Below are 72089 nucleotides of genomic sequence, written 5' to 3'. Positions count from 1 at the left end.
CCCATTTTCGGTTTCCTTATGCCAATCAGCGTCTACATGACCGAAGGGGGGATGGTACAATTTGTTTCAAATTTTTTTAAGGGGGTAGGCATTTAAGGGGTAGGCTAGGCGTTAAAATGAATTGGGAGTTATTAACCAAATTTTTAGATGTAATAGGAAAAAATACATGCACTAAAAAAATATAATATTATAATAAATACTATGATATTCCTAAACATCAATCTATATATTGCATACAATCATAGTCATTATTTTCCAAATAAAACTTATTTCTGGATAGTTTTTGCTATCGTTATAAATGCCATCCTAAAAGGTTGGAGATTCTATTAGCAAACTCATATTTATATTATATCATACAATATACTATAATAATGCATTCATTGTATGAGGTTTTTTTATTTATTTAATCCATAATATAAATAATAACCATTTTTCATTCATAATTTTTTGGTAGCTTGTATTAGAGCATCGATAATTTAAATTATTCTATATGTATTATATGAAGGTAGTACATTATAATTAAAAGTGTGTATAATGTTAGCGTAGGCCTAGCCAGGGAGGTTGGCAAGAGGAACCCTCTTTCAGTAATATATCATATCACTTTTTGTGAATATCATATTAAGCTAATAATAAATATCCGCCTTAGTCCTCTCTCTACCCCCTGTCCCCCAAAAATGTATGCATAAATCTTAAAAAAGAATTTGAAAAAAAGAATGTAAAAATTAATAATTTTTTAAACAAAAACTTTTTTGGGAAAAAAACATTTATATATAAAAAAAGTGAAACCAAATTTTAAGAAATGAAATATAAGCCAAAGATAAGTTTTAAGACAAAAGTGAAATTTATTATAATTAATATTAATAGATACATAAAATTACTAAATAATATAATATATCAAATATAATTTTATATAAAGTGAATAACTTTAAAATACTTTTCTTAATAAAAGTAAAATTTAATCATAAAATTATTGATAAAATTAAATTATAAATTAAGTAAAAAAATTAAAACACAATGCAAACAATAGAATATTTCGTAGATTTACAGTATCTCATTTTATTATCCTATGACAGTCAAATAATTTATATCAATAGTGAATTATATATTTTATAGAAGATCATAGAATATTGATATGGACATCATATAACATCTTTTAAAGAAATATTTAAAAATAATTCTATAATATTATAATTTACACTACATCATCGTGACGTAGTGAGGACATCGCTACGTAATGCTATCATTACGTATTTATTTATTTATTTTTATTATTATTTATTCAAATCATTCTATTCTAAATTATTGTGCAAGTAAATTATATTATATTGAAACAAATTATATATATGTATTTTAAATTTCTAAATTAGTGTGCAAGTAAATTATATTATGAATCCTAAATTAGTGAGCAAGTAAATAATATTATATTGAAACAAATTATATATATTTTAGATTTCTAAATTAGTGTGCAAGTAAATTAAATTATGAAACAAATTATATATATGTATTTAGATATCAAAAAATAAAAATAAATATCAAATCATTCTATTCTAAATTATTGTGCAAGTATTATATCATATTGAAACAAAATATGTATATGTATTTTAGGTATCAAAAAATAAAAAAATATATATATAATATATTTTATGAAAATATTTTCCATTCTTTTCTTTCTTCAGTAAAAATAGGAATATTTTATGGATAATATATAAATCGATTTTAAATAAGCATTTATTTATGTTATTATTATATCTATTTTATTGATAATATATTAAAATTTTTAAGCATAATATTTATTTAAACATAATATCCATTTAGACCTCGATCTCACATGATAGTTATATCAGACAATAGGTTTTTAAATTTCCAAACAGTGGATATTAATCCACTACACTGAATTTGCTCTTTAAAGGGTATTAATATTAGCTGACTCCTCTACAGGTTTTATTTCAATAAAAATAATAATAAGGTCTATTTATTATTTCCTTTTTTCTTTTCCCTTTCACTGTTAGTTTTCCCCCTTTTATCTTTACCTTTCAATTTTTATAGGGTTATTAAGATGCTGATTTGGGTCGATTTACAATAACGACCCCTATTAATATTTTAGACAAAATTTTATATAAGCCTCGAGATTTGGCAATATATAGGTCCAAACATGTTTTCCATCTTCGAGCAAAAGCTTCAATTTTACATATTATTTTGGGGTGGGTCTATTTATCGCTCGGCTAACCGCATAATAAATCATTTATTACTAAATATCGCTCGGCTAATCGCATAATAAATCATTTATACTAATTATCGCTCGGTTGAGAAATGTCGCTCGGCTAACAACACAATAAATCATTTATTACTAAATATCGCTCGGCTGGAAAATGTTGCTCGGCTAACCACATAATAAATCAAATTCTAGACTAGTGACATAATAAATAATTTATTACTAAATATCGCTCGGCTGAGAAATATAGCTCGGCTATAAATAATCCTGTATTTATATATTATATTTACTATCATATTCTAAGTGAGCTTTCATTTTCTTAATATTAATTGAGTATTATTAATTTTTATATATAAAATAAGTGTTAGGTATAAAAAAATTTCTATTAGATATTTAAGCATCAATACTTTTATAAAATTAAATTTAACCATAATCCTTATTTTTTATAAAAGTAATAAAAATAATATTCTATCCGCTAGATGGCGTCAATATTATTAATTTTTTTTAAATAAAAATAATAAATGGATTTAATATATTTTTTTTAAATATCTAAATACTACCAAGTTAGCCTCCTAAATCAACACACCCACTTAGTAACTTGACCCAATCCACGTCATGTACGCAACCTTCTTCCACTGTACTAAGTTTGAGAATGTTCCTACCTATCAAAAGTGAAATAGTAAGTATAATCACATTCTGTTTCAGATATTATAGCTTCAATACATTTATAAAATAAAATTTACTCATTTTTTTACATTCATGATAGTAAAAAAAAAATATTTTTCTATCCTCTAGACGAAATTTTTTTTATCATTTAAATTAAGAAAACAAAAATTTTGGACTGGTCTATTTTAACTTATTCTACCAAGATGCACTAAAATGTCTAACGGTGTTTTTTATTGTATTCTTTTCTATATTTTAGTAAATTAATTAGTAGTCTTTTTTAAATTTTACCATTTCCATTGATCAGAGTAATTCGAGTAATTCTTTTTATTGATGCATCATTATAAATCATAATTTTACGATATATATATATATAATAATAATGCTGTTATAATATAAGTGATTATTTATATAAAATATAATTTATTCGGCATCGGCGAAGAGAGGATTAAAATATATATTTAAGATAATATAATTATATATATTGACGAAATAAATAATATTAGTTATTCTATAAATTTAAGAAAGGGGCCCTTCGAAGGTCGGGACAAGTTAACTTCACTATATTATAAACCTAATTATGTATATTGATGAAATATATCTGTTACTTTAATGGGTGAAGGGCATGCGAAAATCAGGAAAAAATAGGGAATTAAAATTTATAAAAAATATTTTCATAATTGCGAAATTTAAAAAATATTAAGTAGTGAGTTCATAAATGCATTCTAAATATATTAATGAAGTGAAATAATAAAATAAATTAACGATAAGAAATAAAGCATTAAAAATATAAATGTAGGACCTCTAAGCGAGTAAACCCGATTCATATTATTAATTTTTACCAATTATATAAAAATATTTGGAAAACGCTAAATGTGCCAATCCTATGCGATATTTAATATCGGCACAGCCCTATTAATGATTTATGTTTTCCCCATAATTTCCTTAAATGAGCTCTGATTTTATATCTGGGTTTGAGTATTATTAAAATAAGTATCTTTTATTAATGAATATTGTATTTTTTTTAAATTAAACAAAAATTAAACAAAAATTATTTTAAAAAAAAGTTTGGACCCTGAACCTAAATTTTAAAATAGGTTTTTTCCACGAAATATCGAGTTGTTTTTAAATAAAAAAAATAATAAAATTAATTTCAGGAAATAACTTTAATTCTCTGAATGAGAAAAATTATTTTCAGAAAAACTTGATAAAATATATTGAAATAACAGTGACAGATGCGTCAAATAAGTTATTTCAAAATAAAATCATTTATGACATATCACCAATTTTTTTCGAATTCAGATTCAATGGAGGATGCTTTATTAAGGTTAATATTCATTTACTCTTCATATTTTCTTTCAATATGTGATTTATAAATTTTATTATGGGTTCTATTTTTCATTCAAATAATATAGTTTGTTAAAGGGTTTTGAATCCTGCAAAAAATCTCTCAAGGTTTGAATTAGATTAGGTGCCCAGAAAAAAAGACTTGTAAAATTTAGTTAAAATAACAGATACATAATTTTACTTTAAATTAATCTTATTATATTTATTTTAGAATTCACCTTAAAAATATTTATCATTCGGAGTTTTGGTGATCATCATTTAAAAAAATAGAACTATATATTATATTCTAGGGCGATAATTTAATAAAATTAGACATTATTTACTCTATATCTTATAAATATAAACCTTTATCTACTATTTATGTATAAATAAGAAATAGTTTTAGAATTTTAAAAAATCTGAGCTTTTTTTAAATTTTAAGAGCGGGGATTAAATGGCGTAAATAAATTTAATTGTTTAAAATTTATTAACATTCCAATAGGAATCTTTGAGAATAAATTCAAAAAATTCAAAAATGGCGTAAATAACTTAAAAATTATTAACATTTAATTAATTGGAAATTTGAAAATATTATAAAATCCCTTAAATTATTATTATTTATAATTATACAAATATCTTAATATATGATTTTAAACAATACATAGAACCCGATTGAACCCGGGTTTATATAAAATTTCCGGATTCTGTTCGGGGTTTTTAAAATTTTTTAAACGGGCCTCAGGTTCAGTTCATTAGATTTTATTCTAAAAACCCGGGTTTTCTTATCTGGGTTCGGGTTCAATTTGAATCCCTGGATTTAGAGTTATCATCATTTTTATTTACTCAAGATTCTAGAAAATAAATTACTTTTTTTCTTTTTTTTGCAGATTAAAAAGGGATCCAGCTATGGCCTTAAGAGAAAAAAATAAATTAAGAGAGCCCCAATCAATGACGCTAAAGAAGATATCAAAAGATTTTATAAGTGAAAAAATATTACAAATGACACAATCATCTATCTTAAAGAATTATATTCCACATGAAATTGAATCTGACGGTAATTGCTTTTACCGGGCAATTTCAATGTCATTATATAAAACACAAATTCATCATATTTTTTTACGATTAATAACTGCTATCGAAATAATTTTAAACCCACAATATTATGATAAAAATAATTCTGATTTTTTCAATATCTATAAAATTAATCCAAATATATGGGTTAGTGATTATCATGAATTACTCGATTCGGCACTGAGTATAAATGTTTGGACTGAGCAAATGCTTATACGTGCATTAAGTGCAGCTCTTGCCGAACCAATTCATGTATTTTGCCCATCAAAATCATTAAAAGCTTTTAACGATATCCTTTATGGCAGGGGAGTAAGCCAGAGAAAGCCTCATATTTTAATCATGTGGACATCTACCATATGTCCAAATGATATATTTAATTTGAGAATCAATCACTTTGTATCTCTTATACCAAATAATTATAGTAATACATTAACTATAAAACCCCAATCCAACATTACTGTAAAAGATTTATCATTTTCGATAGAAAATATTTAAAAAAAACCATGTAGCAAAGATATCCGAATAAAATCTTTACCATTTTTTTCAAACAATATTATAGCCGAAGGAGGTCATCCACCAAACTACGGTTTTTTTTAAACATTGTAAATTGCATAAATATTTTGCTTTCTCCTAATAATATTTTGTACGAAATACCTTTAGGTATTAAATATAATGTGTATTTTTTAATTTCTAATAAGAATTTTACAAATTATAAGAATAAAAAATTATATATAGATGATTGTGGACCATGGACGGGTTAAAAATCAAGCTCAAAAAAATTATATTATAATATATATAACGAAAGGTCCATATATTTTTAAAGATGGCCTATTTAGGCAGGACACTCGCCTAGGTGGTTCTAGAATTTTTAAAAAAATAGAACCTCAACCTTTAACCAAAAATATTATTGTTCTTTATAAATACTATAGTATTTTAAAGAGAAGTAAAGAGTATAAACGCCGCATTTTAAAAATTAATTTTATTGAAAACCCTAATCATGATGTTAAAGACATATATTTAGTGGAATATGTAGGACAATGGCGCGGTCCCGCTTGCCATGGGAATTCCAAAAAGATTGTAAATGTACGGACATCAAATCAGTTATTATCGAATATTAAAAATCAAATAAAGGACAATCAAACATGTCGCAATATTTATAATAATTATATATTTCAAAAAGACCCTATTAAACCAAAAAATTTAAAACAAATTTATAACTTAAATTATAAGCTTAAAAAAGATACAAAAGTACCTCTAAATTTCGCGGATAATATTTTACACATTACTAATGATTTACATATTTCGCTATTTATCCAATCAATCATTCATATCAAAGACAAAACACCATCGTGCTATACTCATTTTATTATTAAAACTATAAAGTTTTTGTCAAACCAAACTAACTTCTGTATAATAGGCGTTGATAAAACATTTAATTTGGGTGATCTATATCTTACTGCTATAGTATTTAAACATATAGCAGTTAAGAGATATAAAATAGACGAATCCCGAATATTTTTAGGACCAATATATTTGCATAGGGATTCTGATATGACCACATATCATACTTTTTTTTCTCATTTACATTCTGATTTTTAAAAAATAAAATTAATATTAAAAATATCATATTTGGTAGTGACCAAGAAAAGGCTATAGTAAAACCGATTCGGGAAATATTTAAATTTAATACTCATTTAATATGCACGCGTCATTTAAAAGACAATATAAGAAAATATTTGTCGGAAAAACAAGGTGCAAATGCTGTTATGTCTAAAAAAAATTATACAGGATATTTTTTCTTTTAATGGGCTTGTATTTTCTCGGAACGACCAAATATATAATGAAAAATTAAATGATTTATATAATTATTGTAATAATCAAAATTTAAATATATTTTTGCCATATATAAAAAATAAATTTCAAAAAGTAATTTATGAACATGTTTACATTCCCCTAAAAAATAAAATAATAAATTGTTTATGGACAAATAACAACTGTGAATCTATGAATCACGTTTTAAAATCATATATAAACTGGAAACAACGTCCTTTAAAAGAATTAATCGAAAAAATTAAAGATATAACAATGTTACAAGAAAAAGAATTTGAAAGATCCTTCTCAGGAACAGGAGAATATTTTTTAAATAATGAGTATCATAACTATTTAATTTCCGAATCGATAGATTGTCATGATACATTAAATGATCTACTTAATAGTAAAAACAAAGATAAATTACATTCATTAGATAAAACTTTATCTGTTTTAAAACCAAAAGGCTCAAAAAAATTACATCAGCGACGTAGAATTAAAGCAGAAAGGACTCGAAAAAATAATATCAACTAAATTATATTTATCTAAGGGAATTAATGTTCTAGCTTTTAGTTGTACAATGATAACGTTTTATCTTCATATAATTATTAAGTATCATAACAATCTACTGATTCGAGTATTAGAAATTAGGATAATAATTATTTAATAAATATCTTCTCACTCTCTGAGATTTATCTTTCAAATTCATTCTCTTAGATCATTGTAATATCTTTAATTTTGGGATTTAATTATAAGGGTTTTTTAGTTAATATATTATATATGGCGAAAAATTTTAATTCATTTTTACAATAGTTGCATAAATCACGTAAATTTTTTATTATGGCCATCCATTAAAATAAAAATGTTGTGTAATTTTTTAGACATAATAGCATTTACAATTTTTTTATTGGAATATTTCTCGAATCGGGTTTACTCGCTTAGAGGTCCTACATTTATATTTTTAATGCTTTATTTCTTATCGTTAATTTATTTTATTATTTCACTTCATTAATATATTTAGAATGCATTTATGAACTCACTACTTAATATTTTTTAAATTTCGCAATTATGAAAATATTTATTATAAATTTTAATTCCCTATTTTTTCCTGATTTTCGCATGCCCTTCGCCCATTAAAGTAACAGATATATTTCATCAATATACATAATTAGGTTTATAATATAGTGAAGTTAACTTGTCCCGACCTTCGAAGGGCCCCTTTCTTAAATTTATAGAATAACTAATATTATTTATTTCGTCAATATATATAATTATATTATCTTAAATATATATTTTAATCCTCTCTTCGCCGATGCCGAATAAATTATATTTTATATAAATAATCACTTATATTATAACAGCATTATTATTATATATATATATATCGTAAAATTATGATTTATAATGATGCATCAATAAAAAGAATTACTCGAATTACTCTGATCAATGGAAATGGTAAAATTTAAAAAAGACTACTAATTAATTTACTAAAATATAGAAAAGAATACAATAAAAAACACCGTTAGACATTTTAGTGCATCTTGGTAGAATAAGTTAAAATAGACCATTCCAAAATTTTTGTTTTCTTAATTTAAATGATAAAAAAAATTTCGTCTAGAGGATAGAAAAATATTTTTTTTTTACTATCATGAATGTAAAAAAATGAGTAAATTTTATTTTATAAATGTATTGAAGCTATAATATCTGAAACAGAATGTGATTATACTTACTATTTCACTTTTGATAGGTAGGAACAGTCTCAAACTTAGTACAGTGGAAGAAGGTTGCGTACATGACGTGGATTGGGTCAAGTTACTAAGTGGGTGTGTTGATTTAGGAGGATAACTTGGTAGTATTTAGATATTTAAAAAAAATATATTAAATCCATTCATTATTTTTATTTAAAAAAAATTAATAATATTGACGCCATCTAGCGGATAGAATATTATTTTTATTACTTTTATAAAAAATAAGGATTATGGTTAAATTTAATTTTATAAAAGTATTGATGCTTAAATATCTAATAGAAATTTTTTTATACCTAACACTTATTTTATATATAAAAATTAATAATACTCAATTAATATTAAGAAAATGAAAGCTCACTTAGAATATGATAGTAAATATAATATAAAATAGAGGATTATTTATAGCCTAGCTATATTTCTCAGCCGAGTGATATTTAGTAATAAATGATTTATTATGTCACTAGTCTAGAATTTGATTTATTATGTGCTTAGCCGAGCAACATTTTCCAGCCGAGCAACATTTTCCAGCCGAGCGATATTTAGTAATAAATGATTTATTGTGTGGTTAGCCGAGCGACATTTCTCAGCCGAGCGATATTTAGTAATAAATGATTTATTGTGTGGTTAGCCGAGCGATTTCTCAGCCGAGTGATAATTAGTAATAAATGATTTATTATGTGGTTAGCCGAGCGATATTTCCTAGCTGAGCGATAAATAGACCCACCCTATTATTTTGGTTAAAATAATTGGGTTGTTTTTAAAAATCAACCCAGAACCTTCCTCTTCCCTTTTATTTTCTTTTCATTATTCCCTTTTTCTTTTTCTTTTCCTTAACCTTTTCCTTTCCCCTTTTCTTTCTTTCTTTTCTTTCTTTCTTTTCTTTCCTTTTTCCCTATTCTTTCTTTCCTTTTTCCCTATTCTTTCCTTTCCCATGCCTTTCCTTTTTCTTTTCCATTACCTTCCTTTTTCTTTCTTTTTCCTTTTATTTCCGTTATTCCTTTCATTTTTCTTTCGCTTTTCTTTATCTCAACTTTTTCTTCCACTTTCCCGTTTTCTTTCACTCCCTTTTTTTTGCTTTTCTTTCCATTTTTTTTCCTTTTTCCTTACATTTTCTTTTGCTTATGCTTTTCCTTTTTTATTTCGTTTTTCTTTCCATTTTCTTTTGCATTTCCTTACATTTTCCTTCTCCTTTCATTTTTGCCCTTCTCCCTTTTCTTTCCCATTTTCTTTTCTTTATTCCCTCTTCCTCTTCCTTTTCTTTACTTTCCTTCTTCCTTCATTTTCCCCTTTTCCTTCCCTTCACATTTTTTTCTTTGCTGTGTCACTTTACACTTCCCTTTATATTTTCTATCTCCTTTCCCCCTTTATTTCCTTTCCTACCTTTCTTTCCCTTACTTTTTTCCTTTTTCTTTCCCCCTCTTCCTTTTTTTTTACTATCCCTTTTCTTTTCCATTCTTTTACCGTTTTCTTTCCCTATTCCCTTTTCTATATATCTTTTTTCGCTTTTTCTCTCGCTTTTTCTTTCCCTTTCCCTTTATCTTTCTTTTATTTTCCATTCTCTTTTTCTTTCCCTGTCTTTTTTCATCCACTTTCCTTCTTCTATTACCTTTCTTTCCCTTTTACTTTCCCTTTTCCACCTATATCTTTACCATTTTCTTTTCCTTCCCCTTTTCTTTTCTTTTCTTTTCTTTTCTTTTCTTTTCTTTTCTTTTCTCTTTCCTTTCCTTTCCTTTCCTTTCCTTTCCTTTTCTCTCTTCTCATTTTAATTTCCTTTCTATATTGCTATATTCTCCTTTCCTTCCTTTCTTTTTAATTTCTCTCTAATTATCTTTCCCTTTCTTTATTTCATTGTCTTTCCCTTTATCTTTTTTACCTTTTCTTTTCTTTTCCTTTCCACTTTTCTCTTTTCCTTTACATATTTCTTTCCCTTACTCTTTTCCTTTCCCTTTTCTTCTCTCCTTTCCTTTTCTTTACTTTTTTTAACATTTTCCTTATCCTTTCGTTTTCCTCTTTTCTTTTCTTTCGTTTCCCTTTTTCTTTTCCTATCCACATTTTTAAACCTTTTTCTTTTCATTAGCCTTTTCTTTTCCTTACCCTTTTTCTTTTCCTTTCCCACTTTCTTCCCCTTTTCTTTCCATTTTCAATCTTCCCTTTTTTCCCTCTCCATATTCCTTTTTTTTCTCTTTTTCTTTTAATTTATCTTCCCTTTCTCATAATTTCATTTCCCTTTCCCCTTTCCCCTTTCCCCTCTTGCCTTTTTAATTTCCTTTTTATTTCTCTTTAACTTCCTTTCCCTTTTAATTTCCCTATTATTTCCATATTATTTTTTCTTTTATTTCCCTTCCTCAGGGTACACTTCCCTCCGGCCAAAGTCTGAGCTGATAACAAAAAATTAAATTCAACTCATATAATTTATTCTAATTGGTTATATGACTTGAAGCCCAGCAATATCTACCAACAAATCAAAATGAAGTTAGTCATCATGATATTCCAACTGTTTCTAGAGAGTTGAACCTAATATTGACTTCTCTTCAGGTGCAATGCATGAATATTTTTTAAATTATTCTTTTGTCTTTATTTTAGATAAAAAGCCCTGTCTTAACCTCTCTTAATGATTGTACAGATGCTGATTTATCCGTGATTAATAAAAGAAAAAGATGGCAGGTAAATCAACAAAAGAAATGCTCCAGGGATCGTGAACAGGGTTGCCATGTCTCCCCCCATCAGCAGGAGACTCCCGCAATTTATTAATTTACACGCAGACCTCTCTTCCGCAAAACTACCGCAATTGGAAATCTCCCGCAAAAATCTACCACAATTTTTTAAATTCTCCCGCAATTTTTTTTTAGTATTTAACGTTTATTTTGAGAGAAGTAATTGATTATTTTTTATATAATAAATTTTAAATATTTATTTGAAAAACATGACCAGTTTGTAAATTTCTTTCCATCCTGTTTTATTTTTATCCATTAATAATCAGCATCATTTCATTCATAGTCAGTACAGGGGAGTATATCAACATCGATTGCAATACAAAAATATTCTCCAAAAATAATAAATAATACAGATGCAATTACAGTTGCGGAAATCATTAACAAATGTAGTTCAACATTCACAGAGCTATATCATCACAATGTGCGTCCAATCTTCATTATATTTAACGACTCCAATATAAGTGCAAATCTTACTTATGGTAGAACAAAAATGAGCAATCTATCACAAGTGTTTTAGTACCTGAATCCTAGAGCAATTCTAGACGATTTGAAAAATGGGCATCCATATGCAATTCTAACAGATACATCTAATAAGGGAAATATTAAAACATTTCCCTTGATCCTTCGCTATTTCAACCAACAAGAATAAGAACATTTCAATAAAGCTGTTAAAATTTTTTCCTCGGATAGTGAAAAATCCAACGATGTAGCTAAGCACATAATGGTAAATATAGCTGATTCAAAGTTATCAATGATTTGCATGTCAGCTTTCTGCACTGATAATGCCTCTGTAAATTTTGTCAAAAACCATGGGTATTTACCGAATTGAGGCAGCACAATAATGAATTAATACCAATTGGCTGTATATGCCCATATACTACATAATTCTTACAAGAAGGCAATGAATGTACTATCTGTAGATGTCGAAATAATTGTGATGAAATGTTGTAACGAATTTAGTTCATCAACTAAAAGAGTTAATGAATTAAAAGAGTTGGTGGAGGGGTCTGACTTGAATTGGTGTGAGTTTGCGATATGTACCTATTATCATTAATACCTGCCATCGATAAAATTTTAAAATTTTACAAACTCTTAAAAAAATACTTCTTAAATAAAAAGATTATAAAAGCTGTCCAAAAATTTTGAAAAATTTTTTCGACAGAAGCTTATTTGGGATTAGTTTCACATGTAGGAAATCTATTTCATGCAGTTAATATTCAGTTGCAATCAGAATATTATTTATAAATAAAGATTCACAAAATCATGTTACAGCTCTGTTCATCTCTACAGTTAAAAATTGATAATAAATTTTATGGCGCTATAGCTAAAAATAATATATTAAAATGTTCAAATAAATAATACTCTAATTAATACATTTTTAAATGAAGCAGATATTTTTATTAAGACAATTTTAGAATATTTGCAATAAAAATTGGATTCTAATAACTCTATTTACAAATGTATAAATCAGGGGCGTCGCTAGCCTTCACAATCTCAGGGGGCTCAATTAAAAAAAATTTTATGGGGGGCTTCGCCTCCCATACCTTCCAATTTGCGGGCCTTCGGCCCGCTTTTATATTAATATATTATACTTTTTTAAAATTTGTTAACTCTGAACAATTATTCTTATTTTCATATTTTGTCATTTATTATATTATGCATACAAAATAAACTGGCATATAAAAAATCACATAATACAATAATATAATTCTTAGCAACTTACATAGATAAAAGATTATCAAACTAGTATAATTCTCTGTAACTATTTTAGACAATATTTTATAGAATGGACTAATAGGGAAAAATTTATAGGCCTAAACCAAATCAACAATTTTTGTAGGAGAGAATATAAACGACCAATCCAAATCATCAAACTATATTGTGATTAGAGCTTCCTCTTAGATGACATTATGGAAGCTAGATAAGTAATCGAGAAAATTATTGTGAGATATTAAATTTCTAAAAGATTATCTTCCATTTTAAATGATATATAAACGACTCTAAAATATGAAATTATATGCTTTCAGTCGTATAGTAATAATCTTAAATTACATAGCAACACAAATAATAGATGCTAGTTAATTTGCAATAATAGACATGACACTTACGATGTAAACTAATATCAGAATTTATTATGTTGGATAAATTGATAAAATAAAAACACTAAAAATCTTTGGAAGAAAAAATTATGCAAATATATTGAAGCCTGGAGTTATTTACACGGCAATGTCATATTAAAAATTAAACATTTTCTAGCTATAAAATAAGGACCAGAATGATATGATGAAACAATTAAGATTTTATATATTGTCGCACCACTGATATATTATATTTAAAATAATAGTAGTTTGTAATAATATCAAAAATATACTTGTATTAAAAATTTAACTCAAGACTGTTTTTCGAAAAAGAAAAAAATAGCTTTCCTAAAAACACGTAAAAAAGAGAAGAAAAAATATCAAATTTATTACATCTATTGCAAAATAAATAATAAAATTTAATTTTAAAAATTATTTATAACTAAATAGATGGCGTTAAATACCTGAATGCAATTTGTTATTATATTTATTATCAAAACCATTTATTAGTAAAATTTATTATAATATTAACTGTAATATATTATATAACTGTCAAATACGTCTATAAAAGTGGCATTGTGTCTAATATTTTATAAACAACTGTATATAGTAGAGGATTATAAACTATATGTCTACTTACTTTTTATAAAGAAATCTCTTATACTTATTTGGACCTTGAAAATATTTTTAAGGTATGATAATAAAATTTTAAAATAAACATATAGTTGATTAGTCATTTTGAACTCAGCTAATTACAATATTTAATTTTTTAGTTTTCACTTAATAATTGATTATATTTATTTAATTAGGGTTATGTAATAATTTAAATAATAATAGTCAATTAAGCTTCAACTATTAATGCTAAATTAATATTTAGTGAGTGATATTATTCTATTTTTAACACAAAATTTGATTGCAAACTGACATAGTGAAAATATAATTTATATGTATTAATCTAATTTTATATGAAGGTCATAATATTTAAACCAGTAATGTCATGGGGGGGGGGGATCGCGCAGGGGCTCGAGCCCCCTGAAAAATTTGAATAGCACCTTGAAGCAAAAATTTTTTTTTTAATGGCTCCTTAATATCCCCTTGAACTAAAAACAAATTTTTTTGATTGCCCACTGAATGATTTCTTTTATAATTCCATTAAGTAATATATAGATTTAATTTTATTATTTAAAAATTAATAAGACTGTCTAAATATTTATTAAATAAATGGAACAGAAATCATCTATTGATGGTTTTTGTAATTTAATAAATATATTAAAAATACCGAAAGACATTGATGTCTTATTTGAGGAGATTGTAATTCTCTCTATTTTTTATGAACCAGAATACTTAAAGTTAGATGGTCTAAAAACAGAGGAGAAATGGGTAGAATTTTTTGAAATAACCATAAATCCCCATGCTTGGAAAAAAATATGCGAGTATGTCTTCTCCTTACCTCATTCTAATACCTCATCCGAGCGCATTTTCAGCCTGACGAGGACTGCCTGGAAAAAGGAGAGAAATCGGATTGCTTTAACAACATTAGAGGCCGAGTTAATGGTTAAACATATTTATAATATGTCATGCCAGGAATTTTATAAATATCTCAATAACAACGGTAAACGTTTATTTCCATTATTTAAATCTCAAATAAAATATAATTAACATTATAACTATTATTTTCCATATTTTTTTTATATTTTATAAAATCTTATTTGTACATTCGCATAAAATAAATATATTTTTTACATTGTAAATCAAAAATAGAGAGCATTACAATCTCCTCAAACAAGATATCAATATCTATCGGTATTTTTAAAATATTTGAACATTTTAATATAGTTTTAGCAATGGCGTAATAAAATTTATTGACAATTTTTAACTGTATAGAAACACATCTGTAGCATAATTTTATGAATTATTTGTTAAGATTCTTCCGATTGCAACTGCACATTAACAGCATGTAGTAGATTTCCTACATGTGGAATCATTCCTAAATATACCTCTGCCATTCATTATTTAAAAAAAATTTCAAAATGTTAGGGCAGCTTTTATAATTTTTATTTAAGAAATTTTTTTAAAGGTTTATAAAATTTTAAATCTCTGTCGATGGCGGGTATTAGGAACAAATCGCAATGCTACTTAATTCTATAAATACACTCTGGTTTTTTCCAAATTCACTGAGGCATTATCAGATCAGAAAGCTGACATGTAATTTATTGATAAACCCGAGTCTGCTATATTTACCATTATATGGTTAGCTATGTCTTTGGATTTTTCACTATTTGATGGAAAAGATTTATTAGTTTAATTGAAACGTCCTTAATTTTGTTGATAGCAGAGGATCAAGGATTAGATGCATCTGTTAGAATTGCATATGTATGCCCATCTTTCAAATCGTCAAGAATTGACCTCCTGGATTCAGGTTCTAAAATTTTGATGATATCTTTGCTCATTTGTTCTACAAGTAAAGTTTTCATTTTTCTTGGAGTCGTTAAATATTATGGGGAAAGATTCTACCTACATTGTAATGATAAGTAGCTCTGTGAATGTTGTACTACAAGATAAGTGATTACAATTGCCGCTACTCTAGTTGCATCTGTATTATTTCTTATTTATGGAGAATATATTTGTTTTGCAATGAATGTAGATACACTCCCCTGCATTGATTATAATAATGTGATTGAACTATATTAAGTAAAATAATTATCATTGAAATAAGTACAATATTATCTTATTATGTATTTAAACTTGATAGGTGATAATTAAGCGCCTATTCTTATATTGTAAACACACACGGTAGATTTCCAATTGTAGTCTTGCGGGATATTCGCATAAAATATTTTAAAATTAAAATCGTTTGTTTTTTTATATAAAATTTTATCTTTACGTAATTTATATTTAAAAAAGATCATTGGTTTTTTTTTATAAATTAATATATTTTAATAAATCAAGATGTTATTTTATTTTGAAAATATTTTTATATAAACTAATTATAAAAAATAATAGGCGGATAATTAAGACAATTGGCTAGCAAAAAATTTTTTTTAGCAATTTTTATATTTCTACCACAATTTTCATATTTCTCCCGCAAAATACTAAATTTCTCTCAATTTGAAAATTTTGACCTGACAACCCTGATCGTGAAGCCCAACAAAATCTACTAACAATGCAAAATAAAGTTAGCCATCTATGTATACTAAAAATGCATAAATATTCTTCTTATACTTTTTTATATTATAGATTACATTTATTCTAGCTACTGATGATATTCCCACTATTTCTTGAGATTTGAACCTATTATTGACTCCTCTGCAGGTTTAACTCATTAATATTTTTTAAACTTTCTTTTGCTTTTATTTTATTGTCCCCATCTTATTTCCTCCTTATAATTGTTCAAATATTGATATATCTGCTATTAATAATGAACAAATACAAAATAAACGTTTAGAAGAACATGATAGGCTTGATAAGTCTCCAACTAGACAAAATGTTTATTTTTATGATAGCCTCCCAACTACTAGAGATATGAATATAATATTGACCCCCTCTACAGGTTCAGTAATATTTTAATGTTCGTTTAATTTTAAAAATAATGTTTATTCATATTTTTGCCTGATTTCTTAATTTTCTAGGCTAACCAAACCTTAATCCCTCACATTGTTACAAAACATGTTAAATCTATTATTAAAGATAAAGGAAAAAATGGTGACTCAACAAACGCTTTATCCGTTCTAGAGTTACTGGTAACCAGTATAATACCCCTGCAGGTTTATTTTGTTTTTTTATTAAATTTTTATATCTATATGTTTTTATATTCACCTAGTTGCCTCTAAATGATATTTCTATCACCACTACCACAATCCCTATTCCACCTCTACCATGCATATTTCCACTTATATTTGATTACCACCACTCACTTTGGTTAGATATCGGAAACATTGCAGAAATATGCGCCTTGTGCAATGTTAAAATATGGAATGGTGAAAAATTATCCAAACGATCAAATTCAATTTTCTACATACATGTTGCATGAATGGGAAGGTAATTTTATGGAATTTTCCTCTTTTCCTCCTGATTTAATACGTTTATTTACCAGGGAACATTGTTTATCATCCTACTTTTTAACAAACATAAGAGCATTTAATTCCGCATTATTCATCAGACTAGGAGTTAATATAAATAATACTTTATCCAATTCTCGCTCCGGCAATTATACCTTTCAAATTAATGGAGAGGTTCACCATCGCATAGGTTCCCTCCTACCAAAATTAGGGGATATACCTAAATTTTTCCAAATATATATATATATGATAGTAAAAATGAGGTGCAAACAGGCATAATCAGGTTCCCTTTTTAGATCGTCATCTTTTAATGGAATTAACCCCTTTACTTCTCAATTTATGAGAGTAGCTTCTATGATCACTAATGGCTTTCCTAACATATCCCTAAACCTAAAATCTACTCCAAGTTTTGACATACATTATCACAATAATTCTACCTCATCTGAAATAGCAGTATTATTACCTGGTGATGGCAGTGATCATATAGCCCATAGAGATATTATTCTAAAAACTATAGCTGGTCCTTTAAGACGTATTAACAAGCTCCACTATTCTACTATCCCTTCCAATATGTTCTTCATTTTCTTAGAGGCAATATTGGATACCACCCTCTATTCATTATAGAAACTCAAATAATATGTTACCTGCGTATTATTCCTATCACTTTATGGTCAGGAAAGATGATGAGAATATTATTTTAAGATCCAAACGTCTTTTGCAACAATTTATCGTGGACAGTGTAATGTATTAATATAAATATAAACTGAATTTTGTTAATTTGGTTTTAAACTACAATTTATTGTAATAGATTAAATAGATAAACGATTTTGTAAAAGTATATATGGATACATATTTTCTATTGTAAACATATAATATATTTTTATACATAAATAAATTACTTCATTAGGTGACATTTATTATTAATTTTTTAAAAAAAGAGACGCATTAAATAAAAAGGTTACAATTATACTACCTATGCCTAACGAAGACTCGAAGAAGATATTTCTGAAAAAACGAAGAATCATCAACTTCTACTCAATTCCATATTCCATAATTAGTCAAAGAAAAAATGAATATTCAGGATTACACGTATATAATATAGAACTCATTTCCAAAGTAAAAAAATATTGTTGATCAAAAAAAAAGGATTTGTTATTAGCATACATAGGTACTGATAACTTAATTAAAATTAAAAATTTCCACTACCCAAATAATTTAGAGAGCATTAATTATTTAACTTTACTTGATAGTCTAGAGTAAATATTTAAGGATATTTCTAGTATTTTCCTACATCGCAATAATTTTTATACTTTAAAAAGAGGCGGTGAAACTATTATCGAATTTTCAATCAAATTGAAAAATTTGTTCTTTATGTAATTTTAAATCGTCGGTTGATGAACTATTTTTATCTTAGGATTAGGGTTGCCTGAACTGGACAAAGAACTTCGGTCAAAATATACTGAAGGAGTATCACTTTTGAAAATAATGTGCGTTTAGTGATCGCGATGTCCTCATTGGAGAAGGAAACCCAGGCAGAAGTTAATAAAATAATTAACCATAAGCCTAAACAAGGTTACAAAATTACTTATTTTAGGAATAATAATTATAATAACGTTAATAAATTCAATAATAATAATAATTATAATGCTAACATATTCAACCATAATAATTATACCCCTAATAATTATAAATCAAGTTTTAAACCTAATTTCAACTAAATGAAATTATATGCTTTCGTTGCGGAAAAGCAAACCACATAGCGAAAGAGTGTAGAACGCATTCCATACAAATGATTCAACCACGGACACCTTGCCTGTCATTTGCTAATAAAACTACAATCGATACGAAGATAAATGGGCTGCAGTTTACTATGAAATTTGATACCGGTGCTGCTTGTAGTGTGATGGGTGAGGTTACCTGAATATTTCAAAATTTTTAGCTATTTGGGTAGTTAAGGGTGAGAATTCGCTTATTTTTGAAATGCCTTTTCTTAGAGAATTTGATATAAAACTTCCGGAAGAAGTTCGGATTAATAATATAAATAAGAATTTCTCCAGTTTAATTACTATTGTTTCAAAATTTCTGCAAGTTTTTAAAAAAAAATTAGGACAAATAAAATTACAAGAAGCCATCATCAAGATACAACCGAAAACAGTGCCGATTACGCTACTGGCCAGAAGAATTCCATTTCCGTTGCGTCGAACCGTTGAAGCTGAGTTGGACAGACTTTTAAACATGCAGAGATTTTCGTTTAACAATCAACAAATATTTAAAGATAGACATTGGCGTACGCAGCGGGGGGAGACAAAAGGACAAATCCCCCCCCCCTCCCCCCCCCCCCAAAGCCAAAAAATGCAGATGCTGGATTATATTTTTCAAAAATATTATTGTTAATATTAATTTATATTTGTTAATATTTATTCCATATTTAATTACATTTATTTATCACATTCATGTACTAAGTTATTTTATCAATCAACTTCAATTTCAAGTTTTCCTTGGCGTAATTTTCCTATTATTTTCAAATTTTAGTGGCGTAATATTTATCTAAATTTCTAGTCAAATAATAATTATCTCTGAAACTTGTCCAACAGGGAGAAAGAAATTGCAAGCTTGTCCAACGAGATCGAGTCTCCGCCATTAAGCAGTAACAGCTTTTATGGAGTTAGAAGAACCGATTATTAATGCTACTACTGAAATATCACAATGACTTGAAAGAAATATTTTCTCAGAAGAAATAAAATTATTGAATTCAATACTTATTCCAAATTTTTTTTTTCATTAGAATGTATTATTTAATTATACAACTATTTTATGTAATACTTTTCAAAAACATGACATTGATTTGATTAAGAAGATGAGAATAGCGGAGAGCATTTTATTAGAATTCAAGGAAATTAAAGCTAATGTTGATGAAGAATTTCATATTTTATATGTTATTGTTGAGTCAAAAGCAGAGCTATACGTGTTTAATATTTGTCCCCCTCGACTTGCAGCAAGCAAGCTCATCGTCAAAACATTAATATAGGATCAGTAGAAGAGTATTACAAAACAAATGTCCCCTCTCCCAACCTTTTTCATATGGTGATAGAAAAAAATATAAATATTTGTTATATTTTTATCATGAAGATGTTAAAATATCTTATGATGCCTTATTAGCTGAATAACTATGATTAAAAGATTAACTATGGTTGATACAGTCCCAAAAAATGCTATGAATGCTTTTTATTTCAAACACATTTTAGATTATATTCTCAATGTATTAAAATGGTTATATATATATATTAGCAGCTCTTTAGTAAACTAATGAGAGAACACTCTCTTTTTTAAGAAGAATAACAGAGCCTTGCAGAGGTACCATTTGCAGAACACGGCCCAGATTTTTTTTTTTTTAATTTTCCGGCTCGGGTTTTTTTTATTAAAATTTTCACGCCAGGCCCGGCCTGAATTTTAAAATAAATTATATTTATTTTTGATTTTAAATATTTGGTTTTAAAATATACATCTTGGCCCGGATATTTTTTCTAAAGGCCCGATTATATTTAAAAAAATTAAAATACGGTCCTGCTCGGGGGCCGGGCCTGCAAGTCTGTGAAAAACATACCTATTAAATACAACATCTGAAAGTAGATTGAATGATTTGTATCTTTTGAATATTCATAGTCATTAAACGCCAAGCAAGGATAGATAATTAAAAAATTAGCTCAAACATACAAAATACAATTATTCCTAAGAAACTTTTTGTGTATTAATTTATATTTCCAACATTTAAATTTTTTATACTTTATATATTTTAAAAGCTCAAAAAATTCAAATTTCAATTTTGGGTCATTTAAGAGATTCATATCGTGGGTTATATTCACTTTATATTTTATAATTCACATCTATTTTATAGTTTTTAAATGCCGATTTATATATATAATTTTTTTAATTCACATTAGTTTAAAATTGTGTATTAGAATAGTTATTAATCCTAATAAATTTATGCTTAGTATTTTTAATTAACAATAATATTTCTTAAAAATTTTTATTAAAATTTTTGATATTAGAATTTATTCAAATACCTTTGGGGGAGTAAGAAATTAATATTGATGTTATACTTTTAGTCCGTATATAGGAAATAAATAAATATGCAAAATTTATAATACAGTCAAAATCAATCAATTGCATATTTATGCGCTAATAAATGGAAAAAAAAATATCCATTTTGCTAAAATTTGCTATAGCATAATCTTTAATATATTTTTAAACGTAAATCGGGTAAATATGAAATTTGATAATGGCGAAATTTTATAGATCCTATTTATATGCTAATAACATTTTTATCTGATCAATGCAAAAATTTTTATCTTTGATTTTTGAATTCGAAATCTCTGGTAAGTAAATTAAAAAATTTGTGAATCTACGTTTTCCTAGCTGTTCTCAATATTACAACTCATTATTTTAAAATACATTATACGAAATTATTATTCATTATTATTAGAGCAAGACATTCCTGAGGTAATTCATCAGGGGTGGACTGGCGACGTTACGGCCTCGTGGGCATTTTTTTATAGCGGCCTCATTTTTATGGGGGCTTCGCCCCCATACCTCCTATTTTGCGGGCCTGGTTCTCTTAAATGGCTTCTTTAAATTATAAATTTTTATTACTTGTTATTTTTTATAGGTTCAAACAATTTACATTTTAAAAAAAGAAAAGAATAATGACACGATAATCATATATTTTATTTTAAAAAATTGCACATCCAAAATCATATTCATTGAACACATAAAAAAGTATTCATTGCACATATAAAAAAATATTCATTGCACATATAAAAAAATATTCATTGCACATATTAAAAAATATTCATTGCACATATATATTTTATATTAGATTTACAAGGATATTGCACTATAAAATCAAATCATACATAACATGTTAAATATAATATATTACATCATACTCAATATATAAAATCAATTAATTACACATATAAAATTATAACAATTATACAATATTGCACAGAGAATAAAATTGTTGCACTTATAAAATTAGAGATCATATTGTAATAGATATAAATAAGATTTAAATAAATGAATTAATAATATATAATTTTTATGTTGAACCTTTGCGTAAATAAACAAGAATATCTTCTATTTCAATCTGCGATAATAGTTCTCGTTCAACTGACATCATTAAAAACGCTTCTAATTTTTCTTGGCCTATATTAGCTCTCAGCCTATTTTTATAATTTTCAATTTGCTAAATGTTCTCTAGCAATTAACCTGCGTAAATGATAAAGTTAAAATGTATTCATACGCCAAAAATAAATTAGTGTATGCACTTGTATGCATATTATACCTCTTAAGAATTTCATACACGCATATTAAATAATTGTTACATTTATCACACTTCGAGTTATTATCATATTGTAGTATTCCATCTTCTTCATTCGACTCCTCACTTGTACATAAGATATCATCGTCCGTTTCATTTAATTCTGCTATTAAATCTTTGAATACACTAGAAAATGAACACAATTCGTTATGTAATTTATCACTCGATATATTTGCCAATTGCGCCAGTTTTTCCAAGGCCATTTCAGAAATACCTTTACTATTTATGTCATCAAAATGCCTTGGATGCAAATATCGCACATTCAAAATAAGCTCTCTATTCGCAGAAAAGCGTTCCGACAAACTGTTTATAATTTGATCAATTATAGGACGAAATACTTCAACCCTATAAAGGTCAATCGATTCTTGAGGACGTTCATCCTGGCCTTCATCACTATATATTCTCTTTGCTCGTCCTATTCGAATTTTTGGCATAGCAGTCTGTACACAGATACTCTCCGGAAGCTTTAAATATGAAAGTGTTTCATTTAAATCAGAAGCCATTTTTATTGCTTTATTTTGAATTGATGTAATAGTAATCGATGACACAGAAGACTTAGCATCTTCTATCATCTTCCATGCCGACAAAATATCTAAATTTTTGATACAATGACAATGGCCCCATTATTTCAAAAATTTCTAAATATATTACAGCTGTACTAAGAGTCTTAAATTTACATAAATTATCTATCAACGACTGCGCTTCTGATGAGGTTATTGCCTCAAATGATTTATTATTTATTATAAATCGAATTGCACTTATCGTTATTGGAAGTAAGCTCTCTTTGCCATATATCTATTTAAGGGCTTTTTCACGTGCCCACCACCTTGTCTCACCTATTTTTTGCAGCCTTCTTAGTTTATTTTGGCCAGTTGAGTTATTCTGTTTCACCCAAGCGTCCATCCTTTTATATGATTCACCAAAGAAAGTTGCTAGTCTGTTCAATAATCCAAATAAAATTTTGCCTTCAATATTATCGCATGAATCACATATACAGAGATTTAATATGTGACCATAACACCAAATATACAAGCTACCTGGAGCCTCTTGTCTAATAAGAGCTTGCAACCCAACAAATTCCCCCCGCATATTTGCAGCACCATCAAATGATTCTCCAATTATATTTCTCATTTGAATTCCATGTTTTAAAAAGCATTCACTCAAGATATCAAAAAATCCTTTTCCAGAAGAGTTCGTAACTTTTGTAAGTGCAAAAAGCCTTTCTGTAATTTTACCATTATATATGTATCGTAGGCAAATGGTTGATCATAAACGCAAATGTCTTGAGTTCTATCCATTTGCAAACTAAACCGTTTGTTACCAATCTCCTTTTTTATTAAATTCCTGATTTGATCAAGAACAGCATCAATAACTTTGTTGACAGTTGTTTTTGACAACAAGGTTATGAGAGAACCTCTTCCCTTCGATTTTGATTTGTTAGATAGTTTAAGCGTATCTTTTCTACGTTTGCTTTTTAAAATAGCCTTCTCTAAATGATCTCTAAGTATTTGATCATTCTTTGATATAATACGGATCATTTCCAGGAAATTGCCATGATTTAAATTTTCATTATCAAAGAGGCTAAGTGTTTCGGTAGCATTTGATCCTCTGTATGGTAAGTTTTGTTCAATAACTTTGTTGACAGTTGTTTTTGACAACAAGGTTATGAGAGAACCTCTTCCCTTCGATTTTGATTTGTTAGATAGTTTAAGCGTATCTTTTCTACGTTTGCTTTTTAAAATAGCCTTCTCTAAATGATCTCTAAGTATTTGATCATTCTTTGATATAATACGGATCATTTCCAGGAAATTGCCATGATTTAAATTTTCATTATCAAAGAGGCTAAGTGTTTCGGTAGCATTTGACCCTCTGTATGGTAAGTTTTGTTTACCTAAAAACTTTATTATTTCAAATATTTGTTTTATTATGTGGATATTGTTATGAATTTGTCGATTTTTTCCATTTAATATTTTAACGCTAATTGAATTATTAAACGACTAGTTTTTTGAAGCTCTGAGGTAGGCCTCGACAGCACTAATATGCACTTTTGAATTTTCATGTATTTTAATAACTGAGTGCATGTGACGAAAATTTGTAGAGCCTGTTGTGAAAGTGTTTTCACATACTGCAAATGCCAGGCAGATTGATGCACAGCTTGAGCTTTATTACATATAATTTTTATGGTAATCCATTTTCTAGGTATTTTTTCACTCATTACCATTCGATAATATAATTTATCATATTTGATGTTTATTGGTTGTATAGGATGTTGCATTAAAAATCTAAGTTTTTGAGGTATAGTGGCTGTTAATTGCAACTTAAAATTTTCATGTGTATGCATATCCAATTCTGATAATCCACTTTGAGAAATATCTGAAGGCATTATTGATGTAGTTGCTTCTGACAAGTGTGAGGATAGTGGCAATGATTGAACTGATGCCATAATACATGAAGATGTTGTAGATAAGGTAGTTGTTTCAGGTAGTGGTGAATGGGAGGCAGTTGTTGATATCTCTAAAAAAATAGTTTATTTACATGAAGTAATAGTATTTGAAATACTTGGTATTGATTTATCAAAAAAAGATAATTTAAGTTGTTTTGGATCAGCACTAGCTGCTTTGAGACCAGCAGCATTTTTTTTTCTTAATTTTTCAGCTCCACCTTTAAATTTTCTTTTGGCATTTCTATGCATATATGAAAATATATCAATTCAACTAAAATAAAATTTATTATAATTTTTTTAAAGAATTGTATTTTAATATAAAGCATAAAGTAATCTGTTATGTTACCAGCCAGTAATAATAATAAAAAAACATTACTATCTTTATGTAATATAAATAAGTTTTTTACTTTTGACTATTTACATACATCTCAATTTATGTGTTTCTTTTCTTATATTATGTTTGTTTGCTAATGATCAGTAAATTGTTGTAATACAAATATTAGGCGCACAAAAGTTTCCTCTACAATAAATTAATGTATAAAAATATAATATAATAAATTAATGAAAACTTAGCTTTCACTCTACTCAAGCCCAACTCAGAAAAGGATCAATAAAAGAAGAAGATAGTTTCCTATATACAATAAATTAATGTATATAAATATAATATAAATTAATGAAAACTTAGCTTTCACTCTATTCAAACATAAGCGTTTTCACTTCCTTTGAAAAAAAAAACGAAAAGCACGTGGTAAATGATATATAGCGTCACGTCAAGGGACGTAATTGATATTTTATGCATTCAAATATAGTAAACGACATGATAATTTTTCTCAGGGAATGTTTATATTCAAATAATAGATATCATTAAAAATAAATAAATGATAAGAGAAAATAATGTGAACAACATAATATATTTTTTTCCTACCGGCCTCTTTTTTGGTATTTTCCTCTCATCGGCCTCAAAATAGACATTTTCTCGCAGCCTCGTGGGCAAAATGCCCACTGGGTCTTATGGCCAGTCCGCCCCTGATGAACCAATAGCCTCTAAAAAAAATAATTCCGCAATATCTTACAACTATCATGTTTCAACAATTTTTAGAATCTAACAAAAACAACATTACCCTAATGCTTTACAAATAAGCCATCAGAAACGCTAGAAAAATATTAAAAACAGAGTCAGCATTGGTATGGCTCAAAGAAATGATGAGCATAAATTGTGGTATGAATGTCCCACTCATGAGGGATAAAAAATTTACAGAAAAAGATTTAAACAGTTAGCTCCAAATAATTAGAAAAAAACAGAATATAAATTTTCATACAATCTACAATAAAAGAAGGAATGCCGATATTTAGAGGCTTATGAAAGCAGCAATTTTAATGATCAAAAATACAATAAAAAAAATTATAATGTGGAATAAATTACTGTTTTATTATTGACAAAATTATTAAGTGTTAATTATTTTTAACTTGAACAATTTTTAAAAAAGAATTCAATTTAAAAAGACTTATAATATAAAATATTTATTTCTCGCTTAAAAAATAAAAGAAATATTATATATATAAAATAAATAACATAAATATATTGTATAACTATGGGTGAAATAAAAAAAAACATTCTAATAGAATGACTAAAAAAATTCTTAAAAGAGTGAATAAATAAAGGGGGCTAGAGAAAAAACTGTTGTTGCATTTCATATCAAATAGCTGAAGATTCAACCCAACCTTCTTCGATTTTTTTTTTGGTATTTATATGATGGAAGTATATACACTAACTTGTAAAAATATAAAATTTTATTCCCAGCTCAACTTACTTCCTAAGATATGGCTATCTTTAGAAACGCAAAAATTCCAAAATGCACTATATTTTATTTTAAATATCTCAAATAATAATTAAGCTAAAAACATAATTTGAATTTTATTAAATAGCTCTAGAAGAGTCCTTTAATATGATATTTAAATATTTTATTAAAAATAAGTCTATCACTAAAAACCAGAAATAGAAAACCAAACATAGCAATAAAAAGAAAAATTCTATTTTTTTCTTTTAATTTTTTTTTACAGATAGACATTATACTCCCTAATATTTGTACAAATCCTAGACTGCCAGGTCCAAGAGAATTCGCACCTTAAATATTAGTCATATAGCTAAAGTCATATATAAATATCAATTATAGTAATTTTTTCAAATTTTCAAAATAAAAGTTAGACATGTAAAAAAAATAGATCGATGGACATTGAAGATCTCTTGGTTGGGCCTAATATTTTTATAAAAAATCGGATTAGGTCAGTCTTAAGAAATAATATATCTATTTTATTTAACCAATATTTTTTATTTGTTTGTAGAATGATCATAAACTCTATATTGTTAAATGTAATGCAAAACTCTTTTAGAAAAAAAAATTTCTAAATCTAAATAAATTCGAGCTTGGGATAAATAATTTTTATTTTGGATCGGGTTTTTTGGGACAAATAAAAAAAAAATTTGTCTAGGATAGGGCCCATATTTTTTTATAAAAAAATTTTGGGCTGGGCATTAGGCCTGCATATCATTGTGAACATTGTGTCGTATTTAAAATATAAGTTTAGCTATTATATTTTAGGAAAAAAATAATTGTAAAAATATTTATAACTTTATTTAACTAATGAAAATCAACGGGAAATTATTATTAAAATAAACATATTAATTAAATAATATCATACATTAATATATTTAATGGATTTGAATAAAATTTGACCTTCATCTTTTCTTTCATGTAAATAAATGCATGAAATTTTTATCCCGGGAATTCGTTTCCCTGTTAAAAATCTATTTTTGAAATTTGTTTCCATGCTTATACATTCAATGTTGCTGACCACAGAGATATAAATTCTTCCATAATTGCATAAATCCATAGATAGTACATGATTAAGGACGTTGCAGGCTTGCTCTAGCATCTAACATCTTAGTAATTCTCCCCTTAACTATCGCAAGGAGTTTTACCATGTGCAGTTGCAAATAATACCATTCTGCTTTGATCCCAAAATCCTTCTCATAGTTGTAGTGGTTTATAAAGAAAAATTGTTTTTATACTGGGTAACATCTCCTTCAGAAGTATATGATTATTGAATTTTTTCCGGCAAGAACTATAAATTTTTTGATTAATTGATATGCTAGAACTAATTTGTATCATCCTCGGAATAACACATCTAAGATCATGCTTATTAATTTTATAAAATTATGACAGTTGTTAAAATTGGCTAATGAATACGTAATTTAAGAAGGTAATGTAAAATTTATCAATTCAAAATAACAACGGTTGCTCTTGGAGCTTTCAATATTATTTTATGTCAAATATAATTATTTTGTTTTATTCTTTTAAGAAGATTAAACTTTGGGAGATTTATTTTGCTAAATATGAGATTTATTTGTTATAATAACCCGAAATTTTCTAAATGATATTTAAAATGAAAATATATTTCTGACGATCACAAAGATAATTATCCGACAAAAAGATAAACTACACCGTTCGCTCGCAGAGTTGTCAGTCAAAAATTTTGAATCTAAAGAGAATTTTTTTATACGAGGCGAAGGTCCATCCTTGGGTGGGGTGAAGAAATTATTGGGCATTGCCTTACTTTTCATTATCTTAGTTGTTACTTTATTTCTTTTTCCAAAATTATTATTAATTATTCCCTGTAATTTTTCCAAATTAAGGTGTTTTGCATTTTTATAATATAATACAACTTTAACGTTTTTAATATTTAAAAATACGAAAATAGTCGGGGTTTAGTAGGATTTAAGTTTTAATTATTTTTTTTGCATATTGATCACTTTTAAAATAATTTACTATATATTTGGTATAATATAAGATATACAACATATTTTTAAAGTGCAATAACTCTTGGCCCAGTATTTGTCCCAATCTATTTTGTACAAATATTATTCAGTATAATGTATATCTGTAAAAAATATTTGAAAGAAAAAATAATTATTTTTTTATAGCTATTTCCAGATTTCTATTTCTGGGTTTTGGTAAACGGCTTATTTTCAATAAAATAAATTTTATATCATATTAAATGGCTATTCTAGAGCTATTTAATAAAATTTAAATTATATTTATAGCTTAATTAATTTTATGAGATATTTAAAATTAAAAGAAGTGTATTTTCAAATTTTGGCGTTTATTATAAATATGGGAATATATCAAAATGTAAGCCGATTTGAAAAGTAAAATTTTACATTTTGAGTTAGTGTATATACCACAAATTTTTAAAAAATCGAAGGGGGTCGGGTTGAAAATCACGTTTTTTTGGTTGATTTAATATGGAATATCAAAAAGAAACAAAATAATTTTAAAAAAATTAAAGGTGTAGGGTCATCCAAGGGGGGAGTAGTTGTGAAGTTAAATCGACAGATATCTTAAAAGATAAAACTCTTCATTTGGACTCCTGAGTCTACAGTTATTTTTACGTGGCCTTTAATCAATTGGGGAGCCTCGCCCTCAAAGATACCTGATGTCTATTAGAATATAAATTTCATTTTAAAGGCCGGAGTATTTGCTTTTTAAGGTTTCAATGTGGGATTAGGCAAAGTGTGAAATGTTTTATTTAGCTGTGAAATCAATATAAGTATAATCATTTTTTTTATTACATCAAAGAAATATTTTGCGATGTATTTATATTTTTATTTGTTTTATATTTAATATCGTGTGCTTTTTGTTAAATACCAAAAATACTTATAATATATATGTTGTATTGATTTTGGCCACTATTGATTTGTTACTTTTCTTACTCATCACCAATTATGATTCATCTAAATAATTACAATCATCTGTGATTCGCCACCATTTATGATTTACGGTAATTAGTCATTTGACCATCGGTGATTCCAGTCATTTGTTACAGGTTAGCCAACTAGTTATTTAATAAAATTTGAGCAAAAATTTACTTGAAAAATTTATATACACCTAACTGGTTGCAAATATGAAAGACGTGAAATAGGTGGCGAGTCAGGCTCAAATTTTGAAAATTTTATTAGATAAACTTAAGGTTCCCATTAGTTAAATCGCTATCTCGTAAACTTTATTCATAATAATATTAATAAAAATACCCAAAATCGGTGCTAACAAAATAAAAGAGGATATGGTTTAAATGGGTTTTTTGTCGAATATAAGCTATCGTCTACAAATAATCCGCTTACATTATTGAGATCTTTAAGATGCTTGCTATCATAGCCAAAATATAAAATAAAACTATCTAATCCTTATTCTAATATTTCCCTTCTCTAAAAAAAAAATTCAAAAAAGTGTCGAATGCATTACATTTTTTTAATGAAACGAATCTTATTATTTATATTAAACAAAGATATAAATATTAGCTCTGAGTAAAATTTCCTATTTTTATTTAAACCTTTCAACGCGTTTATCGATTTTCTAAAAATACTCATCCTTATTAAATTAGACAATCTAAATTTTTTACAACAAAAAAAAACAGGTACGATTACCCATATTTAAAAAAATATTTTATTAAACATTAAATAATAAAATTATTTTTTTATAAAATTATAATCTATTATACCATAATGTTAAATATTACTTCTAATGATGTAACAAACGATAAAATAATTTGGTCTTCAAGTCTGATTTGACATCTTAAATAATTATCTAAGTTGTATTATTTTGGAAACTTAATATATTTTAATGTATTTATCAACTATACTATTTTTAAAAGATTACTTAAAATTTAACATGCCTACAATTTGCTTAGAAATATTTTAATAAATACAAAAAAATCGATATTAAATAGCAATATTATCACCTGTATTGATTTTTTTTTTGCCAAGTTTCATTTACTATATTGATGCACGGAATCATAATGATATTATTAATTAATATATTAATCATATAAATTATATCACTAATAATCATTCAATATAAGTATAATATTGTTATAAATATATCATTTTGAGGTAAAATAATAAAACATTATTTATCTGTCAAATAGTACATTGTTTTTGCACAAATATTTTATAAATTAAGTTTGATAATAATATTTATTTACTTCATTTTAATGCCTCAATATGAAAAACATGAGGAATAATGGAATAAAGTTCATTGATTCTAACGGCGAAGGTGCAATAAATGAATCTGGGCTTAGAATATTTAATAATAATGTCAATAACAGCGACAAATATTGTTCAACAGGGCCTCCTACTTCTAGATATATTCGCAATAATAAAACCTATATAAAAAATTGTAATTATCCTTCTTTAAATAAATCTTCAGACGAATTTTATTTAAATGTTCCACCTACTCCACCATCTTCTTTCAGTATTTCAAATAACACTAATGATTCAGCTTCCCGTACGAGTCAAAACTGTAATGACAATTATTTCGATAAAGAAATGCATTTAAACCCATCAACAGAATATTTGATAAAAAATTCTAAACAGTTGAAGGGGACAAAAAAAATACCGGAAAATTTTAATCTAGATAATTTGGCCTATTTGTCATCACCTGGTTCTACCAGTGAAACAGAAACCACTATTGATACGATAGCTTCAAGGAATAACTCTCTCATTTATAATAACGTTGAATTGATTAACACAATCAAATCCACAAAAAATTCATCCTCCCTCATGCTAAATGAATTATATGATGCGCCGTCGATAACGGATTTAATAATTGTGGAGGAGAAAAAAATAAAGCCACAAAAACCATATTTAGATTCAAATCACAGGCGTAGATCTTCATTATTAGTTAAAAAGGTTTCCTTAGCCCAATCAGAAAAATTCCCTCTACCTTACACTATAATCGATAAAAAAACTCCTATTTTTCTAAATGATAGGCAACATTCAATAAATTCGATAGTCCCCTATAATGATAAAGTACTTGCTGATTCTCCAGCAAATCCTATGACTTCTAATCAATACAAGGTTGAAACCCAAAAAAATAATGAATTGAAAATAAATAGTTTAGAACATGCCAAAATAAATAGTGATAATGATGAAAAAATAGTTGTAAAATCACAAAATTTAGAAGATGATTTTAATGATGAAAAGCAACAATTGAGTTCAAGGGATTTTGAAACTGTTGACTTCGAAGAAAATCCTGTTTGGGTCTTTGGAAAGTTGATCAAATCTATACAAGTTATATTAATTACTATTAATTTTTTTTAATATCTTTTATATTCATCATAAAATCATATTATTTAGTTAATTAAAGATTGGGCTGGCGGTAAAACTCCACAAAAACTAGAAGAAGGGCATGATACATTTTTAGAAAAATTTGCCATGATGACTGGTGAAAATGAAATACAAATAAAAAAATTCAATTTTAAGGACAAGTAATTAATATTTTATAACCGTTACTGTAACTGTCAAAATTTTAGTTTTCATTTTAAAATTGATATTTTTAATAATAGATATTTATAATAAAAATTATTTATGATTAAAGGTCACAGCTTTACTGGAAAAGGATTATAAATCCTAAAGAATGGATCGTGGATCCAGCTAACAACCCTTACTATTATTGGTGCTTATTTGTTACTATGGTTATGATATACAACCTAGTCTTAGTTATTGCCCGTTGCGTTTTTTTAGACTTGCAAACACGATACAGAAATGTTTGGTTTATACTCGATTATTTGGGAGACTTTATTTACCTTTTAGATATAGGAGTGCAATTGTGTACAGGTTATTTAAAATATATAAAATTTGTATAAAAATCATTTATTTATATTGCATTTTCCTTAATAAATAATAATATATTCCCTATTTTAAGTTAAGCCATATATTTAATATTTATCATGAAACAACTATAGTTATGGTGATTATAATCGAGTATATTATACTTACGGTTTGCCCACTATTGACTTCTTAAATTCAAAAGCTGATTTTTGTATTGAACAAATAAGGCAATTTTTAATTTTGGATTGGTGTTCCTTTTTATAGATATAAAAAAAGAGAAAATCAAAGCCTAAATAACATGTATTTAAAATATAATATTATTATATTCTGTTAAAGGTTACTTGGAACAAGGTTTGCTCGTGAACGAACACTCCAAGTTAATGAAAGCCTATATCAAAACTTGGACATTTAAATTTGATATCATATGCATTTTACCAACAGATTTGTTGTATTTACATTTTGGTCGTGATTGGACAGTAGCGCGCTTCAATCGTTTATTTAAATTTTCGCGATTTCGAGAATTTTTCAATCGAACAGAAAGTCGTACAAATTTTCCTAACGTTTTTCGTATTTTTAATTTGATGATATATATCATCATAATAATTCACTGGAATGCTTGCATTTATTTTTACATCAGGTTCAATAAAAATCTAAATGAAATATATTTTAATATTTGCTTAGCCTCAAAATAGGATTAGGATCAGATGGATGGGTTTATAAAGACATACACGAACCTGGCTGGGATGATTTAACCACAAAATATATTTACAGTTTTTATTGGTCCACTTTAACCCTTACAACAATAGGTGAAACACCCCGACCAGAAAGAGATGAAGAATATTTGTTCGTAGTTATTGATTTTATGATAGGTGTTCTGATATTCGCCACCATAGTAGGTGATGTCGGGGCTATGATGACTAATGCTAATGCCTCTAGGGCCGAATTTAGAAACAAAATGGATGCCGTGAAGCGCTATATGGAATTAAGGAAAGTACGAAAAGATTTAGAGCGACGAGTTATTAAATGGTTTGATTATTTATGGATCAATAACCGCCATAGTTTAAACGAAGAAGACACTATATTATCCAACTTACCAGATAAACTGAAGGCCGAAATAGCTATAAATGTTCATTTAGACACCTTAAGAAGAGTAACTATATTCAAAGATTGCGAACCCGGGCTATTGGTTGAATTAATATTGAGGCTAAAATTACAAGTTTTTTCGCCTGGTGATTATATTTGCAGAAAGGGAGATGTAGGTAAAGAAATGTATATTTTAAAACGTGGAAAACTGAATGTGGTATCAGAAGATGGAAAAACTGTGTATGCCACGCTTAGTGATGGAAGTGTCTTTGGAGAACTGAGTATATTAAATATTCCGGGAAACAAGACCGGTATGCTCAACTTTGAATATCTGTATGATTTTTTAATGCCTATAAAAGTAAAATAATTTGCTTTTGATTGAATAAGATAAATATAAATAGAATTAGATCTCTCGAAGTAAACCTTTTCATATCAAACAGATTTTAAGTGTTTTTCAATTTTTTCATCTATAACCGCAATACCTTTATATATTCTATTTTTCTTGGAAATTTTAAAAGTGTTTATGGATTTTATTTTAAATTAATGAGAATTACCCTTCTAGACTCCCTTGCCCCATCTCTTCAGTAAATAAATACAATATGTAATTATAAACAATAGTTTAACAAAATAAGTATATAAGTTAATTTAATTTAAAAAGAATGTAAAACCAAAATTATTTTTAAATAAATGTATAATCCAGTTAAAGGACTGTAATAAGGTCCTTTAAGCCCTCCAATACAATTTAAGAAGGGAAACCATCCAAAAGTTGTTCTCCTCTTAGGAATATACTGGCTACGCCTATAGGACCATAAGATTTATTTGATTTTCATGCTAATGTATTTGTATTTATATTTCTAATTTAAAAAAATCCCCGTTATCAATTATCACAAATCCATTATATAAGATGATAATTAAATAATATAAATACATGATAGACACCCCCTATTGGTCTATATATTTCGAAGTAGCCGACTTCCAACACTTTTTATATTTATTCTTGAATATTATTTATAGTAATGGTAAAAAGCCTGTGGGAAGAAATAAATTTGACCAAAAAATACTGCGGAAAAGAACTGTATGTAAAACAATTTTCACAAAAATACAAAATAATAAAAACTATATAAAATCGGTAGAAAAAAGTCTTTGGGAAAAAGTCCTGTATAATTAAAATAATGATAAAAATAAAACTGCTAAGCTTATAGTATCTATGGTTAAGAAGTATTATAATCCTTTTTATTGCGAATGTATATATCCAGAAAGTCAGTAACATTAAGGGGTTAGCAAATTTTGACACAGCGATCCAAAGCTCGGATCAAATCGGGTAGGGTTTGGCATGGGCCTAAAAATTAAATAAATAGTGCTAGGGAATAAAAAATTATAAATCAATATGTTTATGAAATCAGGCCCAGCCGTAAAAATAATAAAAATTTAAGCTAAATTCAGGTATTAATTATTAAAATATTATAACGTGTCATTATTTTACCTTTATGAACAAATATAGGAAAAATTTAAAATCCCTACCATATGCCCCATTCAATTCTCGTATCGTCTAATTAGAAAAATATTCATGTTAGATCAACCATGTTTTAAAGCGAATTTAACAAATTGCTAGAACACCTTAAGAAAGGTATCCAAGGCTTAATTTAGGAAATATAAAATTTAATAAGGGGAATTTCAATTAATTTCGATATATCATAGGGATGAAGAAAATTACATCAGAGATTTGAATGCCTGGCATACTAGAAATCCTGGCCAGCGGACCAAGTTTTTCTAAAAAAAATTGGGCGAGTCTGACAACTTGTTCAAGTATTTTTAGGAAATTTATTCAAAATATTTTTCCGGGGTGGCCCTAAGTTTGTTATTTTTTAAAATGAATAATGAAGTTTATATTCCCTCACAAACAATTATTACATACCAGCCTAAAAACTTGTACAAATTTTTATACATTCCGGGCAAAGGGCTTCATTGACCAGGGCTTACGAGCTGAGCCATAACACCTTCTTATTTTTACCAGGCGAATTCGACTGAATAACGACCAGGGTTGGGCAGCAATTATTTACATATGTAATTAACTCCATAATTACTATTCCTTTTCTTGTAATTAGTAACTGTAATTAATTCTACTTTAAAAAAAATTAATATAATTAATTACATTTTTTAGGCACGTATAATTAGGAATTATCAGTTATAATTGATAATTACATTTATAATTCCTTTTCCTATTAATTAAATTTTATGAACAACGCTTAATGATTGCAATTGTAATAATTCATTAATATTTTTTATATTAATTTTGACGGACACATAATAAGTGACTCTAAACCTTTAACTTACCTTTGACTATGACGATAACTCAATAATTGCTCTTCAAATACAATCTTACATTCAGTAAAAGATAAATCTAAATTGTCAATATTCAATCCCAATTGTTTTTGAATAACTGATAAAAATGAAACAACAAGTGCTGCTTGTGTACTCTGAAATAAAATCGTTAAAAGCCACAATCAAACCATCACTAATTTCTTAAAACATATGAAGGTATATTTTAATATTCACTTTTTGTTCCTAATATTGTTCTTTTAGAGAAAATAATCATTTCAATATTTTTCTCTGAATTGTCAAAAGCAAAGATTCAACAAACTTTACCATCATTTATTTTAAAGTCATTCAAAATAAGTCATCAAAGGCTAAGGTTTAATTGTAAATTTCGTTATAAAACGTCTAAAGCATTGTTGTCTTCATCAGCACCTGTAGAAAGATAATTTATTCCAACTTTGTTAAACAAGTAATATAAAACACGTTTATAACGAACTACTCGAAAAACAGATACTTTTTAAAAAAAGTTATACGTTTTTTTTGAATATTAGTTAAAAATATATTCAAAATCATTTGAGTACCCTAAATCACGATTGTATGTAATAGTAATTTATTACCTTTTTTAGAAAAAGAATTACTATAACTAATTACAAAAATTAAATAATTTTAATTTGGAATTAATTACAATTTTTAAGTAATTATGCCCATCCCTGACAAGGACATATTGAACTTCTTTTTTTGTCATTCACTTAAATTAAAGAAAGAGAATATGTACATAATTAAAAATATAAACATTAATAATATATTGAATCCCTAATAGTTTTTTTTAAAAAAATATTTATAAATTTATTTTTTAAATTCCTATGCATTTTGTTCCACAGTATTTTATTATTAAATTTTTTCTAGTTTTTATTCCTATTTCCCAAGAAATTTTTTGTGCACAATTTTTTCCGTAAGCATTATATCAGCTGTTATCTTGGTCGACTTATTTTTTTCCCACAGGTTTGTTTTTCGGTTACCTATACTATTAGTTAATATTTGTAAATACAAATATGGATAATTATGTCATGAACAAGGAGATGTAGAATTTGAGGAGATCTATAAAATTATTTTTATATCGAATCTGAACCGAACCTGAACTGTTAAATGATTTTCTATCCTAACCTAAACGGAACCGCTATATTGCCTTTGAACCAGTTCGAGCCTCAAGATTTTGTTTTTATAAATTATGTGAAAGTTATTATTAGTATATTGATAACATTCTAACTTAATTTTTATAACCATTAGTATATCACTATTCTACAACATTTAAATATTTTTAAGCTTAGGTTGTGCCCTGGGTCGACTTAATTTTGTTACTTAATTGCTTTTTAGTCTGGGATAAAAAGATTTTAAACTGGAACACCCTATTTTTGATTTATTTTAAGTATTTGGTGGAATTGTTATTTTTCGTATTTTTTTTTCTTTAAATTAAATTTTTTTTCTATTATTTCTATGCTTAGAAATAAATCGAATCCAATATATAATTATTTACATATAGTATTATAAATAATACATCAAAATGTAATATTACTGATTAACAACTGTAAAGGGAAACCAGGAGCAAATCTTGAGCATCACATAAAAAGAAAACACCCTCTAGAACTCAATAAATTTCACAAAATATCACAACAAATGAAATATATAAATCGAATGTAGGTTTATATAAAAAAGTGTTCAAACCCGTTTTTCAGGTTCGAACCGAACCTATCCTTTTTTTCGAACTGAAACCTTGAATCTCTATTTTTATCCGAACCTGAACCTAAACCGAACCGATCATTTCGGTTCAGATCCGTGGTTAAATCCTTCATTTTTATAGACATTTATAATTTAAAAATTAATGGCAAATGGAAATTCAAAACCCATACCATGAAATTGTGATTATTTTTCTTGTTTTCAGGAAACTATTTTTATGACTGGTGGTTAATATATAAAAGATAAAATTTTAATTATGGCGTGCTTTCAATTTGGAATTCTCAAAACTCTAATAAACAAAATTTTAATAAAAGATTTTTTCATTTTTCTAATGACGAATTTTTTTAAATCATTAAAATGAGTTGTTATTATCAAGTAACGTGTTTCTTTCAAATTCATCGTTTTCTTAAAATTTCAGATTAGTAATCTAAGCTTGATCCTTTTAAGTAGTGAAGGTCACGGTTTGGTCCGGACCGACCCGATGTACTCGGACCGGACCATGATCTTTTGAAAAAGATTGATTCAGACCCTGGTTCTAAAATCGGTCCAGGACCAGTCTTTTTATTTTTTTGATATTTTAAAAATAATTTTGTTTTTACCTATTTTAATTCTTGTCTAATGGGACTATAAGTAAAATGATTCTTTGAAAAACTTATGTTTTCATATTGCAAAATAAAAATGAACTACACAAAAATTAAAATAACTCCTCTAGAATAACATAAAATAAAATATACAAAGAAATTAGGTAAAAATAAAATATTAATTAAATAATAAAGCAAACTTAAATATTAATAAAAGACCGGTCCAGACCACGGTCCGAACGGTAAAAATAAAGACCGGCCCGGACTGTGGTCCTTAAAATAAGACCTCCATCGACCCAGTCCGGTCCCGGTTTAAGATCGGTAGGAGGCGTAGACTTTCATTACTTTTAAGTACCTATAAATAAATAAAACTTTTAAAATAAGAGATCTTTTTGACAAATGGAAACATTTTTGCGAATTTTATATTCGCTCAACACGTGAAACATTTTGTTTAAAAATTCTATTTATTTTATGGAATAAAAAATTAATAATAATTTTCATGTTTTTTATAAAATTTATATAAGCGATTATATAGGCACTTATTTTTCTAAAAACAATTTTATAAACCTTTTTCTCAGTTCATTTATCTATGCTCTCAATTTAATTTTTTTATCCCCTCTCTTCCCACCTCAAATTGCTTCAATTTCCCCTCCTTTATTTTCTGCCTCATAATTATCCAAAGCTCTGATTTTATTGAGGCCCAGCCAATAATTCTTACCAAAAAAATTAAAATAATTGTAAGCATCCTTTAACCTCTCCCCCCTATTCCAACGCTCAAATCACCCATGTGATAATAGATAGATTCTCTAAATTTGGTTCATATCCCCATAATTCTAGAAATAATTAATAACGCCTATGAACTCACTATGGAAGACTGTTCCAAAAAAATTAACTCAAATGTAAAATAATCAGCATCAAAATATACCTTGATCATGTTTTATTGACTCTTTTACTCACCATGCTTCTGCTATAAATTAGCCTATTTTTCAATAATATTCTATTCCACCTGAACGGCGTTTAGCACCAGACTTCGTCATTCGTCTAATCACTCTCCAATGTCTCCCTTCTTCAAACACCGAAATTAAATACTTAAGGCCTTAAAATATTTCAACAGACCTCATCAAGTGGTATAGATAGACAACGCCCCTCACATTTCCATTTTTAAGCCCCAATTATCATTTCCATGTTTTCGACTTATTTCATTAATCAATATCCATAATGATAATTTATATCAAAAGATATTCTATAAAATAATTATATTATTTATCGTTTAATAACTTTAAAGAATTCTATCCTTTTCTGGATACTTTTCCTTAAAGTTTTTTTTCATCAGAGATTTTTTCTCCAAGTTTGTTTTCCCTCAACTTTCTCTCCGTTACCTAACAATATAAATAATTTTTATAATAGCTCTGCTAATTTAACAATATGAACATTAAATTTATTTAATATTAACATTCTTCACTTATATTACGAAGTTTTGTTTTATAATCTGCAATATACTAATATATAATTACATAACTACTATATTATAATTTTGTTCAATAAATACTCAAAATTTTTATTGTGGTCAAACTAATGGTAGGTTTTATCTTGAAACTTTTATTTAGCCCACATCATGACAATTGTTTTGACCATGCCCAATTTTTGAAATTTTTAATTTCCCAATTATTTTGCGAAAATTTTTATTTTTGCATATTATATCTCCCCTCAGCCATTCCTCTCCTTAATATGCTCATTCTTCATATTCAATCACCTGTTAACCATATTCAATCTATTCTTCATATCCAATTCATTTCTCATATCAAATCTATTCGTCATATCCAATCATTCTTCTTTATCCCCCCCGGTAATTTTCAATTTTAAATTTCCTTAACCCGCCCGCTCATTGTTTAAATTTCTTAACCTGCACCCGCCCGCCCATAGTTTAAAATTTTTTTAACCCGCCCGCCTGCCCATTCTCGAAATTTTTTTACCCGCATCCACCCGCCCACTTAGATGGGCGTGGGCGGGCGGGTCGAAACCCCGCCCAATGCAGACCTCTAGTTGACACTATAAGTTTTTAATAATTCCTTATAAAAAATGTTAAAAATATAATCTCTCATTTTTTTAAACAAAAATCTATATTAGTTTCTTTTAAATTATCTAGTATCCTACAAAACAGGTAGGGTCAGGTGTTAAAAATGAATACGCAAAAACTCAGGTTGTCAAAATATGTTCTCCCATCATCTAAAACACTAAAAAAAATTTTGGGGCTTATCATATTATTAATGACTGCACCCAGGTCTTCGCCACTTATTTAGTTTAGAATAAATTTAGCAAAACATTTATATTAATTTTTATTTTAACCAATATTTAATTACCCTTGTGAATCAATATATTTTGAAATATAACAATTAGGTAATCGGAGAACAGCTAACGTTAGAAGCCTTGGATATTCAGATGTATTTTGCCTATCAAAAGATGACCTTTGGGAAACTCTTGAAGATTATCCGGAAGCAAAAAAAATTCTCTTGGAGCGAGGGAAAGAGATCTTAAAAAAAGATAACCTTTTGGACGAGGAGGTGTTCAATCAAGTTGAAGAGAGCCAAAAAGAGGGGGGAACTGTTCAAGAAAAAATAATCGATCTTGAAAAAAAATTAGATTCTTTACAAACTCGATTCGCTCGTTTATTAGCTGAGTTTACAAATAGCCAATATAAATTAAAACGAAGAATTACGGCTATGGAAAAGAAGAGTCCTACTAATTTTGATATATCACTTTATAAAAAAAAGAGTTTTTCATCAATGCCTAATATAATTCAAAAAATTTAAAACTTAATCTTATAAATTTTTGTAAGTCCGCCAAACTAATAAAATATCCACGTTTGAATGTTATAATTTTCTATCTACATATTTTGTAATTTTAGAAAAATGCAATATAAAAATTTTAATTTTTAAAACGTGATATTAATAATCTAGTATAACATTTCTATTTTCACTTAACTCTCACAATTAAATGTTACATCTCTCTATAAGAGTTTTAAAATAATAGTGATACTCTGAATTGTATGACCTTAAAAATATTTTTTATTCTGTGATATATGCGAAATTAGTCTTAAATATTTTTTTAATCAAAAAGCTATTTTTACATATTACTATTATAATATGACGTTCTAAATCTTCAAACTAATAATATCTGAGAAAGTTCATCTCCCTTCAAATTTATATAGCTAAAGAGCTGTGTTGATGTTACACCTTTCAGAATTACATACTCAAATGATAAATTTCTTTATAGATATGTTCAAGAGGTTTTGCTCATTTTCTTCTTTATAATTATTCTAAAGCTAACATCTTTTTTACTCCAAAATTAAATAATCCATTTTTATTAATTAAAATTTTCTCCTAGATTTAAGCCAAGTTGCGTTATGGTATTTGATTAAAAAAATCGGCAAAATGGAAACACCAATATATTTTTGATCTATCTATTATTAATCTTTTATAATTAAAAATTAATTAGTTCCAACTTGAATGTTTTTGATAAAAATGTGATTTACAGAAGATATACAATATTGGACAGGTTCTAAATTTCTAAAGCAAAAATGGCTAAAAAATAAGAATATTTATATCCTTAAAATTTCTAAATTAATATTCTTAATAATCATGGTAAAAGTTAGGGTAAAAATTCTTTAAAAATGGGAGAATTTTCTTAAATATTCCATATTACAATTTAGCACAAGAAGTCTGGGCTTAAACAGTTAGACACAGTGACAATTCTGAATGCGAAAATGGGAGATATTTTATTCAAATTCTTTAAATAATCTTTAAAATAGTTTATCAATTTATAATCAAAAAGTTCCCTTTTTTATTCAATCCATACGATTCGTGAACTATTTTACAGGCCTATTAATCCATCGGGTCCAAAAAGTGTAAACTCTATAGCGGAAATTTGATGACACAAACTTAATCAGAACCAATTTTCTTAAATGAGTCTGAACACGTCCAGGTCAAAATATAACGGGTTTGATGGGTCGTCCATAGAACTATCCTTGTTAGGTCTGTACTCTTAAAGTTTTCAACCAATTTTAAATTTCTAAACCCAAATTTGGGTTCAAAGACCTCTTATTTTAAGAAGAATATGATAATTTTGGTATCCCGACCTTTTAGAGAAATCTTTAGAACTTTAATTTACTTTTATAGAGAAACTAATTATAGAGAATATCTTTTATAGAGAATGTCATTTATAAGAATCATTTTATAGAGAATCTATTTAATAAAGAAACTTTTATAGGGAAAACAATTATAGAAAATGTCTTTTATAGAGGATGATTTTATAGTGGATTTATTTTATAGTGTTCATAGAGAAAACAATTGTAAATAATGTCATTTATAGAGAATGATTTAACAAGAATGTCGTTTATATAAGATCATTTTATAGAGAATTATTAAATAATTTTTATAAAGAATGATCTTATATTAATTTATTTTATAAGAGAACAATTTTGTAGAGAATAATTTATAGAGGACGATTTTATGGAGCTTTTATAGAGAATGATTTTATAGAGAATATTTTTTAGGGAATGATTATATAGAAAATGATTTATGATAATTATTTTAGAGATAATCTCGTTTATAATTATAATTTATATTTTTTTATAATAATTATTCATTAAAAATTTCTATCATAACATTGAAAACACTATAAAAAATAAAACACCATCAAAATGAAAATACAATTTCATAATTGGTTCCCAAAAAGGAACCATAATTGTATCTAAAAATTTCTATTTAAGTTTTATGACGTATCAGTAAAAATTCTTTGGTCTTTTTGTAAAATGGCAGAATTTTGGTGCCAAAATTTTTTAAAAACTTATAGGTTAATGGTGAAATATGGTCGTTTTTAAAAATCACCATTTGAATAAATAGGATGTTGTTAAGATTTTTGTATTTATTGATCGTTTTTGTTTCTGCTTATGTTAGCTGATGGATAATGTTGAGCGGAATGAAGGGACACATGTGAAGTCCCATATTAGTGATATTCTGAGGGCCCAAGGTATAGTCGTCATATCATCTAAGCCAACTACATGAGATAAATTTGTACGCTCAAGATGGGCCGGAATGTATGTGGGTGGCTGTTAAACCTAGATTTATTACATGATTCATTTGTGTGCAGCGTCTACATGACAGGATTTTTACTGAGTGCAAACCCCCCTCAAAAACCAATGCCTATCCTCCCCCCCCCAAAAAAAAAATACCCACCTTCGGCGGCGATGTCTTATCATTATTAATTTTGCCTTTTTTATTATAGTGGTACACCTATCATAAATTTTAAAATAAATAACTAAAATTGTTTTATAAAAATATTATGAATATAAAAGAGTTATTTTTTAGATCATTAATATAATTAAAAACCCCTCATTTACAATGAATGCATTATTATAGCATATTGTTTGGCATGAATATAATTTTGTTGAGATCTAACCCTTTTAAATTACATTTAAAAGAATAGCAGAAAGTTTTTTTTGGAAAATAATATCTATGATTGTTTGCAATATATAGATTTGGTCGATGATCAGCAATATCATTGTATTATAATTTATAATAAAAGTATTATTTTAGCAATGTATTTTGTCCTATTTCATCCAAAAATTTAAGAGCTAACCCCCAATAAATTTATACTATCCCCCTTAAAGGCGCATACCCCATGCCATCCTCAATAAAAATTAGATGCAGACTGTTGCTACCTATCCCCTCCCCTGTTCATGTAGACGCTAGCAGTGTGGCGCTGGTGTTGCCCTTAACTGTATATACTGAGGCCGTGCTTACCCTATGAATGAACTGGTGATTTCAATTTGATAGAAGTTTGTGGCTGTATGATGTCACAACTTAGATTTACACTAATTGAAACTCTCAATTGTTCGTCTGACAAAAGATTACCAATATTATGACTAAGGAGTGATTCTAGCTGATAAATCATGATAGATTATGCTTGATAAAAAGAATTTTATTTATATCATTTCCAAAAATGTAAATACATATCTGTCTTAAACTAAAAATATCCATGGTTTATATATAATATTTTATATAATATATTTGAATAGCTACATAACATGAAAGCATTTCCAAAATAAAAATACAAAATAAGTTTTATAAAAATATCTTGCGATAACATTTTGAATATTAATTTTACAAAAATAAAGAAAAAGTTATATAATGAAATTAATATTCAAAACATTCAACATTCTCCCTCTTCTAAGATGCTTCCCCTATAGTTTGATATAAGCTATCATCGAGAGCTTTTATCCAAATTGTTTATCTTCTTGACTGTTCTCGTTGTTGCACAAGTCATATTCATTATCGTTGGCTTGTCTATGTCGAATTTGATTTTACACGTTGGTATGTCCAAATCGTTTTTGAGTTTGTACATTGGTTTGTCCAATCGTTAACTTGTTATCCTTGTCATAAGTTGTTTTCATCAATCGTAATTTCGTCTTAGATCTCTTGCTGTACCCCATTGTTATTATTATCAAATAATTAGGATTAATAATTGATCTAATGAATTATAAGAATAATATATGGAATTAGGAATAATACACAGAATAGATTTAATAATAGAATACTAGAATGGTAAATCAATTTTTTTTTAAGAGTATTATATCATATTTTTCAATGTTTAATTTATTTTTGCGTTTTAGTGTTAAATATTTGTTATATATATAGTTACATAATCTTTTAAATAAACAGGTTATTGTTTTATTCGTATTGATCTAGAAATTGGTGTTAATTTATCTTTATTTATAATATTTTTATTTATGTACACATTTCCCTTCTTAAATAAATTCTTAAAGTTAGAATCTAGATTCCAAAATGTGTTAGAACATATACTTTTTCTCAACTGGTTTAAATGTCTATTTATAATACCTTTATATGTCATGACTTGGAACATCATGTCACTTTCTTTATGTGTTATTATACCTTTATTCCATTTATCATCTCATTGTATTTAATAGCAAATAAAATCTACTACATTCATGGTTCTATTAAGTGATACTGTGATGTCTCTATCTTCTTTTTCCTCTAACGGTTTAAATAAGTCCAATTTAATTCTAATGCCACTATTAAATATTCTTTTAGAGGGTGAAACTCCTGTTGTGTCATTAGTTGTGTTTCTGTAATTAAATAGGATTTTATCAAGTTAAGTATCTAAATCACTCTTAATATTTCTTTTCATGTGCCCTTAAACATTTTAACCCTTATTTCCACCTGGCCATTAGACTGCTGGCGGGATGCGGACGTATACATGTTTTATGCAAAATTTTTCAAAATCCTTATTTGTGAAATTAGTACCATTATCAATAACTATAGTTTCAGGTATTCCAAATAGCGAGATGGTTTTATAATTTCAGTTTTAATGTTTTTGACAGAAACAATAATTGGAAATTTACTATAGCCATCGACTATTATCAAACAATTTGTGAAAAACGAACTCGCATAATATATATGTATCCTTTCAAATGGTTTAGTATGAAACCCATGATTTTTGTATTTAGGATTGTCACAGTATGTATTACAATCGTTACAACTTTTTACTTCCATCTCTATGTCGTTATTCATACCCACATGTAATCCTTAGCTAAGGATTTGATTTTTCCCTCTCCCCAGACCTTCGTGCAATGTCTGCAGCACATTTTTTTCATACTTGTTGGAATTATGATTTTGTTTTTCTTGTAAAGACAATCTTTAATAATACCTAGTTCCAATTCAATGTTTTTATATATTTTATTTTTTATAGGCTCATTATTCTTTATATCATTTATGACTTGCGATATTTTCATATCTTTATAAGTTTCGTCACGTCATAGGCGTCGCCAGGAAGGGGGGGCAAGGGAAAATCCCCCCTTCAGAAATTTATTACTTTTTGTGAATATCATTTTAAGCTAATAAAAAATATCCCCCTTAGTCCCCCCCCCCACTCCCTGACCCGTAAAAATGTATGCATATAAAACAATAATTTGAAAGAAAGGATGTAAAAGTTTATATTTTTTTAAACTAAAACTATTCATCATAATTTATACATTTTTGGAAAAAAGCATTTATATATAAAAAAGTGAACCAAAAATGTTTTTTAAGTAATGGAATATAAACCAAAGATAAGTCTTAAGACAAAAGTGAAATGTATTATAATTATTAATAATAGACCCATAAAATTACTAAATAATATAATATATCAAATATAATTTTTTATTAATTTCCCCCCCCCCCTTAGAAAAATCCTGGCTACGCCTATGCGCCGCGTATTTTGTTAAAGTGGTAGGCAAATTTGGTCGTTAGACATGTTTCCCCAAAATGTTTGCTTCTACGAGTTGCTCAATTATGGGCGTACTTGTTAGTTAACCTGATAAAGGAAGGGTGCCGGGTGTAGGGTGTAAAGGTTGTTCTTGTTTATGATTTTGTGGGATTAAAGTCTAGGTCGGAAGTGGATGCTGCCTTAATAAATGGTGGCAGTGACCTTCGCTTATCTTTGCAAACAAATGCGATATTGAGTGAAGGATACTCCTCAAAATTGAAATCAACCATGGTTAGATGACGGGGATGAATGATATCATTAAAGATATCGTCAACCATCGGAATAATATCGAACCCTATTGGCTCACCATGCTCTGTCATTGATCACTAAAACCAGAAATGAGACATGTACTAGGAATTAAAGTACCTTGAGCGATGGGTCGACAAATTTATGTTAACCATTCCCTTATTCTGGAGTCCTGTCCTGAGAGGCAAGCGAAGCTACATCTGAGTCCAGCACAGGTGGAGAGAAACCCTGCAATTTCCGAGTCACGCTATTAGAATTATGGTGATTGCCTTGCGGAGGCAACGGGAGCCTGGCATTACCTTGGTGGTAAAGACAAAGATCCATGACCAATAAATTTAAGCTATATATTATCATCGGGGTTGTGAAGTTTGAAGCTTATCATATAGTCGTATAGAGGTTTTCTATTTCTGATAGAGTCAGGTAACTGACGAATTGTACTAAACAAAATTCGCTTCTATTTCTGCCCATTTTAGCGTGCCCCTCTTTATTTTTTTTTATGGTCCATGGATCTGAAATAGAAATATACTAGAAAGTTTAAAGATGTATTCATAAACACAATAGAAACAGACTAGACTAATATGGATAATTGACATATCCAAAGAAGTGGGGGCAGGGAAATCTCCCCTTTGGAAATTGCCTACTCTCTTAGATATTATTTTAAGTTAAGTAAAATCCCTTCTACACATTGCTCCCTCAATATATATTCTTATTACCCCCCCCCCCCCCCTTGGAATATATTCAACTATTAGTGGTATAAATAGTTGGAAGCATTACCAAATTGTAACCTAGATCACATCTAGATGAACAATTAATATTTGCCATAGGCTACCGAATTGAATGTTTTGTTCAACTACATATATGCATATAATGTAAAATATCGATTGATTATAAAGGGAGACTAAAGTCAAGACAGACATGAGAGATTAATTTAATCATTAGCTGTTCTCTTGTGAGGGCTCAAGCCTGCTAATTTATCATATGATACCATAAGCCATAAGGCTAAATTGTTTTTATTACTACTTGGTCTTAGATAAATCCTTAATTTGGGACTCACTTGCATTTCTTCATTTCCAAAAAAGGTAAATTCTAATTAGGCTGTCAGCTGAGAAAAAAAAAGTAATATAAATTAACAAATTATTTATTTTACCAATCATTATCTCTTTCCTTGGACATATCTCATGAAGAACCTTAAATATTTTTAAAAAAATATAGGTGGTAGTATAAGAGCCCTTAAATCATAAACCAAGGAATTTTATTTTTTAAAACATAAAATTCAAATTATCATTTTAAAATATAATTATTCGTGTTTTTTATAACTTGTACCACGTTCGTTATAGAATGATCGTCCTTATTTTGATTTAATTATAGTTTATGTTTGGAATATAGTTATATATTATGAATTAAAAAATATATATCCGTAACAAAGATTTAGAAGAAAAATTTATAAATATTTGAAATACCGATTATAATTTAAATTTTAAGAAGAAAACATTTTTATAAAAAAAAGTGAAAAATTTATTTATTTTTATCAAAATCGAATATATTAAAAGAGCTACAATAAGTAAATCTTAAGCCAATAAAATTCGTGGTAAAAACCCAATGTAATACTGCACCCACGCCCCCCTCACAAAATTTTGGCTAATGATGGATTGTATTTAACAATATAAAATGGGACAAAAGTTTTAAAAAATTATATAAAATAAAACTCATCCTATTCCCTTATATTTATGGTTTAATTTTTTGAACCTTTATTTAATCTTATATTTATCTATCAAAATCATATTTTAATATATAAATAGATAAATAATTAAATCCTCTTGCCAATTAAAAATTGTTAAAATTTGTACTATTAATGAATTTCGCCAGCGATTGATCAGCTCATATCTGGTCGCTGATTATCATCGCTTTTAGCGTTCGCATTAGTACTAACTTTGAGCTCAGGGTTAGAACAGAGCATTAATAAGTCCTACAGAAATATAATTTATATTTATATACTAAGTCGCTATGAACGATAATTCTAAAATAATATTTAAGTAATGATATAATACGTCTATCAATGTCAAAATTCTATATTTTAAACTTTTGATAAATTTAGTAAAGCGTGGACGGATCATTTAAACGGTTTAGAATTTTTTTTAAAATTATCCATAAATATTTAATATAAATTCTATTGAACTATTGTAATGCTGCAATTTAATAAATTAATGTATTATATATTTTTATATTTTACAACTTTTATGAATTTGTATTCATAAATAATTATGAGATATTTTCATAATATTTAATACCAACTATTTTATTTTTTTGCAATTAATGTTCACGTTTACTTATGATTTAATTATCCCTTGTATACACCTCTATAAAAGACCATTGACTCTTTTCTCATTAGAGAAATGTATATCATGATCAAATTAATTATATAAATAAGAAACTTGTTACAATAAGAAAAATCTTCGATTTTAATGAACCAGTTAGACAAGTTATACAATTTTAATTTAAAAAAATCAAACTATTATATATCTATATTAAAATATAAGATTTATATTATATGTCAATAAATATTTATCAACAAAATAACTGGTGCAAAATTTGCATATTAAATAAAACAAATTATGTGCAGAGGTGGAATCTGACCTGGGCATTACAGATCTAATATCAATATTTTTTTATTTGAAAAAATCTAATTTCATATTTGATTTGATTGTGTTAAAATGAATGCATGTAAATGTAATTCCTATGTTATGGGAAAGTTTAATATAAAAATTATGTTTTTGATATTATTAAAATATAATAAATATTTTGATAATTATGAATTTTTTAATATAACGTTTTCTTCAATTCCTAAAAATTATATGTATTTTAATTGGCCTCTAAATTATCGATATTTTAATCCCCCTCCACCCATTATCTATATTTTATCTCAGTCTCATGAGCATTTTGCCCACCTACCATTATAATCAGTTCACCTATGGCTATGTGTTTTAACTTAAATACTTTTTTTTTTAAATTTTATTTCCAAGTATTCTGTATTGGTCTCTTAATTTTTTATGATCTTCTAGATTTTGAAATGATTTCCTCAAAATCCTTGTAAAATCAACAAAACGATATCTTCTATTTTTATTAATTTATTAAAATTAGAAAATAATTATGAAATCTGAAAAGAAATAGCTGCAATTGTTCAGCTACATTTCAAAATACCACAAAATATATGCGCTATAGCTTAGTTAGTGGCTTTTGAAAAATATAATTCACTATTGACCAACTCTGGTGACCAGGAATTTTATTTTTTATTAATTAAAACATAAACATGACCCTCAATTAAATCGATGGTTTTATAAGATAAGTAGACCACTGTAAAATTTTCAAGGATATATTTTTCACTCTTTTTTTTATAATATAATTACTATAATTTAAAATTTTGAAAGAAAAGTCAAATGTTAAATAAGGGTCTAAATCTCTATAATAAAATTTATGAGGGAATCCACCTAACCCCCTACCCCTCTTCCCTCTAAAATCCTATCTATTTTATTTTCTACCTATTACTTTATTTTTTAAAGAAGATTTTGAAAATTGCTGCTTATTTAAATATGATTATTTGCTAATCAATCACCAAATAAAATTAAAGTGATTTTTGATCTAACGATTAAATTTTACAGCCTACCATATTAACCCCAAGCCTCTATTCTCTGGGCAGGGATATATCAATTTATGATCTCCCATACAACTGTTCATCATTTCTTTCTAAATTCTATTCAAAACCTAAGTTACAGATTATCAGTAGATATTTATAAACCGCTCTCCATAAAATATTAATAGTTTACTCGAACTCTTAAGCCTTTCATGCTCACTTGAGCCATTAATTTTATTAACAATAGACGGTATAATTTGATATCGTTAAATGAGATTCTTTAGACTAGATATGAAAATTCCCAGAAATATATATTTTTCCCTGGTAGTTTTTATATTTTAATTACACATTTATTATATTAATTTTTATAGTAAATAATTTTTTAAATATTTTATTTATGTTCTTCCCTCATTTTATCCATTGATTTTATCTTAAATATTTTGTATTATTTCAACAATAAATTATTTGGCAATACTTTAATGTCAATAACTAAATAGGAAAATCTTGCAAAATATCGGGCTAAAGAAGGATTATGGAAAATATATGATAGGGAAAGTATTCGATATATCATTCCCTTAATACAGTAAAACTTCGGTGACTTCCTTTCAGAATTTTTTCTATTCTAAAACCATACTGAACCCATTTCACAAAACTATTATATACACATTATAGCGACCTGCTCCCATATATTGATATAATTTATAATAAAACTTGATTATATTTTATTATCAAACTAGGTTATCAATTATGAGTATGATGTTCTACTTTAAAATTTAAATATAAAAGGCATAATTATAAGTCATTATCAAACAGAAAATTATAATAATGTTTTACAATAAATTTTTATTATTTATGAGTATCATGATTTAACAATTAGTATAATACTAAAATTCTTAATATCAATTAAATATCTTCAAACGTTCAATTAAATTCCATTAGATGATGACCAATTTTCACACTTCATAGTCACTTTTATTTGTTCTATTTACAGTCTATCTAAATTTTAGGAGATTGAAACGAAATGGTTGGCCTTTTTCTTTTTTATATACAGTCACCTTGTTTTCTTTTTCATTTGATAAGAATCACCACATATAAATTTTTCGTTCATGCCTGGTATATATTTCCAACTTCTAGTTCACGTGATAAATAATTGACAAAGGAACGAGAAAAAACCTTGGCAGGGATTTTGAACCTGGGTATGAACCACTATTTCGGACCTGTGTGTCAAAACTGTTATGTATAACTGTTCAAATTCAATCTGAATTAAGAAAGGAGTGAAACAAGGTTACACTCTACTTCCATTGCTATTTAATATAGTATTAGTAATAAATCGATAAAAGAAACGTCTACATTAAATTTAATGGAATTAAGATCGAACGATAAACTTTAGCTATAAGTACAACACAGAATTATTTCCTATGCTGATTATATTGTAATAATTACGAAAATATTTGAAAAAACATAAAAATAATGTTAAATACTCGAACACTTTCGCCATAGTTGGCCTTGACATAAATTTCAACAAAACAATTCTTCCATCTCCTTAAGCACTATTAATACCAAGCTTCACAATAAACTCACAAATAAATAATATCGATATATAAATAATTTGCAAATCATATACAAAAATATCTACTTTAGACTATTGTTCGGCTTAGTTTTTAGAGCTATAGCTTCATACGTATACTTAATATCGCCTTTGCTTAGTGTTTAATTTTCATCAATTTAAAAAAATTAAAATACCTATATAGTCAAACCTGACTAATTTGGGCTATTCACTAATTTGTCCAAAATTTTGCCCCAATATTTTTATTAACTACTATGAGAAAATGCCTTGATAAATTGGGCAACTGCCTACTCTGAAAAGAGGGCAGATTTTATTTTTTGGGTCATTCGTAAGATCTCTTCTCTCTAATACCGGAATACATTTCTGGTCAAATCAAGTTTTTCAAATTTAAAAATCTATTTCAGTAATTGATTTAAAATTGAGAAATTCTGAATCTCCATGGATTCCGTATTCCAATACGATATATACATACCTATTTTTACTCATGATTTGATGAATTAATAAAAATATGAAAATTTTTTGAAAATGCTTCAACCAAAATTTCACTTTTTGCTAAACTAAAATTATAACAGATGGTAAAATGTTTTTTAAGTAAAAAGTTATAAGCGAAAACTGGCATGGTAAGCTTTATAGATCTGCATTGCCCGGCATAAAAAATTCGGGCCGAATAACTTGCTTTATTTTTTCTGGTTGGGTTAAAATATCTTCTGGAATTTTTCAATATTTATTAAGCTTAGAATTAGTCAAATTTCTATCTTTTTACTTCATAAAAAGTTATTACAGGATGATATCTTGTACAAATTTTATAGGCCGGACAAAAAAAAATTTACAAGCCGGATCGATAAACCTTTGTTATAAATCTTCGTTGGCCACTCCACTACTCAGCTTATAGATTAGTCCGATAAAATTAATAAGTAAAAATTAAATCTATAAATGAAATTTTTTTAAGTTTTATGTTTCAAAAGGTATCGTCCAAATTCTAGAAAATTTAGATTTAACGATTTTATTTTTTAAATATTATTTTTTCATAGACAAATATAAATTCTCAAATTAAGTAAGTAATTTTTATTTTTTTTAATGGGACCAAAACCTTCTAACAAGGGGTGGGGATACGATACAAGTGGATCATTAAAATTTCGGAGGGCACCTTATGGAAATGTTATCTTAAAGAAAAACCTAGTCAATATCAGTTTTATAATAGGGTCTGTCTTGGGAAGATTGGGACCGTATAGATGTTATTGAATTGTTTTTAAACTTTTCAAATGTGAATGATAACGATTCTTAAAGTTAATTTAAGAAACGATTTTTATTCTTGATTTATTATGACAATTTTTAAATTTGAATAGTTTTTTGGAAATGGATTCCAGTAAGTGTTCTACCCTATAAATTTTATAAAATTGCCGCATTACTCTAATTTATTATAGATTTTTCTTGTAAATTAAAAAATAAAAGTTTACGATTTTCCAGCAAAACTTTACATTATTCTTTATTTTAATTCATGCGTTTAAATTAAATATTTAAAAAATATATTTTTAGATTGAATCGATGTGCTTGCGTTTGAATGTAATGACAATATGCTAGTTCATAAAAATAGATTAAACCAGCTGAAACATATTTACAATGTTGGCACAGCGCTCCTTTTTATTAGCATAATTATTCCATCGATTTTTATCACTATATTATTATCCATCTCCCATATCTATGCTGAGGAGAACGATTTAAAAAATATAACCAATTTTTACGAAATTTTAAACGTTACACAAGACGCCACTAAACGAGACATACGAAAAGCATTCAAAAAATTAGCATTAGAAAAGCATCCGGATAAGAATACGGTTAAAAAATATCTTACATGAGCTATAATAATTTTTTAATTTGGGTTAGCTAGTAAGAGTATGGATTATATCAATCAAAAATACAATTAAGCTAAAATTGTTGTTTAAATTAAATTTGCATTAATTTCAATTGCGAAATTCAGCTTAAAGTGATGAGAAATAATTTATTACAACAGAAATAAAACTTGTAACGATATTAATTTTTTTGAAATTTTTACATTTAAATGCACATTAAATAGAGCCAAACCTATGTAATTCCTGTTTTTCTCTCAGAATCATGGGTATAAAGGGAAACTGAAAAGTAGTCGTGAATTATTTTTTTGGAATTTATCATTTTTCTTATTAATTTTTTTATAAAAACATTATTTAAAAGTTTTTTAGGTTTCGCCGATCCACAATTTTTTCACTGTCCGATATTTTTTTTAAAACTAATTAGATACCACTAATTTATCACCTTTTTACACTCATTTTATAGTGGATTGTACTGATTAGAGGCTGCAAATGGCACACTTTTCAGGCCCTATCCGGTTAGAATTTAGTTTTTACACAGCCAGGCCCGTTCTTAAGGCCTAACCCGATATATATATAGTTGAGCACAAAAATAAGCAAATATTTATAATATTGGTGGTTAAATTAAAAACACTACACTTTATGGATTATCACTTTTATTAAATATTAGAATTTATCAATAATCAAGCCCAATAATTTTTTTACCCGGACAGGCCCAAATAAAAAAAAAGTTTAGACGTTACCCGCTGGGCCGAGTACTAGACTGGGCATTGTAGACATCGTTTTTAAAAATCGAGCCGTTTAACACTACAAAAGATAGGCGAATTACAAGCCAAATAGACCATCATGTCAGCGTGAAGTCAGCCAAACTTCTGGAGGCATTAACTCTGAAACTTATATAATAATTGATGCGTATTTAGTATATTTTAGCATCCCAATCCATTTGATAAATATTTTAAAGAAAACCCCGTTAGATTCAAAATTTATTAAAATAGCAAAGCTTGGCATTAGCTAGAATGAAATTATAGAAGCACGAATATTCGCCAATATGTAATGCCTGATTAATAATTACACTTTTGTTAAGAGCGTACATTTTTCCAAAAAAACCTGGAGTGCTGCTATTTTTCAAAACTCAAGAGCGGTATCTAGCTCCCTTTTGTTTAATCATATATATTGTTTAAAAAATCTTAATTAATATATTAGTGGAGTAGAATAAAAATAATGTTGAGTCGAGTGTTTGTTTATACTTTTTATTTTCGTCATTTTTTAAACTCAAATTATAAAACATAAAGAAAACAATATCATGCCTTTAACAGATACAATAATTATTGAAATGGATGAAACAAAATTTCCATTTATCATACAAAAAATATTTTTCTTTTCTAAAAAAAGATGGGATATTTTTAGACAACTATTGCAAATTTTCAACTGTTTATATTGATGATAACATCGCCACTATTATTCATCCTGCATTAAAATTGAATTGTAAATGTAGAGAATTAAAAAAATTAATTATACAAGAAAATAAATGCCTAAAATTACAGGGAATTTAAAAGATTTATATTTCAATCGTTGATTATCACCCATCAACAAACATGCCATAATAAATATATTTAATAATTATAACGATTTAATAAATATTTTTATACAATACCCCTCTTCCCTCTAGTGCTCCTACTGAGCTTGTTTGGTATTGTTAAACAGGTTTTAAGCGAGAGGCATGGCTCGTGTGAGACTCAAATTTATATAATAAAACATAAATTTTTTGATTTCTTTAATTATACATTTAGATAATGCTGTAAACGAAGCTTGATGAACGACGTTCTTTTTATTTTTAATGAACGTGTTCATGTTTTATCCGTTCAATTTAAAAAAATCTTCTTAAAAAAGTGGTACATATCACCCTAGGGGGTAATAAATGCGTCGGTCTGCTGACGAAGGTAGAATCCTTCGTTGGGGTCGCCTGTAATCTGTTTCTTTCTTTTGCTTATGGTTTTGATAAAATTAAAGGCCTCATTTTCGAACATGCCTAGAGTATTGATAATTATTGACGAATTGCTTTTTTAAAGACTTCTGATTTTCGATGGGAGAAAATGAGAAGTTAGTCTTCGCTGCAAAACCGGTACAAGATTAGTCCCAGGTCTGGGAGACCGTTCGTCCAGGAGATAAGGGATATGGCGCGTAAGGCGTTTTAATTTGAAAGGCCCACTGGTCTAGTAGTGGGCGGGATATTAATTTTTTTAGGGCAGCTAGGAGAATGTTGTTAATGGATTTATGGCGGGGTTGTCGTTCGCGAGAACGCAATGCAAGGGGCCACAATCGACGCAAATGGAGGGTACAAATGCATTAAAGCCAAGGAAAAATATTAATTTAATGTTAATTCGAATCTTTTTAAAAAAGGGTCATTTTTTAATATCAACTGTTTCCTTTATCGCATTTGTTCTGTTCTATAGTAGAGTTTATTAATTTGAACATTATTATATTTACAGATTAGCATAAGCATGGGTTTTATTAATTTATAGTCATCATCTGAAATACTTTACAGTAACATCCTATATTCAATAAACTAATCCTACCAAATATAACATGTGTCTGAAAAGTATAATATCAGTTTCAAAATCTTCAATTTCTAATTTAAAGACCTTGATTGTAATATTTATTATCTTATATAATATAACTATAGCTTATTAATAATTTATTTTAGATTGTTGTATTTCATAGGCTAATTAAATTGTTGATTATTATAATTAATGCATAAAGTAAAAAATCATTAAATGTTATATATTATGTTTTATTGGGCTATGGAATCCATGGGGATTCGAATCTCAATTTTATATAATTTACTGGGATGTTTAAATTTGTGAAATCTGATTTTACTGGAAATATATTCCAGCATGTCTAGGCTAACTATCATAAATATGAGAATTTTTATCAAAATATTCATAGGCTTTAGAAGGTCGAGTATCGCTCCATGGTACTGTTAACAAATAAAAATATACAACGATTTTTTAAATCTTATTCTAATATTCAACTCTTTTTGTGACTAATGCTTAAACCTTATAAAAGTTTTAATTTCATATTATAAATAGGGAAACGAGAATGCACACGAAATTTTTTTAAAAATTAACAAGGCTTATACGGTATTGAGCGATGATGGCCAGAGAGAAATCTATGATAGGGCCGGAGAAGCGGGATTAAGTGATAATAACCAAGGTAACTACCAATCTTACACTTTTTACTCTCAAAGCTTTGGCCTCTATGATGATGACCCCTATGTGCTTACACTTACGCTTTCAGACTACGAAACATACGTTTCTTCGACAACAGATGATGCAGTGGTTTCAGGAAATGGTGAACACTGGTTTATCGACTTTTACTCTGCCATGTGTTCGCATTGTCGCGAATTAGCTCCTGCTTGGAAGCAGCTAGCCGCCCGCTGGCAGGGTGTCATTCACATCGCTGCCGTCAATTGTCTAGAAGAGTGGAACGTATGTGTGCGCCAAGCCTTAACATCATACCCAACCCTCATCCTTTTCCCAAAACGTGAACGCTTTCCTTCGTTTGCTTCATCGAGTCTCCCCGACCTTCATAGTTTTTTAGTAGAACATGTTCCTCGGTATTTCATCGATATTGAAGATTTAGAATTTAACGATAATTCTTTAAAGGAAGGTCAACGATCCTTCACTTTATCCACTATCAAGAATGATAATGTCGACCTTTTCAATCGTGTGTTGTCAATGTTAACAAGTGTACAAAGTAGAGCCACTTATTTAACGAGCAATCTTTTAATCCGGTCCGAAGAAGATAGGACACCTTGCATCATTTTTTTTTGTGAAACAAGTCTCGATAGAGATGATATCAAATGTCCATCCGATATGAGTATGAGGCGTTTTTCAAAAACATTTTTCGGTTCAATAAATGTTTTATATTACAAATGTTTACCCAATAAACATTTAGCTTGTGTAAGAGGAAAATTTTCTACTTGGTATTTTCCATCAGGGTTAACGGATTCTAATAATTTTGAGGGCTCTGCGAAAATTACCCTAGATTACACATATAATATATTACACATTTTGGATCTTATTTCTCCCGATGCAAATATTCATGTAGAAAAATTAAGTGATGATGAAAACATTGATTTAGACAATTTCCTTAATACACATTTAACCAATTTTTTGTGGGGTCAAATATCAAACATTGAAGTTATAAATGTTGATAAAATCCTCTCAATTTTTAATGGCTATTTAGATTCTAGTAATATTTATAATCCCAAATTAAAGCAAGTTAATATAGAGTCTTTAAATTCACCTTTAATACTTATATGTCTGTTTAAACCACTCAATAACTCCGAACTCAGTATACCAAATAAAATTCAAAATTTTTTAAATCAACTTAAAAAATTAAAGTTTATTTTACGTGGGATGCATTTAATAACAACGGACGGTATTAAATTTTTTAATTGCTATGAAAATGATGCTCACATGAATTATTGCAAAAACGTTTTAGGAGTAACTCGTTCCCCTACCTCTTCAACTATGTCAGTAAATCAAAAACATATTGACGCGGTTATAGTATTAATAAAATCTTTAATTCCTTTCAATTCCGCTAGTATATCATTTTCATTTAAATCATGTTACCATATATTCTATGGGGATATAGATAAACATATTGAAAATTCCCAATCAAATAGCCTTATAACTGCCTTGACGGCTTTTGTCAAAGACAGTTTGATAAGTCCTGTAATATCCGTAAAACCAAGCGATTTAATCGGGTATAAGGAAAAAAGTATCCAATCGGATTATATTCAATATTGGATTGTTGATTATTTTACACCATGGTGCCCACCTTGTATGCGACTTTTATCAGAATTAAATAAAGCGTCAAGATCCAAATTTCCAGAACCAGCTATTAAAATCTTATGGATATTCGCGTCTCTTGATTGTGTAGAATTTAATTTATTTTGTCAAGCTGAAATGCATATATACTCCTATCCATCTTTAAGATTATATAATTTTTCCATGATTGATCCTTTGTTCACCGAAAATCCTTTAAATTTAGAAGGCTTTAAAGATTCGGAAACTATAAAAGAGTATATTGAAGAGATTATTGAGCCCTTACCAATAATTCTTTTGACACCAGAAATATATCAATATTCAATTTTGTCGCAAGAAAATAACGCTTTATGGTTTATATATTTTGGGGCTAAATGGTGCGGACCTTGTTTACAATTTGAGCCTGTTTGGAAAAAATTGTCAAAGGTTTACTTATCTATTATTAATATATAAAAACTAAGAGCTCTAAATTTTTGTTTTAAAAGGAATTAAAAAAATCTCAAATCGGTACCATGGATTGTGGAGTTTACAAAGATTATTGTAGAGAAGTTAATGTACGCACGTTTCCAAGAATTCGCGTTTACCTTAACTTTTCATACTTCAAGTAATTTTATTTTTATAAATGTCATATAGCATAATATATTTTAAAGTGATTATCCAGATGACGCGTGGCGGGATCTGACATCGGTAAAAAATTGGGCAACCAAGTATATTCCAAGTAATATAGTTATCCTTACACCTGAAGCGATTATGGATATCGAAAAAAATATCTTACACAAGCATGGCGACAGCAAGCCTTGGATAATAGATTATTATACAAATTGGTGTGGTCATTGTTCAGCGTTTGCCCCAGAATTCGATGAATTACAAAATGTTATATTCTTTTAAAATATTATCTTAAACTTTTCATTTATCATTTTTTTTTAAATTTAGAGGATGGGCAAAATATTAAATTTTGGAAAAATTGATTGTGCCATACATGAATTTTTTTGCCAAGAACAAAATGTACCTCATTATCCAACTATCAGATTATACTATTCTCAAGTTACATAAATTAATATTCATTATTATATTGATAATTAGAATTTTAAAGACTTGAATTCGATGACTGCCAATGACCTTGAGTCCGAAATTTTTAAAGAGTTTTCAGAATTAACCAAAGAATCTTCTAATAATTTTAATATAAAAACGGAATTATAATCTCACAAAAAATGCTCTTTAGTTCAAATTTTCTTATTAATAATTATTATCTTTTTCACAATTTAATATATCAAATAATTTATCTAATAAATATAAGTTATATATTTTTGTGATTATAATATAAAATTCGATATTATTCCCACATATTAATAATTGAGCGTATCCTAAATTAAATATTTATTAATAGTTAAAGTTTTTATTTACCCTTTTCCTTCACTCATTAAATCAAACGCACAATTTATATTTTTTAAAGAAAAATGATTTGTTATAAAGGGATCTAGTTCAATTTTTCCATTCATAAATTCAGTAACAAGTCGAGGGACATTATCTCTTGATTTCCATCCTTAATTAATATTTATAGATATGAATTAATCATTTAGGTGACCTCCAAATGCACATCCCTTCCATACTCTGCCAGTAACTAACTGAAATGGGCGAGTGCGTATTTCAGCTCCAGACCCTGCGACTCCAATTATGACAGAAGTACCCCATCCTTTATGACAAGATTCTAAAGCTTCCCTCTATAATTCAAGATATATGTATATGTATACTAATATGAATAAGATACCATAATATCCACATTGCCTATGCATTCAAATGTATAATCTAAGCCACCGTTAGTTATATTTATAAGATGTTCCTTTGTTGATATTCCATTTGGTATTTTTTTTGGATTAATATATTCAGTTGCTCCAAGATGAAATGCTATATTCAAATAAATATATGTTCAGGTATAAAAAATTAAGAAAAATTTTAGATGTTTCAAAATTAAAATAGTTAATTCTTTTTATATGTATTTTAAGATATTTCTGAAATGATAAAAAAAATTAGCCTAGAACGATGCTCCTAGAGTATTAAAATGAAAAAATTATTTGTATTGGATCCACTCATTTTACATTACAAAGATGCACCAATAAAACTCATACCACCTATAAGTTACATCAAAATCTTTTATAGGTAATAATTCTAATTAATTACTACTCCTTTCTTTCACATTTAGGGTGTGTTCTAAATAAAAAAACTCGCATTCATACATTATGCGCCTAAACTCGATTTCGTAAATTTTATAATGAATTAATTTTTTTAAATAAAATTTTGACTTGGGACACACATTAATAAGAATTTGTTTTTATCAAAAAATTAAAAATCAATTATAAATTTTTATTTCTTTAGTTAAATAATCCTTTTTTTATTCATTGATTTTATTATTAAAAAAAGAATTTAGACAAAGGTCAATTAAAAAAACAATTAACGATTATAAAAATAATACTTCATATCATAGGCGTAGCCAGGGGGGGGGCAAGGGGAAATTCCCCCCCCTTCAGAAATTTATCACTTTTTGTAAATATCATTTATAGCTAATAAAAAATATCCACCTTAGTCCTCTCCCCACTCCCTGACCCTCATATATGTATGCATATATCTTAAATAATAATTTAAATGAAAGAATGTAAAAGTTGATATTTTTTTATAAAACTATTCATCATAATTTATAGATTTTTGATAAAATAAATTTATAAATATATAAAATGAACCAAAAATGTTTATAAATGGAATATAGGCCAAGGATAAGTCTTAAGACAGAAGTGAAATATATTATAATTATTAATAATAGATCTATAAAATTACTAAATAATATAATATATCAAATATAATTTTTTATAAAGTGAGTAATTTTAATTTATTTATCTCAATAAAAGTAAAATATAATTATAAAACTATTGATAAAATTAAATCATAAATTAAAAAAATATTAAAGCACAATATAAACAGTGGAATATTATATGTCGTCGATTTACAATATATCTAATTATCAAATGACAATCAAGTATTTTTACCAATATAGCGAATTATATATTTTATAGAAAACTATAAAATATTGATAAGGACATCAGAAAATATCTTTTAAAGACATTGTGGGATGAATAATATGAAGATTAAATTTATGTATACTTAAATAAAATAGATGGCGTTAAATAATTGTATGCATATTGTTGCTATATTTAATATTAAGAGCATTGATTAGTAAATTTTGTCAGATTATTAACTGTAATATATTCTCTAACTGTCAAATATGTCTGTAAAATTGGAATTTTACCTAGTATTTTATAACTAATTCTATAATAGGGTAAAATCAACTATATGTCTACTTACTTATTATATATAAATTTCTTATAATTGTTTGGAATAAATTATTACCATGCTTTTATATAAAGGTATATACAATACAAGTAATTTATTATATTTTTATTTTATATAAACTAATAAAAATATATTTCATATTTGTTCCAGGCTTATTTTTTTTATTAAAATTTGTAAAAATATTTTATGACTATATATAGGTTAAAGTAACCCGGCCGAAGGCCGGGAAAAGCGGGCCGAAGGCCCGCCCAAAAGGGGGTCTGGGGGCAAAGCCCCAGTACTTTTTTGATTTCCCCCCCCCTTATGAAAATCCTGGCTACGCCTATGGTTCATATATATTTTAAACAATAAGAGGTGGGTTTATTTGCATTGCTATATGGACCCATGAATAGCCATTGTAATGGCTTGTTTGAAATAGAAGGCTTCATTATGATTGACACTTATTTGGCTTAATTTTCTCCCTGATAATGTGATAAATAAGGAATTCCTCACCAAAACCAACCAAGAGTATTGATGATAAGTGGGATAAAGATTATGTTAGTGATGCTTAGGCCTATTCAAAAACGTATTCGAATCGAATAGTGCATTATGACAAATTTTTTTATTGCAAATTTGATTTCAAACAGAAAAAATTATAATAATCCGATGACAAATAAATATAATCAAGTTATAAACAAAATTAAAATATTATATTATTCATTTAATTTATAATTTTAAGCCAATTTTTAAGGCAAAGGGTTTTTCTTATATTTTCATCTTTATACGACATGCGGTTTTTTGACAACAAATTAGTGCCAACTGAGAAAAGTCTTTCACACGCAGTTGATGTTCCTTGTATAGATAAATAATCTCTTGCCATTTTTGAGAGTATGGAGATCCTATGTGCATTTGTCTTCCACCACATTAATGAATCAGTATCACTCTTTGATCTTGGTTCACTCAGGTAAAAATCGATTTCACATAGTTGATTATGTATTTAAATAGGGGTAAATTAAATACCTGTATATCTGCTGTAAATCTCTTTACACTTGTCTGTTAACCTGGATATATCAATATCATAATCAAGAGATATTGATTTAAAATATTCTATTTTGAGCCTGGGATCCAATATTGTAGCTATTATTGTATCATCTGCAGTTAAATTGTAATAGCCCAACAATTTATCACATGCCACTTTGAAATCATTGTTAGAGGTTTTATCGAAACAAGGTTTCTCATTTTTTAAGTGTTCAAGAATTAGAATATAATAGGGTATAACCAAATTATAAGTAGGATAATTTTCCCCACAAACCATATTTGTAGTCTCATACAAAGGCAATAGGATAGATTTAATTTTTACAAGATCGTTCCATTCCTCCTGTATGTTATGTTAATAAAGTATTATTTACCTATTTATAAATTTTAGTTTACCTCTGATAATTGTTTTTCTTGAAGAATTATAATATTAGTTATAACTTCATTAACTAATTTTTTTATAGCAGGCTTTAACAATAAGCCCCTTTCAATCATTTGGTAGGTGCTATTCCACCTTATTTCACAATCCAATTTGGGTTTTAAAAAATTTATAGGAGGATGTAGTGAACTACATATATTTTTTAATAAATTTAATTTTTTAGGAGAATTACGTATCATCCTAATAATGTTTCGTAGTTTTAAAATTGATGGATTTAAAATTTTTAAAATTTCTTTGGATATTAAATTAATAACATAAGCAAAGCATCGAATGTGCCCTATTTTTATTGATGGATATTTTAAAGAAAATGTATCAATAAATGTTTTATTATTAGTAGCATTATCTAGAGTTATATAAAAATTTTTATTCTCCAAATTATAATTTTTAATTATTTTAATAACCTGAATGTTGTTCATTTATTGGAGCAACATTCAAAATTATGTTATTTATTTTAAAATAATCATCAATAAAATGGGCTGTTAACCCTAAAAAAGGAACCTGAGTTGGGCTAGTCCAAATATCAGATGAAAAATTAATCTGACTTTTATTTTTGGATATTATATCCTTTACCAACTGTTCTTTTTCTACAAGTATTATACATATGCAATTTAAGAGTATTGGAGCATATTGATTTTATAGAAGAATCAAGTTCATTTATAAAATTTTTAAAATCAGGTGAATTAATAATTTTAAAAGATAAATTATTATTAATAAATAATTTTAGTAAGTTATCTTTATAATTTATTTTTTTAGATAAAGAAAAAGATGATATAGGCTTTAAAAAGTGTCAATTTTATTCCTGTTTTTACAGAGATGTGCATGAAACCTATTATAACGATTAATAAGAGGAGATGTTGTTTTGCCTTTGCATTTAATAATGCTCTTGCAATGATTGCAAGCAGCCTTTTCACCATTGAGTTGATATTGATCATATAATCGCTCTTTTTTGTTAAGAAATTTTGTCAATAACTATTTCATCAAAATCATTCTCCTCTAACATAATTAGGCTAGCTAACAATATTTTATTATAAAGATATAATATATTTTTATATACCTTTGGTTTGTATATATTTTTATATACTTTTGGTCTGTGTAATTTTTAATATAATTAATTTTGAAAAAATACGGGAAAATTAAAATTAAAATTTTTGCTAGTCTTTTTATAAACACATCATCTGTCAGATTGGCAAGTTATCAAATAGATATGACAAATGTTAGATTATTTTTAAAAAAAGCAATTTATTAAATATTACGAATAATTCGTTTTATTCGAATCGAATAAATGATTATTCGTATTCGGATAAAACAAATAATTTATTATTCGTATTTGTATCTATTCGAATTTTTTTTGAATAGGCCTAGCTGATGCCTGAATATTTGCTTCTTATTTTGATGATTTCGCCGAACTGAGGCATTTCTGCACTTTATTAATAATAGAAAAATGGGGCTATGCTAATCCACAGATTTTTCATTAATCCAATATTTTTCAGTTTTCATACAAAACCGATCTGATAATGGCTACTGATCTATTTATAATATTATTAACTGTAAATAGGGCAAAAAACACTTAAATTTCCAGTTCTTCATGGCTAGGGAAATATTTGCTGCATTGTCATGAATAAAGAAAAAGTAGGGTTATAGTGCGCACAAATTGAGCGTTGCAAAGCTCCGTTTTAAAAGCTAATAATGCATTTTAAATGGTATTGTACAAATTGGATTTTTTTACGGCAAGCGTTAAAAAAAAGAAAACTGGTTTGATTTTTTTTATGCTTTTTTAATTTTGAGCTAAAATTTGAAAATGCATACAAAATTGTAAGTATAATTTATCTCATATATTAATTGATATTATATCATTTAGAATATATTAATTGATATTTATAAAATTTTAGAATATAAATTATATTTTAGATAATTTTAGAATATATTATTTGATATTATTATTAGAATAAATTTTAGATATCAACCATTAGTTTAAGGCAAATATATATGAACAGTGTAAATTATATTTTTATTAGCATGGAGATGGAGTTTCCACAGCATGATCCAACTGTATCATGCTTAAAGAAGAAGTTGAATATGAATATATAAAATTTATGAAGCCAATGATAAAGGACAGAAAAACTACTGACAATTTTAGTACTAAAGAAACTACACCAAAGACTACTGGTTCAAAAATAAATGCACTCATGGGTGAAAGACTTTTGGCTCTTTTGGAAAGGGTGCCATCTGAAAGCCAGTAAAATATATTTTTTTATCTATAAATTTAATATTATTTTAGATTGTATCTACAATCAATGGCAGAAGGCTTGGAAAGTAATTGAACCTTACTAGACACAAATTAATCCAGGACGTACCGATTCGTTGGGATTCTACCTATTACATGCTCGAACGATTGATAGAACAAAAAAATGGCGGTACCTGTTCATTATCGATAATTCTAATTTGGGAAATTTCTCATATGAGTGGGAATTACAGAATAGGTAATTGATGTTTTGGAACCAATTCAGAGGGTAACAAAAGAAATAAGTGCAGAATCATGTTCAATTAGCAATGTTATACTCTTTGTTGAAATTCTGAAAAGTGAATTAACGAATAATGGAGACACAGATAGAGGCGTGCAGACCATGAAGGATACCATTAATAATCAATTAAAAACTTGGTTTTTTTATATTTATGATGATGACAATTATCTTATCGCAATAATACTTGATTCTCATTATAAAGAATTCTTTTACCAAAAGACATTTCATATATTGAAAAATTCAGGATTACATGTTACCCTTTTATTAAAGGTTATAATAATGTTCAACTTCCAACTTACAATAAAGATTTGCCAGATTTTCTATTTTTTAAAAAAAATTTAGACTTTATTGATAACTTATGTACAATGAGAAAAATGTTTCATATAACATTTAAAAAATGCTAATTTAATTTAAGGGATGCTTATAAATTGAAAATCAAGGAGAAACTATTAATAAATAAAATAATTGAAATCGATAGTAATGTAGATGGCTTGCCATACTTGAAAGTAATCAAGGAATATTTAAAATAATCTTTATATCTAGACTAGACAGTTATTTCCATATTTTATCTAGTATTGCTTTTTTGGGTTATGTGATCCATTTGTTTGGGTGGTATCTGATTATTTTTCAAACCCAACAAATGGTTAGGTTTGTATGAAACTATTTAAAAAATGCTAATTTTATATCTGTTTTTATTTAGATAACTCTAATAACACTGATATTGATATTATATTACCTGTGGATCTACTTGACTATTAGAGAATTAATACTGAAAAGTATCCAACTATGTCAAAACTTTCATGTAATTTTTAGCGCCTCCTGCAACAAGTGTCCCATCTGAGTCTGTCTTCAGTATGGCAGGGGATATAGATAGTTCACATTGTAGAAGCTTATTGCCAGAAAATTTAGAGGCTCTCATGTTGATTTTAAAAAGCCTAATATATTATAATTTAATATAAAATATTACAATTTTATAATTCATACCAACATATATATATATTATTTTAAATAAAATGGATACATTATTAAATATATGTTTTTTATCTATTATAATATAAAAAAAATATAATATAAAAAAATTTTAAAATTATAATCTTAATTGTATATATAAAAATAATTTAAATGCAAAATTCAATTTTTTGCAGAAAATATGGATTTTTTAATTACATTTGGTTAAGAGGGGGGGGGGGTGTAAAAAATAAATATAAATATCAGATCAGATTTGAACCAATATTGGATTGGATCAGCACAGTCATAAAAAAAAGATTTTATATTTAGTTATAATACAAGTATTTGTATTAATGCCCAACTCTGACAATATTGTTATTAATAAATCAATTACTTCAAAAAGATTATACCTAATTTTTCCTTATCAGGATTAGTGTCAATGGCAATTATCCGTGAACATTTTGCAACTTTACATCCCATAATAGTAGCAAGACCTACAGCTCCTAGTCCCCATATAGCACAAGTAGAATTTGGTTCAACCTTCAATTTTATCATTTAATATATTTAAAAAAAAATTAAAAATCTACCTTTGCAGTATTCAATACTGCTCCATAGCCTGTAGAAACTCCACAACTAAGTAAGCATATCTTATCTAGGGGTGCATCTATATCAACCTTATTTGTTATTTATGCAGGTAGTATATTACTAAAATACTTTTGCTACAGATATTTCTGGAACCACTGTATATTGACTAAATGTGCTAGTTCCCATAAAATGAAACAATTTTTGGCCTGAACTGGATATAAATCTAATTGTACCATCAGGCATTAATCCTTTTCCTTGAGTTTGCCTAATATAATTAATACAATTTAATACTAGCAAAGCTGTTTACCTAATAACACTGCATAAATTTGTTTTAGGATTTTTACAGTATTCACAACTTTTACATTGAGGAATATAAAGTGGAATTACATGATCACCTGAAATTATATGCTGAAATAATGGAAATAAATAATTAACCTGGTTTAACAGACTCTACATCCTCACCTATACATTCAACTATTCCAGCCCCTTCATGTCCTAAAATACAAGGAAACACTCCTTCCGGATCTAGCCCATCTAAAGTATATTTGTCAGTATGACATACTGCAGTTGCTATAATCTAAGCATAATTTAAATGGGTAGAACAAAAATAGCATACCTTAATTCTAACTTCTCCCTTTTTTGGAGGATCAACTTCAATAGTTTCAATTTTTAATGGTTCATTTTTACTTGTAGCAATTGCAGCTAAGCATTTGATCTTTATAAAAATGAAAAAATATTGTAATTATATATTAAACCGTTTTCATTTAAGGAGAGAATTATTTGTTTACCTAGCTTATCTAAAACAAGTTGATTGACATTGTAATTTACGATGTGTCTCAAGGGAATAGATTTGCCATAAATGCATATGCTATTTAGGTAGAAGAAATAAGCAAAAGTAGGCCGGGCTTATTTTTTTTAAAAATTAATATACGCAAAATAAGAAATTTTTTTTTTATTTCTTACGTGTTAATTATTTTTGGGTTTTACATAAGCCGAAGAATAATATTTTTATAATCTAAGAACTTACTAATTTAAAAATAATATTTTAATAATCTAAGAACTTACTAATTTAAAAATAATATTTTAATAATCTAAGAACTTACTAATTTAAAAAATAATATTTTTATAATCTAAGAATTTACTAATTTAAAAATAATAATTTCATAATGTTCGTTTTTCTTTTTTCCCCCCTTTTATACCATTTCTCCCTTCTGAAAGATTTATTAATAATATTTACTAATCATAAAAATAAAGAATATTAATTGTTTTTTGATAATGATGACTTGCTAAATTAACAAAAAAAATTACAAAGAATACACAAAATTAAAAGTTATATGACAATGAATACGCAAATTTCAAGACAAATGTACAACAAAATATATTGTATGCCATCTTTAAAATTATATAGGCAATCTCCTTTGCATTTTGCAGTTTCAACCTAAGATCTGGTCAAGGAATTTTTAGCTGACAACAGAGGGTAAATTATTTTTTTAATTTTTAAGAAGCTCCAATAAGAACTTTACAACTGGATTCTTCTTCAAACCCACCATTAAATCTATTACCTAATGTAGATGGTAATTAAATATTTTTGTTGAATAAAATTAAAATAAATATAGATGATTTAAAAATAATGGATGCTGTATATCGCAACTATATCCTTTTAACATTTTTCCTTTTCAAGAAAAATGTGGATATAGTCGGATACCTTGGCCTTTATGGCTTTAGTATCCCTAAGGCTTTATTGACAAAATCAAATTTTTGGTGATGTAATATATAAGAGAGAAAACGAATTTTCACAGAAATATATATATTAAGAAAATAACAATAATGAAGTTAAAACACATTATAATGAGTATTTATAGAAATAAATATCGTCGGATGAATCGTTCTTAAGTGTTTGATTATTGTTCTAAAATTTTTGATTTTGTTGCTTGCCTTTAGAGTAAGTCGTGGCTTATTATACTGATTTGTTCCAGTTCGTAAGTAATTGTGCTAGATTGAAGAGAGAGTCCGGATATCAGCGAGGGGGTTGTGTCTATTGAGGGGACTGTTTCTTCGCCGAATAGGGAGACTTCCTCATCTTGGAGGAGCATGTGTCCTGTAAGTGGAGCGCCTTCGAAGAGGGCGAGGCTGTCGTTGTTTCCGATCCATAATCTAGATGGTTCGTCCGCCGGGTTTTCATCAGTGGGAATCCAACGAATATTTTGAGATAGTGTGGTAAAATGCGGCAGTCCGAGCTTGGATAATATGCTGGTTATTATTATCTCCAGAGATGGTGATCTTGACCCGCCTTTCCTGAGGGTGTAATAGGTGACCGTGGAGTCTGTCAGGATAATGGGAATTTGACCATCTTTGTCCAATGCTAATAGGGCTCCCACACCCGCGGCCAGGATTTCTTTACCATTAATGTGCTGAATGGCATGCATAGGGACGTTGAGTAGTAACGCTGCTTCGGTGTAAGAAACAGACATGTCCTGGTATCCCCAGAAGGATATACCGATGTGGCTGTCCGAAGCATCTGTGTAAACCGGGTTGGATGCTGGGTATCGAATCTGAGGAGGATACTTTAGGGCTTCAATGATCATTTCCGCTTTTCTGAATGCTAAGTAGGTATCTACTAACGGAGTCATTTGGCTGTTCATCATTGTGGTGTAAAAGGGGGAGAAGAGCCTTGACATTCCCGTGATGGTATAAGCGAAATGGTTGACAACCCCGAGGACTTTGGCTGCTAGAAGTCTGCCTATTTCGAGGTGTTGATAGGCATGTTGTCTAAAGATACTAAGGCATCTTTCTAACCTGCGTCTAGTGTTGTTGTCCGCACTAAGGGTTTTGTTATGCAGGTCGATAGGGACTCCTAGGTAGGTTATGAACGGCGTTGGGTCAAGTACCGATTTTTCCAGTGATATTTCGAGGCCCCATCCTTCAAGGGTACACCGGAGGGATCTCGTAGACCATTTGACGTCAAATTCTGATTCGCCGTAAATTAGGATGTCATCTAGGTAAACGTTGTAGGATGCTCTTCTTACCGTTTTTGCGCAAGCATCGAGGATGATTGACTGTAGGCAGTATGGGCTAAAGGACGCTCCCATGGGTAATACTTTGTACGCATAGTATTTGTTATCGATCTTGAACCCGAAGAATTTCCTTACTTGATGAGCTAATGGAATTGAGAAGAAGGCTGATTTTATGTCAATTTTGCATGCGAATTTGGCCTTGTGTAGGTTGACTGACATCAGCGGGATCGACTTCAGTTTGAACGGGTAGTGCAAGAAGTTTTTGGACGTCTCCGAGAAGTCACTGATCACTCTGGGGCTTCCATTAGCTTTAGGAATAACGTACAAAGGTGAGCATAGTTGCGTGGAGTCAGTTTCCACTATGACATTAGCCGTTAGCATTTGTTGTACAATATCTTTGTATCGGCTGGATATTGCATGGCTATGTCTATGCGTGTAGTAGTGCCCTGAGTTGTTTGCAATTTTGAGGGGGTCTAACCGGGGTCTAAAGCCCCGGTTGGCTACACGTCTTGTGAAGTTCGACATTAGTGGCCCGGGTGTGAGCCTGGCGGTGCTGATGTCGAGTTGTGGGCGCTCTCGGAGTTGCTCGTCCGTGAAGGTCACATGAGTGTCAAGATTGGCTATTCCATTAAGAATATCCGGAAGGTTGGGCACTGTAGTTGACCCCACCTGGGGCATACCAGTATCCTCTTCGGCACTGTAGATAGAATCGACAAGGCCGGAGATGATGGACGCTTCCTCGGGGGCTCCACTGCTGTTAGAATTCCAAGATGCCGTCGATGCATTTGGGATCCACCATTCAGGTATGCCTGAATCTTCCGAACGGAAGGAAGGAGTGTCGGACTCCGTTGCAGCTGGTTGACTGGCAGATATTAGTTCGGGTATGGACGGAATGTGATTATTG

At 27.6% G+C, this 72089-nt stretch overlaps 3 protein-coding genes across 4 annotated transcripts; 2 read left to right on the top strand and 1 right to left on the bottom strand.

Annotated features, from left to right (window-relative positions):
* Positions 1-32505: 32505 nt before the first annotated feature.
* LOC135924194 (cyclic nucleotide-gated cation channel alpha-3-like) lies at positions 32506-44690 on the top strand. Its single transcript, XM_065459241.1, has 7 exons — positions 32506-32628; positions 32695-32825; positions 32936-33174; positions 33505-33805; positions 33850-34562; positions 41280-41654; positions 44551-44690. The coding sequence occupies exons 2-7, from the start codon at positions 32773-32775 to the stop codon at positions 44688-44690; spliced, it is 1821 nt and encodes a 606-aa protein (XP_065315313.1). The 5' UTR covers positions 32506-32628; positions 32695-32772.
* Positions 44691-49538: 4848 nt separating this feature from the next.
* LOC135925314 (dnaJ homolog subfamily C member 10-like) lies at positions 49539-60644 on the top strand. 2 transcript variants are annotated; one of them, XM_065460575.1, is made up of 7 exons: positions 49539-49571; positions 54182-54480; positions 57579-59747; positions 59807-59925; positions 59972-60194; positions 60255-60365; positions 60405-60644. In XM_065460575.1, the coding sequence occupies exons 2-7, from the start codon at positions 54220-54222 to the stop codon at positions 60519-60521; spliced, it is 3000 nt and encodes a 999-aa protein (XP_065316647.1). In that variant the 5' UTR covers positions 49539-49571; positions 54182-54219; the 3' UTR covers positions 60522-60644. The 2 variants fall into 2 exon arrangements, with proteins under 2 accessions (XP_065316647.1, XP_065316648.1); XM_065460576.1 differs by lacking the exon at positions 49539-49571 and adding an exon at positions 53444-53559.
* Positions 60542-68953, bottom strand: LOC135925315 (alcohol dehydrogenase class-3-like). The gene is made up of 11 exons (XM_065460578.1): positions 68927-68953; positions 68788-68886; positions 68607-68748; positions 68479-68566; positions 68301-68436; positions 68174-68260; positions 67997-68126; positions 61090-61226; positions 60907-61042; positions 60726-60864; positions 60542-60685 (listed from the first exon to the last, which is right to left on the bottom strand). Exons 1-11 carry the CDS (start codon positions 68933-68935, stop codon positions 60655-60657), a joined length of 1134 nt encoding a protein of 377 aa, XP_065316650.1. The 5' UTR covers positions 68936-68953; the 3' UTR covers positions 60542-60654.
* Positions 68954-72089: the final 3136 nt, after the last annotated feature.

Source organism: Gordionus sp. m RMFG-2023, chromosome 2 (assembly GCF_954871325.1).
Source record: "Gordionus sp. m RMFG-2023 chromosome 2, tfGorSpeb1-WG-v2, whole genome shotgun sequence".
Classification (NCBI taxonomy): Eukaryota; Metazoa; Nematomorpha; class Gordioida; order Chordodea; family Parachordodidae; genus Gordionus; species Gordionus sp. m RMFG-2023.
The sequence above is the reverse complement of the archived record's forward strand: the minus strand, read 5'-3'. Positions and strand labels throughout refer to the sequence as shown.

What these genes read in the sequence shown, in the direction of transcription:
- LOC135925314 (XM_065460575.1), top strand. Translation starts at nt 54,220, where the DNA reads ATGCTAGTTCATAAAAATAGATTAAACCAGCTGAAACATATTTACAAT. An exon ending in TTTGGAAAAAATTGTCAAAG is followed by an intron (nt 59,748 to 59,806) that starts GTTTACTTATCT and finishes TTGTTTTAAAAG; the next exon opens with GAATTAAAAAAATCTCAAAT. An exon ending in TCAGATTATACTATTCTCAA is followed by an intron (nt 60,366 to 60,404) that starts GTTACATAAATT and finishes ATTGATAATTAG; the next exon opens with AATTTTAAAGACTTGAATTC.
- LOC135925315 (XM_065460578.1), bottom strand. An exon ending in CAGTATTGAATACTGCAAAG is followed by an intron (nt 68,127 to 68,173) that starts GTAGATTTTTAA and finishes ATAAAATTGAAG; the next exon opens with GTTGAACCAAATTCTACTTG. An exon ending in TAGGCAATGTGGATATTATG is followed by an intron (nt 61,043 to 61,089) that starts GTATCTTATTCA and finishes CTTGAATTATAG; the next exon opens with AGGGAAGCTTTAGAATCTTG.
- LOC135924194 (XM_065459241.1), top strand. Translation starts at nt 32,773, where the DNA reads ATGATGACTGGTGAAAATGAAATACAAATAAAAAAATTCAATTTTAAG. An exon ending in AGGAGTGCAATTGTGTACAG is followed by an intron (nt 33,175 to 33,504) that starts GTTATTTAAAAT and finishes ATTCTGTTAAAG; the next exon opens with GTTACTTGGAACAAGGTTTG. An exon ending in TGCATTTATTTTTACATCAG is followed by an intron (nt 33,806 to 33,849) that starts GTTCAATAAAAA and finishes ATATTTGCTTAG; the next exon opens with CCTCAAAATAGGATTAGGAT.